This window comes from Nesoenas mayeri (assembly GCF_963082525.1).
Source record: "Nesoenas mayeri genome assembly, chromosome: 9".
In the NCBI taxonomy this organism is placed as follows: domain Eukaryota; kingdom Metazoa; phylum Chordata; class Aves; order Columbiformes; family Columbidae; genus Nesoenas; species Nesoenas mayeri.
Window position 1 is genome coordinate 15,629,962 of NC_137557.1, and position 72,089 is coordinate 15,702,050.

General features: G+C 41.5%; 1 protein-coding gene and 1 pseudogene across 2 annotated transcripts; both read right to left on the reverse strand.

The window, feature by feature from the left end:
• Nucleotides 1-23,033: 23,033 nt before the first annotated feature.
• CHST2 (carbohydrate sulfotransferase 2) lies at nt 23,034-25,235 on the reverse strand. Its single transcript, XM_080349835.1, has one exon. The coding sequence runs from the start codon at nt 25,106-25,108 to the stop codon at nt 23,813-23,815; it is 1,296 nt and encodes a 431-aa protein (XP_080205961.1). The 5' UTR covers nt 25,109-25,235; the 3' UTR covers nt 23,034-23,812.
• Nucleotides 25,236-37,006: 11,771 nt separating this feature from the next.
• Nucleotides 37,007-58,903, reverse strand: LOC308043810 (U2 snRNP-associated SURP motif-containing protein-like; annotated as a pseudogene). The gene is made up of 16 exons: nt 58,803-58,903; nt 57,665-57,731; nt 57,413-57,576; nt 56,152-56,314; nt 55,564-55,643; nt 54,441-54,528; nt 52,946-53,068; nt 51,721-51,877; nt 51,293-51,388; nt 50,642-50,708; nt 49,484-49,646; nt 42,164-42,274; nt 39,626-39,744; nt 38,585-38,761; nt 37,295-37,381; nt 37,007-37,130 (listed from the first exon to the last, which is right to left on the reverse strand). The product of its transcript is annotated as a U2 snRNP-associated SURP motif-containing protein-like (transcript).
• Nucleotides 58,904-72,089: the final 13,186 nt, after the last annotated feature.

The following is a 72,089-nucleotide window of genomic DNA, read 5'->3' on the forward strand; positions in this document are numbered from 1 at the left end:
GATTAATACAGGGAGGTTACATCAAGTGCCATAGCTCTTCAGTTAATGTCCTTAGCTTGAAGTTTGCACTAATTTTGTCAAGCCTAATGTAAGGACCTTGTGCCCAAAAGCTTTTGAAATTTTTCCAACTGCATCAGCCATTCCAATAGAATACATAATTTCAACCTATAAATTTTGTATCTTACACCTGAATGACTTCAAGATGCCAAGCCTACCAGTACTGCTATAAGTATTACCCAATCTATATGTCAAAATATGAAAATCAGTCTACTAAGGATGCCAGATCTTCGAGTACAAAGCATAATGATTTTTAAAAGTAACTGAACAAAAAAATTTAATTTCTAAGACTGTATTACCACCTTTGTTTTGACAGACTCCTAGCAAAACAACAACTCTAAAAATACTTGTCCTTAACAAAGCATGAGGTAATTTTTGTTTATAACCTGTGCTCCTGCTTAAAGGATGTCAACAGAAATATATTGTCATCATGTTAAATAATCATTTCAAAGCAAGAGGAGCTGCTCATATTTCAGGTATTAAATGCATTTTTCCACCCTCAATCCCCTCCTTCATTGTTCCCAAAAATCTCTCACTCTGACAGCAGAGATGTTAATAGATGCAACATATAGTAGGTACGCTGTTCCAAGACAGTCAGAAGGAAGCTTTAGCATGAATAATGTTGAGGGCACCTAGGTTTAACATACCGTTTGGTAATATGAGCTAAAGACAAGGGAAAACTAATAGCTGAAAAACTCAAAACAGATCCAAATGGCCTGCAGTACAAGAAAGCACAATCCTTGCAATCAGCTTGTCAGCATAGCTTCCATTACACTTATCAGTAATTCACTAGTGCAGGGACCTTTAAGATAAAAATTCACCATTGAACAATATTAAACAGACTACTTATTTTGTAGTGTCTGCAATGTCACAATACAAGTTGGTTATCCAGTTCCTGGGTGACCTAAGCCAGCCTCAAGGCTAAGGCAGCAGCGTTGCACATGGGTCACCGGTGTCCTGAAATTACTCCTCCAGCCTTCTGTACTGCAATCTGTCCTCTGCTAGATTAAAGAGGACTAAACTTTCACCTGAGACCGCACTTATTTTAAAACACATCTCAATATATAAGGCAACATGCATCTGCTGTGAGGTTATTACACTCTATGCTGTACTAACAAACTAAACACCTTCCTGCATCTCCATTGCCAAGAGGCCTCCTGGTACTGAGGTAAGAAGGTTCAGTCAAGTGAACCAATGCTGATGAAGCAAGCTGGCAGCATAGAAGAACTGCTTAGTTCTTTACATTTAATAATAATTTCTCAAAAGCACTTTCCAGGTTTTGAGGTGAGAGTGGAAAAAGGAAGAGAGAACAAACTAATGAAAAGCATTTCTTTTTCATGATTAGACAGAGGTCATTAGAACTTGAGACACTGAACAGGAGGAAAACTGCTGGTTTGCAGGTTAGGCACTTCCACACTGGGTCTACTGGCCAAACGAAGCATAAGGAATCCTGCATCACTGACAGGGAGATTGTGCTGCAGGCTGGAACCCACCAGCTCCAGAAACAGCCCCTTTTGTGGGTCTCCAGCAAGCTACCAGCACAATCTTTAGTGTGACAGCCTGCTGGACAAACTTGCACAAAATTTTTGCTTTTACATCCTCACTGCGTATTTTGCTTTCCCAGCAGCTTTCCATTTCACAAGAGCTCATGGACTTCTCAGCCTTGGACAGAGAGTGTGAACTCCAGTACATATTGTGAAGTATTGCTATTGTGAAAAACTGCTAACCTTTGAAGAGAAGCAGCAGGCAAAGCTGTTAAAATACATGCTTAATTCACAGCAATGATTGCACTCCAACACCACAAACAAAAGGAAGCCAGCAGGAGAGGAAACCCATACACCTAGACACTTCCAGAAATGTTTTGAAAAATTTCTTTCTGCATGTTGCCTTGGACAACACAGAGATACTCAATTTTAATTACCACCAGGGTGCCGAGAGCACAGATGGATGCCTGCTAATTGAAGCTACTACCGTTTCATGTAAATTGAAAGAATAAATCAAATAAATAAATATCAGCTTCCCAGGAACATTCAAAGCAAAAAATAAATAAAAAAAAAAGTAATGAGATTTGGAAGCAGAGAAGGAAATTGTTGTCAGTGAAAAACAACCAGCAAAGATAACAGACCTCTGCCAGCAGATGACCATCAGTAACAACTTTGTCTCATCAGGAACCAACTTGACAGCCAAGTCTGTCGATTAGAGGGACAGCCATAAGCCAGGCAGATACACTGTGGGGATAGACCAATTCAGGCAGGTGTTGTCTTAAATCCAGTGGAAACAAGCAGTAATGCAAGTTACAGCTCCTGAGGGAGGCATGGGGCAAAAAATAATCTAGTCAACATGCGTGAAACCAAAGTAAGCAACTAAAGACCACTGAGAAAGATCATTGCCACGTCTTCAATAAGAAGTCATGAAGTGGGAAAGCAAGACAATGAAACATGGACAGGTAGATAAGTCTCCATTAACAACAGTCTCTGCTATATGCAGAGATATTCAACTGAGATATTAAAATCCTTCCACAGTTAATTTAGAACTCCAGAGGAGTGGCAGGTTCACAGCCCTGAATACTTAAGCGTTTCAGGAATATGAAATAGTGACTATAAAAGTGAGAAAATTTTTGTAGACACTGCTACATGATTTCTCTTTGACATTGAGAACAAGGAAATCAGCTGTGAGAGGGGATTCTTGCCAGAGTCAGTATCATACTTGGAAAAGGCCAGTGAATAGACTCAGCCTGCAGTTACCTTCAGTAAACACAAGCCTGAGATGAACTGAAATCACACAATATCACACCTCATACTTGGCAGACTCCAGAAGCCACTCCACTCATTGCTCTGGGATATACTGTGTCAGCAGAATCCCACACCAGCCCCTCAGTATTGTGCCTTCTGGATGGTTTCACAAGAAATGAGCAGAGTTGTGAACAACACTCCCCAAAGCAAAACTCTCCCCTCAAGGCTGTCTTATTCCCAGCACAGGTGTGACAACCGCAGCTGTGTTACAGGATCTGCATACGAAGAGAAATAAGCCAAAGATGACAAACTGAATATACAGAAAAGTATTCATGAATGAAACAGCTTCCCTAAAAGGCAAATGGCAACAGACCTATCTAGACAGGGAGTATTAATCACTTAAAGCACAGAACCTGGGTAAGCTGTGACACTTTATAGGGAAGACAACTGATTTTACAGGTCAGTATTCCTAGTTACAGGCAGCATGAGAAGAAAAAGTGGAGTCACAGATAATATGGTTAAACATTGTACAAAATTAATCTACAGATTTGATCAAACCATTTCACCATAAGATGTCAGCCTGTTCATAAAATATTTGCATGATTTCCTTCCCTATAATATGGCATACAGGAGAGTTTTCAGACCAAAACTTTGTACAGGTAAGGCTCAAATCAACTATCGTAGGACTTAGGTGAAATATCATGCCAGTGTTTTCAGAAGCATAAAATAGTTATTTTAATAGTATAGATACACTTGAGCTATAAAAACAAGGCTGAATAATCACATTGACAAAGCATCCTTAAAAAAAAAAAAAAAAAAAATCAGCATCAGTAAATACAGCATTAATTTACCCCAATATCTTAAACAGTCTAGAGAGACTTTCAAGACCAGCATCCTTCCTACTGACTTTATCAAACATCCTCTCCAGCTTGTATTAAAACTTGTCAACTGGAGAAAGTGAGGAAGTTATCAGTAATAGAAAGTATGAGACACTGCAGATGGGAAAATTAATTTTAAAGAGAGACTCAAGGAAAGGATGTCTAGGTTTACACTAGAAAAATTCAGTCAGTCCTCTCAATCCTAGAACATTATAAACACATCATTGCAGCCTTCTATTTAGACTAATTAGCTCTGCTGAGAAGGAAGGTATGTTTGCAGAGGCAGAGCACAGTGTTAATGCAGTTATGCTGTTTCTGGGACCTACCTCGTTAAGCACTGCACTGTGCAGACACATGCTAAATGACTCTGGATAACAGCCATTATTCCTCTTACATGTGCCTCTGAACAGTGCTGAACTTTTGCATTTGTTTGTAATACTGCATTTTTAAAACTGAACAAATAAAAGCAACCAAATATAACCCATAAAAGGTCAAAACCCAGGAAGACAGAAAGCCCACTAATTTCTGCAGTATTAAAGCACTATTTAAGATATTTCCAAACACAGCATCTGTAGATTGGTTTCTCTCATTGGTTTTCAATAATGTACTTGCCTTTACACAGTAAATAGATTGCCATCATACATTATTTGCCAGTCAAATATTAATTATTCCACATTCTAAATTCCAAATTCTAAATACAGGAATATTTTACAACTGTTTCACTTACAACACTCTGCTGAGCTGCATGTCATTAGTTTCAGCTGCATCTATATGTCCAGCTACCTGATCTTGCCCACAAATCCCACAACTAAACACTCCAAATAAAAAATTGATAACATAATTAATTGTTCTCAACTTTGGCTCCATCTGAAGCCTTGTTTCAGATGAGTTCAAAATTTGACCATTAACACAGAAAAACCTTTTATTAATTTATTAGCTTGCCTTGCCAGCCTCCCCATCATCCTTTAGCCACTTACAAGCTGCAGAGTGCTGGCAAACTCAGAGTAATGTTACAGGTGCTTGGACAAGAACACCTTGAGTAAAAGTGATCTGGAAGAAGCAGCTACTTCACTCCTGGGAGGATGATTACACTGTACTGAATGCCTAACACAGTCCTTGAAGCAGGAGCCAATGACCGCTTCAATCTCAATGCTTTAATTAGTGGGCTACAAAACCACACACACACACACACACAAAATTTCACATCTACTCAAAGTGCACACCTAAGCTGTGTCCCACAACACGCAGGGACATGAGGCACAGCTCAGCCTTACCATTCCCAGGGGGTAGTGGTGGCACCTCCCCACCCAGCACTGTCTTGCACAGCCCTTCACACCTGCTGTGGAGTGGTTACATCCCTGCACGCTCCACAGCCCCGTTTCAGGACTGCCAGCCATCCTCATATTAAGTGCCACACCACCTACACCGCATGCCTGATGCAGGGAATCTGAACACAGTCCTGTAGCAGCCCACATCTGAACACACACAGCACCTTAACTTCTTATTTTACAGTACAGGGTTTCAGCATCAAGCCTGCTTGACAGGTTGCCATCTCTGCTTCCCAGGCACTTGGTTCATTCCTCCCTATACCCACACCCCCAACATGCAGGTCCCTGTCTGCTGACCATGTGATTGATGCTCACAAGATTTGTGACATAATCTAGGTTAAAAGCAGATTATTTTTAACCCAGCTGCCCATTCACTGATCCAGTTCATAGCACAACATCACAACAGTCATACCACAGCTAGTGGAGCAGAGAGACACAGCCAGGCACAAGTAGGGAGGAAGAACAACAGCTGGAGCTGTGGGAAATGTAGGGTTACTGCAGAGGCCATGAACCGTGGCTTCAGAGGTGACCAAGTGCCATGTCACATAGTTCCTTCCCCAGTATGTTTCTGTACTCCCTAGGAAGCCACAATGACGTGGGTGTAAAATACTGCACTACTTCAAAAATGTTGTGATGAGACTACATGTCAATCAGGCTGCTGAAAGCCTCATGTCCTTGCAAAGTGTCCATATAGTCCATTTGTTTCCAAATGCAGCACTGCTGAGCTCATTGGAATAACACCAGCCTGAACCAAGTGTTACACCAACCTCCCTTCAGCTTAATAACATCCCTGTTTTTCAGTGACAACAAGGAGAGCTTCACAGAGAAAGATCCTGACACCACTGCAGTCTTCCCTGCAGGATCCAGGTCCCTCCCTCCTGCCAAGGCAGGATTTCACACACATTTTCCTGCTACAGAGGGAAGTGCTGGAACACAAAAACAACCGCATTTTAGGAAATGTGCAAGAAACTCTGCTGTGATACATTTAACCCCCAACAGCTCTGAACACATTCAACACTAGTGCCAGTCTCTGTGCCACAGTGCAATTTACCTGTTTCAGCCTTTTTCTCCCAATGACACATGACTAGCAGTCAGATTAAAATTCATATTTGTGTATTTCTACCAAGTTCTCTTGCAAGCCAGCAATTCTCCCAACATGAATTAATCAACTAATGCCAAGAAATTAATCCCTTAATGTCCAGAAACTGCTTCCAAGGACTCCAACACAATAAATTAAGACCCTGCATTTTAGACATAGTCAGTAGCACTAAATTTACTGGTTAGAGGTCCATATCTCCAGTTAAAAATGTTTTGTGATCCACAGTGTTTAAAATTCGTTTAAAGTAAACAAATCAAAAGTCTGTGCTAGTGATAAACTGGATTGCAGATTTACCTCAGCACCTGCTGACATCTCTACCTTGCTAATGTCAGCCTCTTTTCTGCTTAGATGTTCAAACAGAAGTTTCCTCTTTAACTGCCCACTCTACAACTTCATTTTCTTCATACAACTCTAGCCTAACTTTCTTGCTGATTCAATTCAGTGCTACAGAGAGCAGTGCCCAGGCAGCTCACAAACAGGATGGATATAAATACTGGGGATCATATCAGTGATCTTGGCATCACTTCTAATTCAGCCATTTGATACATGTGGCCAACCAAGCTAAAAGTAGTGATTCAGAGAATTTGAAGCCCCACTGCACAACACCATCACAAAGGAACAGTTTGGATTCTGGCCATTCACCCCTATAAATCAAGCAGGATACATGAATCTCCATGCTGGTTAGAAATATTAATCAGGTTACCCAACAGCTCTACACTTACAGCATCTTCCTATGCTCCTCAAACACAGCAGCATCACACCAAGGAAGGCAGCGGCTTGACCTTCCTACTTGCCTTAGATACTAAGTGAGCCACCACCAAAGGCTGATGCTAAATAGCTAATTTATTCATGTCCCAGCTTTACTGTCCTCCACACTTGCAGACCAGCTTCACAGCTACATCAATCACTTGTCCATATGAACACATTTTCAGAATTAAAAAAACCTAAACCCACTGCACAGGGTCAGAACGGTGTTTGGTATTACATTAAGGTGATGTCAGGTGCAGAATAACTCCTTAAACAGATCACCTCTAACCTATGAGGCAACCCCTCAGACAGCACATGAGCCAGGAGCACAGGGTGCATTGCTGCTCTGTGGCTCTTGGGCAGCCCCTCACCAGGGAGGGACCCAGAAGGCTGCACAACTGCAAAGCTTTCCCAGGGAAAGAGCAGCTGCTGCAGGGCAGGAAAAACTCAACATCAGTAGAAGAAAATTGGCCAGAGAAGGGATAGTACCCAACACTACTATGGACCAACTGAAATCAGGTATTGTAACCTAGTGCTCAGTACTCAAAATTTCAGTCAAAATTATTAATCTGCTGCTAATGATCTGAAAAAACACAGATGTCCGTTGTTGTGTACCAGCCTGCAGACACTGTTCACACAAGCAAAAGTTTAATCTCAAAAAATAAATATGGGCAAAGGGAAATATTCCTGCTTAGCAATTAAAAGATAATTTGTATAACTACCATCTGGAATTAAAGTACTTTTTTCCACCCCCCCTCAATTAAAATGTATGAAGATACTCCCTCTGTGCATGGTGCCTATGCCTTCAATGGCTGTTGTCTTTATCTTGTTTTGAGTCAGATACTGAATGATCTTTACTTACTGCTCTGAATGTATCCCTTTATAGGGCTCTTCTTTCCCAACTGCTTTCATTTCTGTTACACATCTACTTCTGGCACTTACTCTGGATCTTGTCTTTTGCTCTTAAATATAAATGGAGTTTGGCCATTGACTTCAGTAAGAAAGTGGGAAAAGTCATTAGTCACAACACAGCATCACCTGACAGAACCAAGTCATAAGGCCTAACACAAATGCTCTTTGTATCCAATTTATTTCTTATTACAGTGATGGAACCCAAAATTCAAGCCCTTCCTCTACCCAAGTAGCTCTGTGCAATGAGAAACTGAACTCTGCATAAGGTCCATCACAAAAGGACTGAAGAAATATTCCAGGGAATATTGCAGATGAGTTATTTGCTGTAGGAAAGCAGTGAGCACCTGTCCAGAGCTTCCATGTCAGGCACTGTGAAAGCTTTCTGCTTTAGCTCCACTCTAACACATATTTGCATTTCCCTCCTAAAAACTAAATTCTAACATTTAAACTTTCAAATAAGTAAAATTAGAAAGCTCATGTTCGCTGGCTTAGGAAGTCTTTTTTGGCATTACAGACAAAAGACTTAAACCTGGCCAGGTACACGTAGATTAAGCAGTATTTAATAAGCTACTCTTGTATAAGTCATACATTTCACACTACTTTTGTGGGAAGGGCATTTTTCGAAAGTTATTACTCAACAGCTTTAAAAGCAGAATTCAATAGTACAAGTTTTATTTGAACACTTAGGTATAGAGTGTTCTTTTCCAATAAAAGTGTAAATGACTAGATTATTTCAATAACTAAGAATACTTGGGCCTTCTAGAGACATGAGTTCAACCCAGCAATTCTTTTCCTCCTCTGGCTTTAACAGAGTATTTCAGCAAATAACACGTAATGCAATGTCTACTGTGAACAAATATTAAGCATCTCATGGTCCTATTACAAAGAAATCAGGTTGTGACAGTAGTTGACAGAATACCTAGTCCACTGCAAGTCAGATATCAGTGAAACCTTTGCCTGAAGATGAATTTTCATATTTTGTACATCAGCAGATATTTATCCAGGTGTTGTTCAAAACAATATTTCTAATTAAGGAAATTATTGACAACTACTTAAACTCTCAAAAAGACGGGTGTTTCCCACTGAGAAACCTTGATAGCTTCAGATACTCTTGGAATGATAAGTATTATTTAAATGATAATTATTCACATTGTTTTTCAGCCACAAATACAGCATGAGTAAGAGTGACTATATTAGCAAAACACGTACAGACTTTTATTCAAGAACCCCAAGAATGTATACATAAGTCTTATGTCATTTGGGTTTATAAATGAAGAAAAAATTACCAAGGTTCAGGTGACATTGGTCCAAAAATCTTGTGGTACAAAAAGCAGCAGAATCAAGTCTCAAAGCAGATAAATAGGATAAAGATTAAATCTAGGGACACAAATAAAAACGAGATCACCTGAAATACTGCTATCCTTACAACTAGATTTAGAAAATTAAAACATACAAAATTTAAAGTTATATATTGAGCTTTAAATTAGCATGGCTTTTCACATTTTTCAGTATGCAAAGAATTGTGATGTTCATGTTTCATGAACCATTCTAAATAGTGTATTCTGATTTGATCTGTAGCCCAATTCTGAAACACATGTTAGATTTGATTTAGCTTACACTGACTAGATTACTGACATGGTTTAATTCATGTTATTTACAATGGGGACATCTTGACAATAAGTAGAAAACAAATTATACAATTTATTACACCCTCCCTCTCACTTACACCAATGAGTGATTATAATGAGTTATAATCATGGAAGATTTAAAGAGATGGACAGACAACTGTGTTGCTGGTTCAGCATCTAGAAACACACAATATGCCCCACATACTAATGAGGGCACATTATGCATAGACACAGTTCTCTCAAAGCACTGGCATAACACTGCACTGGGCTTCCCTCTCTTGAAGCTGATCTACATATTTGACTGTGCAACTTGTCTGTTCTCCCTCAAACTGCTTTTGGTGGGGGCGGTGTGTCACGCTAACAAAGGGCATGAACAGAGCAGATGGCTGCCAATTCTTAGAAGACAACATGTGTTCCTGTAGCTGGCACTCAAAATGCATTAAGTATCATTTGATTTAACAGAAATTTGGTCTTGCATTGTTCATTAGGCTGCCATAGATGTTTAGCACCTCACACTTGGCCAGAAACAGCCTTATCCCACATTTGTGTTTCATAATCTCACTCTCCCTTTCCCTTATTCTCTTCCAAAACAATCCAAATAACTGTAGCCATCTATAACACTGGATCAGAGGGGTGTAGAGCTATTGTATGGCTACTTTGAACTCTGCAAATTCAAATCAATGTGGAAGAAGTACCACTCTTTTTGCAAAGTGTTCCTGCTATAAAGCTCTAAGCCACAGAATCCATTAGCCAGTGCTTCTCTAAGAAGGGAAATAATTATGCAACATTTGAACTTCATTATCCAAAGGAAAACTCTTGATTTAAAGATTTGCACATGACTAGATCCAAGTCATATGATTTTAAAAGGAGGGGGAAAAAAAAAAAAGCACATTAATATAACCTATTAATAAGTATTATCCTCTTAAGCATTCACTTCAAGAATCTTCTGTTAAAGAGCTACCTTTGAGACAGTAACTGTGGGGAAAAGAAAAAAGTGACCCCAGAAAGCAGAGCTTTTCCTGAGGAAATCTGCTAATCCTAAAAGCTTTTTAATTTATTTATTTTTTAAATGCAATCCACTAACACATTTGGTCATCATGTTTGTACTAAAACATGATAACACATCTGAGGTTCACAGCCAGCATGTTGGATTTTTCTAGAAAATTCTATAATGCTTTTCAGAGAAAAATTCCCAGCTAGCTACCCTTGGATTTGCTATGGTTATGAATCTCATGAGCTTCATTCAAAAATATTCGCCCTTCACTGAACTAAGAAGGCCATTCATTTCTCAGCCCCATCAAATAACTAGCTGATTTTGCTATATTACATATGGAACATTTCTGCATCCCATCAGAAGAACTAAACTTGCCATTGAAATAGACGCGCTCAGTAAAAATCAGATGCATTGTCTAATGAGTCAGTTCACGGCCCATTACAGCTAATGCTCTGCCTACCATTTCACATACTGAAATGCAAGGCATTTTGTGCTGAATATATTTAAGAATATAATACACAATCAAATCTGAATCCTGATTCATGGCAATAATGGAAGTATCCTTTTTAGTCATTTCACTCAATCTGCATTTTAAAGGCTCTCCTCTAGTCTTTAACAGTGAAAAAAACCAGGGTGAATAGAGACAGCCCCTCAGGGTAAGACTTCAGTAAGCATATTCTGATACCAAAAACCAAGCCCACCCACATATTAGGGATATGAACAGTCAAAGGGGTGCAGAGAGAACAAGGTTTGAGCTGCATATCCTTTGTCCAAAGCTCAACTTGCTGGAGTCCCTGAAGGAAAGCCAGAATGAGTATTTTCTCTGCTGTCTAAAGAGATTTTTCTAGCACAAACTACCAGAGCCAGCCTGAGCTATCACTGAGGTGACTGCCAAGGCCATCATTAACCGGATCACAGACTGCAGTCCATTACTGAAACAAATATTGCAAGTGAACTTGATAGATCAACTGTTTAACTTGATGAATCCACTTCCCACACAGTTGTAGCTCTTCCTAAATTCACTGCATTGACTTTCTGGCAACAGATGTCACTACAGTAAAATCATGATGAAGCAGCAGATAAGAAAGAGTGCTGGATCGGCATCACACCTTAGAAATAACAGGAATGTTCAGGAAGCTAACTGCTTTTATAAAGAAAAAAATAATTAAAATATTGCTGGAAACACAGAGCAAACTCTCCTTACTTTCATGTAAAGCCAGCCTAGTTTCAGTCTGTGAGATCATATTAAATTCCTACTAGGACCAGAAGTGTTCCTCTGGCTCCAAAAGCTCCATTACAGGGAAATTTGTGAACATTACCCTTAATGCATGGGCACGTATTGCTGCAAAACTCTACATGAGAGGCTGTGAAACAATTGTCCACCACAGGTGTTGCCAAGATGTGGCACAGTTCCAGACTGGTGCAAGTGCTGGCATACATACTGCTCTATACCAGGCTGCAGAGCGAAGCACGCAACTCACAGGGGCATTGAGGGCGAGATGGAGTGCCAATGACTGAAGAAAGCCAAAGCCAAGAAGCCAAGGCTAAATTACAATTCAAATATATCTGAAAGCAATTATTAGGGATTTCAATTCTATTTTAGGGAGTGGGAAGATATACTTCAAAGACTGCTCAGCATAACAGAAAGGAAGAAGTGTTATTATACAATATGCTTCATTAAAACAAAAAGGGACATCTATACAAAACACATGTGCACCTCTTTGCCTAGCCTCTTGTAAATCCAAACTCAGTCCTGCCCATACCTCAATTCCCAATCCTAGCCTTCAGAAATTTCTTTTGATTCTTCTGCCTGATAAGCTCTTGCCATTACATACATAAATGAAAGTGATCTTCACTTCCACTCCTCAAATAACATGTCTTCTGTGTGGTCTGCTCATGCACCACTTGTTCTCTAATGCCTTGCATCAGTATAGAAAATGCTTCTTCCCTTTCTAAATTACCTTAAATACAGTTACTGTTTTTACTTATGGGAGAATTAAATGTCTATGAGTTAATACCATATTCTAATTTTAATGCAATAGCATTTTTTACTATGCATAGATTTTAAATTAAGAGTATGTTAAATCGATGAGCTAAATTGCTCCCTGTGCCTCACCATTTCCTGCTCCCACAGCCACTGAACAAGCTCTTGTACCACAGCACCTGCCCCTGTATATGTTTATCACATAGGCCAGGCCTGGATGGTTGAAATGGACACACACTTAGCAACACACACTTAGCAACATGGTTGCACCATTTTTAAAGACCATCCAAAAATATGTTCTTAAGTGATTCACTGTATATTTAAGGCTCCTATATCACAGCTATTGGCTCAAAACTCTTGGTTATTCTCAGGTCACTGTGACCCAAGTCAAGAGCTCTTGGACACAGGCCCCCTACCACACACAACGCCTTGTAGGCTGCTCTGGGTTCTTCCTGCCACCACCCAGGGTTGTCAAGGAGCAACATGACCTCTTCCATCCTCACCACAACCTCTCTCTACAGAGAAACCTCACACAGGTTAGGAAGAGATGTCACACACGAGCCCTGAGGTGCTTCTCCCAGGTCACACCACCACTAGAAGACTTGACAAGATTTTATGGTTAAGTACATGGACAATGGAGGGAAGTATATCTGCATCAGTGATATATCTAATGGCCTGGAAAAATAGTGTTCTGCACACCCATAAGGATGCCAGTGTGCTGCATTTTTGTCACTATTGCAGTCCAATAAATGCAAAAGATATATTGCTTTCACTGAAGTACCGAAGAGCTGAGTTAGAAATAGTAATAGCTTTGTATAATGAGTTATTTACTATTCATGGTAGAATAACCATATGTCAAACTAACTTTTTAGACAATAACATGGTCTATTCTGTCAGACTTGTTATCATCTCTTCACTGCCCCACTTGTTCATCGACTCCCAGAGCACCCAGCACAGCCTTGTACTGCAGGACGCTGGTGCACTCTCATAGCCAGCACGGGTACAGGAAGCTCATTCACCATCTGGATTTCATGGGTTACCCCCCTTTTCCCTCCAAGGCCATCTGCATAACATGGAAGCAGAATGCCCAGGCACTAACAGCCTCCAAAGACAGCATTAGGGAGCCCTTTGCCCACCTCCAAGCCCTTTACAGATGAGTCAGAGAAGAAATCTTGATGCCTGAGAGCAGCATCTTGATTTGGCTTCAGTAACCTAATGCAGAACTATTGGGAACACTTAAGGTAGTTGTCTTAATTATAGGACAGAAGTATTAACTACATAGTTATGAGGGATTTTTTTTTTTTTAAACACAAGCCATTTTAAATGCATCATCTGCCTGTGCAGTTAGCTCCTCTTTTTCTAAAATTATGTTTAGGGTTTTTTTTTTTTTTCCATTTCACCTTCCTACAGGGATAAATTCAGTAGCTATCCAGAAGGCTGTTACATATTGCCTGTACACTTAAGTCAAGAAAATCCAAGGTTTACACGTGAGAATAATTTATGCCTGATTTATTTTTTCAGCCAGAAGTTATAGATTATGGGGACATACATTCATGGCAGTCAGAGCAGTCAAAAGGATGTCAGCTGTGAGCCCACACACATGCATTTTATCAGCACCTCCTATGTAGGGACTCATAAGAGAAAAATGATGAGCCATTACTTAACACTGTACCAAGGTCTGAAGCCTACTGTGAGGAAGAAGTCCAACAATTTCTTGATATGATTTGAGGAATCTAAGTACAGTTTACAGGCTCTGCCACAGCAAAAGTCAGCAATTGTGAAGTTTTAAGCTTCAAAATAATTCTTCAGGTAGAAATGACAAGGATAAACAGTGGGTTACCACTCAGAGCAAAGCACCAAAATCATTCATTATGAAAGAACTAATTAAGCAACAGGGAGCCTGACCACCTACATGTTCTAAATGAGATAGAAGTGAGTAGACAAGAGCTCACCCCTGTGCAAGGGGGATGAGAGGTCAGGACAGGCATGGCCATTGCAGAGAGACGAGGAAGGGAGACACAGACACTTTCTGTAATCCATCTGTGACCCCAGGCATGGGCCAGGCCTGTCACTAGATACTTCAAAGGACTCCAGATTGAGCTCTAACAAGACTTAAAAAAAGGCAAGTAAACACATGCCGATTTTTCTGTCAGTCAGTACACATGTGTGTGAGGGACAACCAACTCAAAGCCTTTCCTTACCTGTAGGAGATTGACTTGAGCTGTTGCATGTCCCTGAAGAGGTGGACGGAAGCAGGAGTGCTCAGATGGCCAGAGCTCAGCAGCAGAGCATGCCCACGGTACCAGGCAGGACACAGCGGTACCACGCACCACATGGCACAGACAGGACCCAAATGTCCTCACAGTAGCAGAGCACATGCACAGTCTGAACCCCCCACAAACAACACTATCCCACCATTTGGCTGCAGTGAACAGCCCATAGGCATCACTACTCCATAGGAGTCCCTCATAGGCTTCAAGCTGTTCCCCAAAACACACCTGGTGCTCCCCAACAGCAGCAATCACTGGGCCACCCATCAGCAGCCTCCCACCTCTGGGCTGCCAGACAGAGAGGTCACCCCCCCCCCAGCATCACCAGCAGCCTGAGCCAGCACCAACCAGCCACCCTGGACTCACAGGGGGCAAAGCCCTTCCCTACACATCTCACCACCACTTCAGAGCCCGCTTGACTGAAGCATAGGGTTTGTACCATATGAGCTCATTTTTAACATTTCCTCAGAGGAGCTTCCTTCAAGCTTCAGTACCTCGAATTACCAGCCCAAAACAACATTTTCCTGTTGCCCCCAAGACAAGCAAATCACTGGTGCTCATCACCTCAGCACAATTTAGCAGACAGTGCTCCCAAACACACTTCACCTTCACCCACAAACCAAAGAAGTGTCCCAAAACTACAGCCACCCCCACTCTCCCCACCACAACAGCTCACCTTGCCAGTCCTGAAGTGCCTCACAAGCTGCTCCTCATCCCGCCATCTCTCCCGCATGGTGCATAGCCATCAGTGTCGCTCTTGAGTCTCATTTCTTGCTTGGCTACACTCAGAGGCATCCTTAGTTCTCACCAACACTGTTCAAGACATTTTGTCAGCTCTTTATCCTGAAGCACACCTTCTACATAGTACCTGAACATGGCAGACTCACCACCTCCTTCTGTTAGCCAGGGCACAGCAAGGCCTCAGCACTGAAAAGTATTTTTCCTCAGTGCTCTTCGTGCAGACTTGCAGAGACAACAACAAAGCAGCCACAAGCACCTGGGGTCTACAGCAGTCCTCATCCCCAGAGGTGCCTGAGGAAAACCCACACCACCCTACAGAACAAGTCTCCTCAAACCAAGCAGGGGAGCACTTGTCCTGCATTTATCCTCCTGCAGCCCACCCTCAGGAGAGCTCCTTCCCCCAGCCAGCTGCAGCCCCAGGCTGATTGCACATGGAACAACGGGCACCTGCAGGCCAGCTGGGCCAGGAGGCGTCTGCCCAGAAACAGCAAGGCACAGGTGCAAACACAGACAGAAAAAGAAGGAGGGGGACAGCTCAGCCCTGCCCAACCCAGGGGGAGCAGAGAAGACTTCTGCTTTTACCCCATCTTCCTGTGAAACTGTTACCTGTCTGGGAGACAAAAGGGTTTAGCAGCACGTCCCCTCAACAACCTTCACAGGTGTTTCTCATCTACATCAGGTGTCAGCATTCCTAATTAGCACCTGCAGAACACAGCCCCCTGAAACTTCGTGGTTATGTCTCTGGTGTGGTATGAAATACATTTTCTATTTAAAACAAAATAAAATATAGGGGGCTCATAAGTGCACGAGTTGTGCCCTCTGGTGAGGTCTCCTGGATTCAAACAACACAGCAGGTACCCTCTGGACTGTAGCCACAACATTACACTTTTATACTGTATATTTTTACCCTGTTCAGCATGAAAGAATGCGCAATTATGGACCAGATGTTAAACTCTTACAAAATCAAAGTGTTAGGGTCAGCACTGGCTGCTTCATGCTCTTTCCCACAGCAAAGAGGCACAAATAACTGTTTCCCACCACTTACTCCTTAAAATTGTACCAAAAACTCTTTGAAGACACATCCTTTACCACTGCCAGCTCTGATTATTTGAGCTGGAGCTACAGTCAGTAAAGCAGGTGAAAAGCCCATAACCTCATGGAGGTCAGCATGCGTTAACCCTGAGTTCTGACCTGGCACTCAGACCTTTTTCACTACTTTATGGGTTGAAAGACCCCAGATGTCTCCAATCACCCTCGTATGGCATTAGTGGGGTCTGATGTAGCCACCACATCATAAAATCAGAATCATAGAATCATGGAACCATTTAGGTTGGAAAAGACCTTTAAGATCACTGAGTCCAACCATAAACCTAACACTGCCAAGTCCCGCTAAACCATGTCCCCAAGCACCACATATACAAGTCTTTTAAATACGTCTAGGGATGGTGACTCAAACGCTTCCCTGGACAGTCTGTTCCAATGCTTGATAAGCCTTCTGGTGATGAAATTTTTCCTAATATCCAATCTAAACCTCCTTTGGTGCAACTTGAGGCCATTTCCTCTTGTTCTACTGCTAGTCACTTGGAAGAAGAGAGGGCAAGCTGAAATATAGGTACCCTGAAGAATGAAGCAGGTCACCAGTTGACCAGCTAAGTTAGTACACCTAAAAACACCTGCTCACTGATTGTGTAAGGTGTCTAATTTCAGTAAGTGGATCAATTAATGTGAGATGTGAAGGGTTGATCCCAGACCATTACAGCAAGCATCCATAGGAACCACCAGTGGTAAATAAGCAAATACTGAAAACTGCCAGAAGTGATTCTGGAAGTTATATAAACACTAAATATGTCCCTTTTCCATTTTATGTTTCCCATGATAAACTGTTATGAGACATGCACATGGCTTGAAACATAATTACTGATAATCCTGACTGGTGGGAGAAGGAACCATCTGGCAGATGGAAAATAAGAAGGTGCCAAGAATTCAGCAGACTAGGGGGCTTCTTGAGAATATATGCATAAAGGTCTGAAGAAAGGAATAGTTAGACAAAAGGTCAGCTATGCTGTTTCCATCCATACCCAAAACAAACTGAAACACCAAAAGTATCCAAATAATCAGGAAAATTAATCATGTTTGAAATTCATCTTGAAATTATGAGTAAAACCAGTGAATCTAAAACTGTAAGTGTTAAAAGCGAGGAACTCTTTCTGCATATCATTATTAATTGCAAATGGTCACAGGACACAGCATCAGCATATTTTATCTTATATCCTTCAGGGTTCTATCCTCTCTGCTTTTAACATGCAAATGCCTTTATTCATCTTCTCCTGACCTTGCTGTGTGGTATCATTTGTTTCTTTCCATTTTCCTTAACAGTATTTCTCCCTTCTTACAGCAGAGAAAGAGTAACTTCCAATAGACTCCACTTTGTATTCCTTTCATTTCTTCTAAGTGAATTTCTTCTCCCTCTGCTCTCCTCTTTATCACTCCTGGGTAAAACCAGGGACATTGCTGGATGTAGAATTCTAACTGTGAAACCACATTTTTCCACTGAGATCATTACTCGTTAACCATTTTGCTGCTGACACTTCACAACAGCTGAGCTGCTGCCAACATCTATTGCAATTAAGGGGAATTCAGGACATGACCCACATCAGCAGTCATAGGCAAAACACCAAATTAAGGAACAAGAAATTTATGTGACATAGTTAGGGATTTGGGGCCAGCTTTGCTGAAGGACCATCCACAAGGACCATCCACAAGAACCATCAAGCATTGCAACAAGTTACTCAGGGAGATTGTGCAGTCTCTGTCTTTAGAGGTTTCCAAGACCCATCAGGATAAAGCCTGGAGCAACCTGGTTTGATCTCCTAAGTGGTCCCTGCTTTGAGCAGGAGGTTGGACCAGAAACCTGCTGAGGCACTTTCCAATATGAATTTATGAAACTGTGAGTTTTGGAGGTACCCTGAAATATAATTCCCACTGAATCCTGCATAATATTCCCATTCCAGTGAAAATGACACATGATGGTATTCTTCAAAATTCCACTTAAAGCTTACTAGCATCTTCAGAGTCCTTAAAATTTTAGCTGCAGGGCCCCTTCCAGTTAGAAACTTCACTGATGCCATTAGGGACAGGTTGCTCAGCAGCTCCTACTGGCCTTCCCTGCTCAGATTGCTTTGTTTATAATTTTTCATTTGGGGAGTTTCTGCAATCTAATTTTCATCTTGTTTTTCAGCAGGAAAGTCCTACTTTCATTCAAACCCCATCAGAATAATGCCATTATATCCAGACAAGAGTTTGTGGCACCTCGTTCTAAAAGACCCGCAGGCTGTCCTGGCTACTCACCAACTTCTCTGACAGGAACAAAGAGATGGTAACCTACTGCTTGACCTCAATTCCCTTCTCACCACTCTGTTTATGACAAGCATGTTCCTGTATCAGACATCGAAGTGGACACTGGGGATCTCACTCACACTAGTGGGTATAAATGCGTCCTTTACATACAGAATTTTCTTCTTTGAAGGAATCTGCCATATATTTTTACATGCATTTTACAGCTTTGTGTTTAACTGCAAAAGCACATGATTCTTTAATCCTAGTTCTCCCATTTATACTGTGATTTGTTTCTTTTCATACCTTTCATGGTATTGATGTGTGTGAGGAATGTTAGCTCTTCATGCATCAAGGGAAGGAAGACAGGACACCTTATGTTTCACACTGATTCTCATTGGATTTGCATTGATCCAAACACTAAACACTCAATAATGCAGGCCCATTCTTGTGATCCTTTAATGATCTCATGATGCAAGGAACCCCAAGCCCCAGAGAAAAATAAATACCAGGAAATTTTCTACCTTGCTAAATTAAAACAGTTTGTGTTGTATAGAATCTATGCATTTTCTTTGCAGAATCGATAACTTACATGAGTAATGTCATGACAGCCAAGAGCTCTTATTTAAACACATTAACAGAACTCATTTGATATCAGTGAATCCAAATAAACCAAACTGTATTTTTTACTTTAGAAGTATGCAATATAATGAGTATTGCTGAAATGTTATTACATGGTTTGGGTTTTTTTTATTTTTTTTTAGAACATGCACATTTTCATAAGATCTTGCTCGGGAGCTCTGATACAAAATGTAAACCGCATCCAATGACTGCCAGGATAACTAGCAGAGAGCACTGGCCATCAAAGTCAGATACACCAATGGCAAGCAGTCTCACACTCCAAAGTAAATCTGCTTGCCTTATTCGTATGCATAATTCTAGCAGAGTAATATTTATCCTGGTAGAATACCCTTAATTGAAATGTCACGAGAATAAGAGTATTTACAATCCATTTGATTAAGTAACCAAGCAGCATTTGCTCGACATTCAGCCTGTTCACGTTAAGCAGCCCCAGACAATTTGACACAATTGGCATTCGCCGCTCCAGGAAGACCCGTGCCTGCACTTCGAGGGGTGCACACAAGCAAAACTGAAACACAGACCCTAAGACTGCCCCTTGTGCTGTGCAAAAGCTTGTGTTAAAACACCCTTCACTTTCACAGGCCATTAAAACACACTACAGCAATTAGAAATAAAGAATAACCCCACTCTTCTTCTCATGGTCTATGGGATGAAAAACACTTGTTTCAGAATTTGTTATAACCACCAGTATTTCATCTCTAGAGACCCGAGTTGAAATTGTAACTGAAAAATAAGGTTTGTGGTTTTAAATTAAGTCAGTTATTTTCCTCTTCCCAGTCAGGGCATGAAGCTTAACACCTGACAAATTACAAAGTGATCGGAAAGACTAAGAACTTCCTCTTTTTGTTAGAAAGACTGAAAGATCCTCTGTGTAACCATTGTTTCATTATCAGCGTTCAGGTCAGCTGCAGCACCTTCCACACTTTTACACGTTGATTCAGTGAAGAACAGAGGATTTTCCTGTCTTCTCATACGCAGAGTGATCACTACCATTTACAATACTTGTACAATTTTCTAGTTTTGTTCACAGCATAAAACAACATGTAGTTGCACACTGGCCTTTCTGTTCCATCAAAACGACAGGCGAAGCCTCCAAAGCCGTCTCCCTCCTGGTCCAGCACAACTTAGTGCACCCTGTATCTTGTGTATGCTATTGATTCTTCACTAATATAAGCATCTGCTTCAGCTGAAGAAGCACACTGCAATTATTAAATCAGACAAAAAGCAAACCTAGGCACTATTTTTAAGCATAAGAGTCAAGTATTATTTCAGTATTCTGACCTCAGCTAGATGCCCCTCCTCACAACAGGCAGACGTCTTTTGTAACCATGTTCATAATCTTCCTGATACCCTATTTTTCTCTATAATTTTCCACATGTAAAACTTTTTTTTCAGCTATGTTTGGCTTTTTTAAATTCCCCTAATCCTCATTTCTGAATATTAAAAAGGACTAAAAGTGACCTCTTTTAACTGCCAGTTGTTCACATACGTATTTTTTTAATGGAGCAGCATTAAACATAGGGCTTAGCCCACCTGCATTTTACACAAGCAGAGTCCCACTCACTTCTCCTGAAGCTTTACCTGCAGTGCTTTATTTTCACAAAATGAGCTTTGGATTACTTCTTCTGTTCAGCAAAACATGCTCAGGTACAATTGTACGGTATGTTGGGTAATTCCTTACTGCAATGTAGTAGGTGGAGCTCAAATGATGGACCAGATTCAGATGCTGTAACTCTACTGGCACATGGTTCATGTCAGCAAATTGAAGGAGATGCTTGCAATGCACCATTATTAAGAGAGAAGAGAGCACTGTCTCAGAACAACAGGATGAGCGTTTTAATTAGAATCCAAAGGAGATTTTTGGAAGCTAAGTCAATCGAGTTCATCTATTTCACATTCCCAGAGGCAATTAATTCCTGTTCACTTTACTTGCCCAGAAAACTTTCCCAGAAGAGACCAAGGAATTCTGCACACATTAATGACCATGCTTCACTCCCCGAAATCAAAATATCTTGTGCTCTAATATGCTGTCGTGACAAAACCCCATTTAGAAACCCCAGCAAAGTTTCATACTTAAGACAGCAGGATCCAAAATCACGGCGCAGTGTCCCAGCCCGCAGGGGAAGCCGGGGCCGGGGTCCCGTCCCCGGGGAGCACACGGCTCTGCAGACGGTCCCGCTCACCCTGCGCACAGCCCAGCTGCAAACACCCTGCCGGCGGGACTGTGCGCTGGGCAGCAGGGGTGCGTGGTGCAGCAGCGGATGGATAAAAACCAAGCAACATGCTCTACACGCAGAACAGATATTCGAGCTCTGTCCCAGGACACACCGACTGCAAAAGAAAAAATCCCAAACCCAGATGTCCAAAATCCACTCAGCACCACACCAGAGTACATAGCGATAACATGAAACACCTCACTGCACAACACCATAAGTACCAAATCAACTATCCCTCCCGTTTTTAGCATTGCCACCTGGAATTTGGGAATACATCCTAATACACCAGTTATAAGACCTCCCATTTATGTTATTTGTACTGATGGTGAAGATGAACTGAGGGAATGGATGTGTGTAATGCAGTCTTTCAGCAAGTGTACAGGCAACCTTATGCAATAATCTTTTAACTATTTTATTAAATGTGTTTCCTTTTCAGGGTAAGTTCAACATCTAATGCCAAAATTTCATCAAGAACTCAAATATCTTAGTAGCCAGTTATCACCTGTTCAACTTGAAGTACTAACACAAGAAACAGACGTACTACACACCACTGAAATTTTCACACATACGCACGCACACACTTATCAGCGTCCTGTTTATATAAATTTATTTTCACAAATCAATTTCCTTTTTCCTCCTCCTCCTCTTCACATTTTCTGAAGGCACAACACCCAAATAGGCAATGTAAAATGTGCTTCCTGTAGAAAAGTCTCTAGTCTCCGAAGAGAACAGTTTTTGGCAAAAAAACTTTTGTTTAAAAACTGGAGTTCCAAAACGAGCCTTCAAACAGCATCAGAGAACACCACCAAGATTAAAAACCACTTGAGGTGTCTGCACTTCTCATTTGCAACACACCACTTAACCTTTAATAAACCATGACTTTTTCAGGAAATTATAAAAGCAGAAGTAGTAAAAGCTCTTCTATTATTTTTTTTTAATCAAGTTTTAACGATGGGACAGAGTCTCTAAGCAAAGCTCCCAGAAAGAGCCAGACCACCATCTGGCTCCACTGCAGAGCAATGACAATTTACAAGAAACTAATATGTAACCAGCACTTTGAAATCAAATGCTAGGTTGACTCTGTAAAAGCTCCATTATAGCTATGAACACACAGCTGTACGTTTCCTCCCTCCTTGTACATAAATATACCCTCAGACACTTAGACAAAGAAGAAAAATAAATCATTTTATGCATTTTTCTGTGCTTCCCTGTTATGCCTGTTACCAATCAACGTCAAGAAATATCTTACATGTCTTATGCATTGTTAGCACTATAGAATATAGATAATATATATAATTTTATTTTTCTTTTCACACATGCTAATGTTTCCAGTAAGATAAAAGTCTTTTTAAATCCTGCACATCTTGTCACGCTGTAGATCCGCTTCTATTTGACAGTGACTCCTGGACATACATGTCAAGACAAAAATAAATACTGCTGTTATAACAAACGTTTTAAAACTCCTAGGACACTAATACAGCGGCACTTGAAAGACGTTTTAAATACAACAAAAAAGACAATAGTTAAATAGAAACCTGCTTTAACACAGCCATAAAACCTGCACTGCATTTGTGAAATCTGTACTTGTTTCTGCGAGAGCAGCTCCTAATCTTCAAACACATCAAATGTTGGACTCCAGCCCTCCACTCATACCCTTATAAAAGTCCACATTGCTATTTTAAGCAAGCGTCCCCTCCAGCTGTATATAAGCAACATTGTAATTCCCAAACAACTGAGGTAATTATAAAAATGAATATCATTTATTGTTTGGTTGAGTTGTTTTTACTATCATGCCTGAACATTTGCTTTCATACGAAAGTCTGATTTTCAGCATTTCACTTTGCAAGGGCATCCCCTCTGCATCAAGGGAGATAAAGATGTGTTAGAAATTGTGCAAGAGTTTTTGTTACCATCTTCAAATGCACAAGAACTCCACAAACAAGATTTTGGTACAGAACTACCGCCTGGCATTTTAGAGAAAGGGGAAGGGGCTTCACACATATTTTCAGTTCCACTTTATTTATTTATTTTTAAATCGCATCTAACCCAATGGAGGGGTGGGGAGTCGGGGAAGAAAGAAAAGAAAAAAATCATCACATTACGGTATGTTACCCTTCAGCAGTCTCTGGAGGAAATCAAAAACCAGGCAGCTTTTCCCGGCTCCCTCCCTCACTCAAGCCGGCCGAACGGCTCCTGTCCCCAGCGGGGCTCAGCTGACCCCGAGGGCGGCTGGTGGGCACCCACTGCCCCGTCACAGCCGCGGCTTCCTGAGCAACGTTCGGCTGAGGTCCCTCACCTCTTCGGGGCTGTCGACCCTCTCGTAGCCCAGCAGGGCCATGGGCTGGTGGCAGTACTCTTCGACCTGCTTGATCTGCTGGTAGCTGAGTGCAGTCCTCCAGGCGCTCAGCGCCTGGGTGGCGTTCCTGGCCGACACCACAAAGGGCTTGGAGGAGTAACCAGGGCCACTGGTCATGTTGAGGGTGAACTTCTCCATCTCTGGGCTGACCGCCAGGTTGACGAAGCCATACACCTGCCGCAGGGTCTTGATGGGCTCAACCACCAGGTCCTCGTAGCGCACAGCCATGTAGTTGCCCTGGAGCCAGTCAGGGGGGTGCAGAGCAGTCTGCAGGGTCTTGGCCATGCTGCTGCAGATGACCTCCATGGCACCCAGGGCATGGTAGTCCGAGCCACCCCCCCCCTCCTTCTTTGCACCCAGCTTGTGGCCAGCATCAAGGAAGGGCATGCGGTGGATGCGGGGGTCCCGGCTCCTCACCACCTGCAGGCTCTCCCGGATGAGGCCGTGCCGGGACTTGATGCGGGAACTGGCGACGGCGCGGGGGTCCCGCACCAGGTGGATGACTTTGAGGTCCAGGGTCGGGTCCTGCATGAGCGGGGCGAGGACAGCCAGGTCAAAGACGCGGACGCCCTTGATGACCAGCGTGCGATACTTGTGGCATTCCTCCTGGAAGCGGCTGAGGCGCTGCGGGGGACACTTCTTGCACACCCGGTCGTCCACCATGCCCACCACCTCCTTTCGGTAGGCCGGGCAGAGGGGCGAGGAGCAGATGACCTTGTTCGTGGCCGCCCCGAAGATGCCCAGCGTGGTGAGGTTCTTGCCGGCGCCCGCCGTGCTGTAGAGCTGGAAGACGGAGAGGTCGCAGCGGTACAGGGAGCTCAGCATGTCGCGGGCCGCCCCTTGCAGCGAGACGGCATCCCCGGGATACAGCTTCTGCCAGACGTGCCACACCGGCTCGTAGAGGAAGAAGACCTCGGGGTTCTGGTTGAAGAGCTCCCCGAAGAAGGACGACCCCGAGCGCCAGGTGGTGAAGACATAGACCAGCTGCCGCCGGGCGCCCGCCGGACCGCGGCTCCCGGCCGGAGGCGGCGGGGGCGGCGGCGGGGGGCGATGTTGGGGGACGGCCGGGGGCTCTCCGCAGCGCCGCGGCTCCCGCCGCCACTTGTACTCCAGCAGGTTGAGGGCGGCGAGGAGCAGCAGGAGCGCGTAGCCCAGGCACAGCGCCAGCGCCTTCCGCCGGCACACTTTCATGCTGGGCGGCGGCGGGGCCAACTGTTGCTCAGCGCCCCGGCGCCCGAGGTCCCGCGGCGGGCAGCAGGGCGCGCCACCCCCGGCGCCGTCTCCCGGCCGGCCCCCCGCGCCCGGCCCGCATGGCGCAGCCGCCGCGACGGCCCCGCCGCCCCCGCCCCGCCGCTGCCCTAGTTAGCAGCCGCGCGGCCAGCCGCGCTTCCTCCGTGCCGCCATCGCCGAGCGGCCGCGGGCGCCGCCGCAGCCCAGCTCACAGCGGCCGCCGGGGCGAGGCGGCGCCGCGCTCCGCTCCGCCCCGCACCGCGGCCGCGGGGGCGGGAGCAAGGGGCGGCGGGCGGGAAGGGCGGGCAGGGCGCTGCGCCGAGCCGAGCCGAGCCGAGCCGAGCCGAGCCGCCAGCGCGCATGGCGCCCCCGCGCCGCAGCGGGGACAGCCCCGGCCACCGCCACCGCCGCCGCGCAGGGACGCGCCGCGGAGGTGCGGCCCGAAATGGCGGCGCCCCGCCCCGCGCTCTCCATTGGCGGCCGCCGCGGTCGCTCTCGCCGCCGTCCCGCGCCCGCCGCGGTGCCCGCCGAGCCCGTTGCGCCCCGCGGCGGCGGAGGGGCCGGAGCCCTGGGGCAGCCGCAGCCCCGCACGGCAGCGGCCTGCAGCGCTGCCCCCGCCTCGTCCCCTCCCGCCCGGTAACGGGCGGAGGTTACGGCACCCGGCCCGCCCGGGTCTGAAACGCCGGTGGGCGATGGGCGCTGTTCAAAGCTGCTCCCGTGTTGCGGTGGGTTTCCGCCAGCCCTGCCCCGGGTGCACAGCTTCGAGCAGTGAAGCTGCGCCGGTAAAATGAAAAGAGGCAAAACAAGATGGGGAGGAAAAAAAAAAAAAAACAAACCCTAGAAGGCCTGGAAGAGACAAGGTGCCCCTCGTATCGTTAACTTGGTACTTGGAGGAACTCGGATTTCTGAAGGGTCCTCTAAGAACGTCTCCAAAGCCATAAAAAAACCCGAACTGGATCATCCTGGTACAGCTCAGACAGAAACGTACCTTCAGTTCTTAAGAATATGTTTACAACCGCTACAAATAGCCGGTCCCTTTGCAATCCGGAGGTGCCTGTCAGCAAACCCCGAGCTGGCGCGGCCGGGCGGTGCAGCGGTGTGTGCGGCGGGGCTGCCCCGCACCGCGCCTGCAGCCGGGGCCGCGGTTTGCGGGCAGCGAGCCCGAGCGGCCGGTAACTCAGCGCCAAGGTGAGTTTTCTGTTGCAGACAAGCGAGAAGATGGTCGACCCCATCCCCACGGCCACGGGTCACCCCCCCCCCCCACGTCCCCAGCCCCGCGTTTGCTCGGTGAGAACCGAGCGCAGACGCTACCACCGCCCCAGCCGCGCTCCCGCCTCGGCAGCTGGCGGTGAACCCAGAGACTGCCTGCCACGGAGTGGTTATCACGTACTAGAAGGAGTTCATGACTTCTGTGGTTTATAGCTGCAGCGTTGCATAAAGTGTAGTGCAAGCAGCGGTGCAGCTCCAGGCAGCACCAGCGCTTTGAAGACACATCCCCAGAACGCACCCAGGCACGGCCCGAGCTGAATCCGGAGGGTCAGCACATTTGTGGAACCACCACCGGGCTTTGGGCAGTGCCCGGGGACTCCAATCTGTCGAGGCATTTCCCCAGGGGAGACCAGAGCAAACGCAGGGGTGACCACGAGTTACAGAAGCATTTGATGACGACTTTCCCTTGCTTTCTTTAGCCAGCAGCTCTCACATCCTTGTAGCCTTTCTCATCATCTATAGGAGACACATATACAGCCCACCACCTATAGGGCAGGTGATAGATTTGAGCTGTACCTGGCTCAGACACAGTCTGATCTCTCCACAATGGATGACATTGACAAAAGGTTTTGATGGAACATTTGTTTTCTGAATGCACAGATCTGACACTATAGCAACACACTTTTACACTCATACAGTGGGCAAAACACAAATTCATCTGGTGTTTGCCTTACCTGGTGGAAGAGCTGAATGTGTAAACAATATTTATTTCCCCTATGAAAAGGATTTCTGTACTCCTCCTAGATTTTCTACACAGATGGTAACAGCCAAGTTGCCTGTATGGAAAAGCTTGTGAAACCCTTCCAGCCCCGAAGTGAAGAGTGACATCGATAGGAGGAGGGCTCCACTCTTCCCCACTTGCCCCTCTGAGCCACGAAGCTTTGCAGGGCTGAGGGGAGCGGGGGTGATCCCCGGTTTGAGACGCTGCTGCCACCCCAGCTGCTGTCCTGCAGGAGGTGCAGCCAAACCACAGGAACAAGGCAGGCGACTCGTTTCACAAGCTGCCCACAGTATTCAAATGTTACTGTGACTTTTCATATAGAAGTAACTTATTTAGTGATTGTTTTACACTTCTGCTACTAACATTTGAGAAAAATCCATATTTCATTAAACAATGAGGGGGAAAGGGAAGCTGTTTTTTACCTACACTGCTCCAGAGGAAGCATTTGAAGTCATATTCTGCAAAAATAATGTGTATCTAGTGGGCAAAAAACATTCAAAGTTTAAACTTGATGAGCATAAAACAATTGAGGTGTAACTTTTGAAACATAGTATATAATAATAAAAGAGATATACATACCTCTGAAGCACCTTGCAGCATGAAACCCTTGCAGTTATTTTATTCCTTAGTCCTAATCCTTGAGTTTTCATACACTGCTTGTATCGCTTTTATAAAAGCATGGATTAAATATTTATTTGGCTTCACATGCTCACTGAAGATGAAGTGACCTTCACCCAGCTAAAGCAGAAATGTTTGGTTTTGGAATGGTCTTTAATAGCATCAATTATGCTATATTAAATTATGAATAACAAGAACAGTACTGAGACACCACTGTTCATAAAACAGTATCCCCCACCAATATTGTACTGCAGCACTAACGCAATAACGGACAGACTACGGGGAGCAAACCCAATTTATAGCAGTGAAAAATCATTAAAGTAGCATGAAGTTCGAATTAATCCCTTCTTTCCATTTCACTTGGTTGAATACAGGTGTGAAATTTTGTAAAACAAACAAACAAAACAACAACAACAAAAACTACAAAGCTATCTCCAGTTCTTACACAATTTATAATTTAGCACGTTATATAAATAAATACAAGCAAACATGAACTGCAAGTATAACAGTTGAAATGGTGAAACTAATCAGTAAACCCAAACGTTAAGAGCTGTAATTGGATTCTGCACCTTCCCTGCTGTTCCGCAGCAGTTACGTCTCTCTGAATCAAGAGAGTTTGAGCACTGGCAGTAACCCAGCCATTATTAATACACTGCTCCCCCTCTACCTAGGAAAACATGGGTCCGAGCAGATCTTTAATTCAACCTACACGCTGCAAAATGGCATCTTATTTTTCAAAACTGGAGTTGCATATGTATTTATTCTGTGCAGGTGGACTCAAGCACCCATGCAGAACCCGACTGAAATCAGTCAGGTTCAGTGCAGCTGCAATATTTGCTCCTCTCGGAACAAGTTTCAGACCTGGTAGTCAACTTATCACTTTAAGCAACTCAATATCAATTAATTTTTCATAAGTTTATACGGAAAAGATTTATGCAGACAAGTTTCAACCCACACCAAGTTTTTGGGTTTTTTTGTTTTGATTTGGTTTTTGTTTGTTTTAATCGTCTACACATCTGATGGAAAGTATTACAAAGACAGACAGTAAAACACCAGATCACTAGCTCTGCAGATCTGTTGAAGCCAAGACACACTGTTTCGGGCCATTGTCATTGTATACAAAGAACTCTCCTTAAAGGGATTCTGAATTTTACTTTTTCTTCTGCAGACCAGGATTTAAAGTATTTGCTGATCTTCTAGAATAGGAGCTGCTGGGTGTCAGCTCTGTGGTATGGTGTGCTGTGTGTGCGACCACAGCAATGGCCTCTAACAGTAATTTTAGCTCTAAAAAGTAGCTGAAAAGTTCATACACACTCCCCAAGTTTAAAAGATCTGTAAAAACGTACAGAGATTGTACCAATGAATCAATCATCTATTGCCAAGTGCCAACAAAAGTCATCATCAGGCAGCTGGCATTTCAGAACTTCTCTTGCTTTTTACAATGAAGTAAGAAAAATATATATGTAGCCTATCGTAGATTTTTTAAAAATAATAATAATAAAATAATGTGATGGGGCAGGGTTTTGTAACAATATGTCCAGGAGACAAGATCCTCACCAAGGACTCTGATAACTTACTCCACTTGCAGAACTACTTCCATGATTTCTTTTAAGCCTAGGGGCAGCTGTAAAAACTACCATGAATAGAGCCCCAGGTCACAGTGAAATACTTCAATACTGGCTCATGGGCTTAAATACTACTGTAGCCAATTGAAAACTGAATTAAAATCAGCACCATAGTGACAGAGTTGTTTTATACCTATTGCAATAATTTCTAAGGTGAAGTGTTCCGCTCAGTCTCTCGAAGCAAGCGCAGAGTGCAGGCAGGAGGTATCTCAGCGGGCGGCACAGGCTCTGCAGGGTCTTACCCTCTTGGCTGTGTGCAAAACCAAAAGAATAAAAGCTTAAGTGGTAAGAGCCACACTTAAGTGTGTGAAAGAGGAACATTGCGCAGCTGTACAGATACAGACCTTCACAAATTTTTTCAGATACTTCAGCGTATATTTTCCACCCTCTATTTTACTTCATGCCAGTCTAATTTAGGCTTGTCAGTTTCAGTGTACTAGACCACTTATGTCAAACAACAAAACTTTCCTCAAGAAGTAAAATTCAACCTTAAAAAATAAAGTTAAAATCCCCTCAGCATTTATTTATAGGCCAGCTTCAATTTTTAAACATTACATCTTGTTTGCTTTGATAGAGCAGAAAATAATGCATCTTTTCCTGTATGGGCTGTTGCACACTTTGCAACCCAGTCACCCCTCAGATATAAATACTGTGGCTGCATCTACCCCAAACTCTGCAGCAAGCAATGTGTAATGTAAGGAGTAAGCAACTGTGATTAGAATTCCCCAATTTCACCTATGAGGAAAAAACTCATTGTATGCATTTAGAGCTTAAATATTAAATGTTACAGTTTAGTATTTTATATTTATTATATCTATATATTAATTATATACGATTTTTACATGTAATATTTCAGAATATTTAGAAAACCCAAATCCTGACTAGTTGAATGATTTCTTCCCATCCCAAAGTGACACCACCCCAGCCAGAACTCTCCAAGATTTTCCACCCTTGCATCCCTTCGTTTAAGTGATGGGGCAAAAGGTTTGATCGATCCTTACCGGCGCACTTCCTGACTTGATTTTTTATGCTTTAAGACTTGCCTTTCTCACGTTCACAAGGACAGATTGGGCACAAAATGAAGAAACTCTTCTTGAAGTCCAACATCAGCAAGACCTTTTATCTTAAAACAAATTATATTTGGATGAAAGATGGAGGGTTTTGCTATTACATACACCTAACGTGTGATAAGTTCTGGGGGTTGATTAAAAACTCCTGTATCTAGCCTAATCTACGCAGGGTAAATATAGATTCTGAATTCCTCAAACACTGTTCAAAAGCTATATTCTTAAAACTAAAGCACAAGTTATAGATTGCAAAATGTGAATAAAATCTGTATAAAATTGAGTAGCTGTCCAAACCTGGAGATGTATGAATTTGTTTACAACAGTTATTTTGGTATCACCACTAGAGATGGGTGAGAAAAACCTGAACGGTAGCATTTAGAATTGCATATTTCTATTTTGCACCCTTCTTTTTCGTACTGTGCATAACTCTTAACAGCGTATTCAAAGTCTCACACAGTAGTGGCAGCTATTTCCCTCAAAACACACTACTTTCCAATAATGCTCAAGTCTTCAACAGCCATTCCATTAAGCAAGAGGTGCAGCAATCTGCCTTCTAAAGCACCTGTTTCCTCTTGGATGTTCCTTCTGAGCTGTGTGTGCAGAACCTGTGCTGCAGAAGCAGCTGGCACGGACCGAAATTAAACCAGCTTGTCTTAAACAGAAATAAATAGCAAAGCGGAGAACATATCTGTAGAAAGCTGTTCCCCCACTCCCCATTACTCCTTTACATTCACCTCCAGGTGCACAAATGACATTTTCAAAACGTTAATTTCGATAAATATTTATAAATTCCTGTTTGTGCAGCTGAAGGAATTCCAGAACTTTATGAATGTCCTGAGGACACTGCAGTGTAGTTAAGTCTCTGTTTGACTTTTATTAAAATTAGAAATCTTTTCTCAACTGTTGTGTAACTGTTTTATGTCCTAAAGGAAATTAAGAGATTCTGCTTCTATAACCATGTCCCTTAACACAATGGGCGATGTCCTGTTTCATGTCAAGAGCTTCCAAAACCCCTGGCAGGTCACATGGAAGAGCCACACACATCAGCGTATCTCTGAACTCACTACAACCAACAGCACAAACCAGAGTTAGTTCATGTCTTAGTACCCTATTTTTTGTTCAAGAGAGGATTTTACAGGCAGCTATGCAGCGAGCAGCCCATGTCTTGTTAATGAGGTTCTGGGCAGTGCAGAGGTCACTGTTGACAGGAGAACAGCAGCAGCAATTACAGTTCGACACCAGAGGCAGGATGGGCATCCACCAGCAGCAGAGCCGGCGAGGCCAGGGACCTGCTCTGAGCGTAACACGCACCAACAGCGCTCTTTTCCAGTTTTAAAATAAAACCATTTCTGGATATCGGCAAACGCACAGTTTGATTGTCACCATGTCATTCGGAAAATTTTCTGCATAAAATACAAAACCAAAAGCAAGTAAGACAAAAAAGTTAATGTGAAACTCCCATTTCCTCTTTAAATAACCACAAACAGAAAACTTTCCAGCTTATGACAGATTTACACAGTAAAACATCCCTGCACAAGATGAGACTTGAGAAATGACAAATGGAACAGGCTTACCCATAAAAACTGACTGCCCTGACAGAAGCAGGTGGAGGAAAAGACAGTATGCAATTGCTTAAGAATTCTGCATCCTTTATGTGAACAATTCACACAGACAAAATTAAATTAGTGTTTTAGTTACGATTCTTAAGGGTGGCTTACAAAGTGAGGAGGAGCAGCTACAGCAGCAGCATGGAAACAGTGGTATATTGAAAGTCTTGAACTAGCTCATGCAGCAATGAGAAAAGAAATTTTCAAGCACTATGAGCTGTTTTAATAAATGTTTATGAACTCAACAGCCTTATTCAGAAGTCAACTCTGAGACAATTTTCAAGGATTGATTGCTAATATCAGGTTTGTAATTTGATAAATCTCATTTTGAACCGTTCATTTTTAAAAGAACAGTAGAATTCTGATCTAGATTATTCCACTGCCGCTGTCTTCAGCTGTAGAGTTCACCCCTCTTATTGGACCCTAACTGCCCCAAAATCTAGATTCTTCAGCAAATAAAATGCACAGAAAGTAGAACAATCTTTATGAAAAAGGCAGCAATTCAAATATCCTTCAAAACTACATTCACCATAACACAGGCAAACATATGCATACTCATATAAGTATTCAGAGTAGATCCACAGTAGCTGAGAAATGTCTCACCGCAAGGTCCTCAAGTGACCATGTAAAGTAGAGCAAGCCAGCAATCTAAAACTAGATACAAAGGTCAGACCTTAATCCTTCTGCGGAAATACAACACTTCCAATCTTTATTTATTAAAAATATCAGTCCCACCACTGTAAAAATGTATGGAGGAAAAACCCACAAGCAAGCTGCCTAAAGTGATCAAAGATGCTCGGAACAGATTTCTCCAATCTTGCTTTTCTCATAACAAGATTCTAGTTTTTAAGTCAATGTTACATGAACTCCCTCAGGATAGCTCCCTCTTCCAGGCACATCTCAGAGACAGCACTATTTTCATTTCAACGTGCCAAGAACATGCCTCAAACACTGGTTGATCCCCAAGAACCCCCAAAGATAAAACTGGATTTCCTATTTAAGTGCTCTGTAACTTAGATGGCTCAGGCAGTACTCAGGCCTGATTGCAGGTCTGATACAATTTTTACAGAGTTTCAGCTACAAAATCTGTCTCAGAAATTCATAACATGAAACCAATACAAGCTTGAAAGCCATCCCAATGCTGGGGATAATTGTAAGTAATTGAAAAAGCATAGGAGCAGTTTTATATCCAGAAAAACACAAAGAATACAGTAATCCAGCAACTTCAAAGGGTTCACGTATGCTTAGGTAGAGCTGCTATCTTAGTACAAAATGTGATTTGTAAATGCAGAAAGCAGGGGTACATTCAGGGTCACTGGGACAGCTGAAGTCATGTTAGCAATAGTTACAATTCTAAATATATGCTTTGGAAGACATAATTTGTTACCCTTGTTCATCAGTGGTTTATTCTTACACTTCAAAACAACCAAGGGGAAGGCAGGGGGAGAACACATGCACCCTGCTAAGTGCCCAAAATAATAACCTGACGTTGACTTTCAGAAACCAACTCTTCCTCAAATAGTATTACACCAAACATATGCAGCTGGTGTGCACAGAAGTCAAAGGAGATCAGAAACTTTTAAAAAGACAGTTCAATTATAAACACTTGTGTAACACTGTAAAGGAAAGATTTTAACTCCAAGCGACCAAGTAGCTTTTCTCCACTGACCCAGGGCCTGGGTGCTCAAAGCAGAGTCTGATTCTTACAGACACCCACAGATGTCAGGACTGGTTCAGAAAAAATCAGAGATGAACTCGCAACTCTGTACCTACAAGGTCTTCACATAAACATCTGGACATCCTACAGAGCGCTGGGGAGGCTTCACCAAAACACACAGGCACAGCAGCCTCTGGTACCTACCTGGAAATGTACCACACAAGTTCCATCCCCTGGGATCCCACACCAAGATGGGCCCCACCAGCTGTGGATTCAGGCTGCTGGGGTCACTCAGCAGCTCCAGGGCTTGGCTGTAGCAGCCTACACTCCAGCTTCTCTGCTTTGGATACACCAGACACTGAAGCATGAATATCCACTGCTGGTACCATCCGTAACACAGAACAGGAGAGGACAGAGCAGCCCCTGACCCACTCGTGCCTCCTTCTGCTCCCACAGCAGAGGGCCGGGCACTCCCTGGCTGGGGGCGAATGGATTCTCCTCCTGCACAATGCAAAACCCATTTGGAAACACTGGACCCCACCTCCGCAGGCTGGAGCTCCACAGGGAGTCACCTCAATGCTTCCTTCTGGACCCCAGGATCAATATTTAAATCACCCCTATCCTATACCAACTAGATGATTTTTCACCATTTCACCCCCAAAAGCTGCAGAAACGCAAGTCACTCAGTAATGACACACTGCCACTACAGCTTGTCACTGCAATGACCTAAGGAAAAATAAATTTCATAGACAGTCTAATTTTCAGTCTTCAATGTGAATTTGCATCTTTTACAAAAGATTTGTTACCAGATGCTGTCTCACCCACCCTTTGCAGAAAAGCCAAGGTATAAACAAAACTATTTATAAAAGAAGGGAAGAAAATTAAAAGATAAGTAGGATCAAAGATGTCCTTTTCAATAGGAGAAAAAAACAGGCATCCAGTTAAGTACACAGATTCTTAATTGCTCTTAAAAGACTATTAGGCACAAAACAGCTTACAAGAGGTATGAGAATGGCATTTAGAGAATAAAGATACTGAAAAGGGTATTGCATAATAAAGCTGTTACAAAATAAAATCTAATGGATGTGCTCCTTTAGCTCTCTAGCTACTTGGCTTGAGCCTTTTATAATCACCAATAAGAATTTTATAAAAGCTAAAATCAAAATTAATTATTGAAAAGTATGGCTAACCCACAATGCTAAGTGATTTTTTACCTTGAGGATTTTTATCTATTACATGAAATACGCAATGGATTCTGCAAATAGTTTGCCACAGGAATATTCTCTCTCTAGTCTCACTTCACCCAGAACGCTGCCATTTTTCACTCCTCCATTTACAAACAGCTACAAGATAAAAGTAATAGTTTCAGAGAAGTTAATAGGAGCTGAAGTGATCTTCTTCCTATTGTAAAATTAGGATTCTCCCAGTCCCCAACTGATTTTAGTACCTACTTTGTGCTCCTCAAAACCTTTTCTAGTCTGTGCCAGGTGTGAATACACAGCATTTGAGAAAAGAACAACTTACTTTCTAATAGCAAAGCTATAAAAATCTGTTTATCTGAAAACACCTTATGTTACAGGGAGAAAGAAAAATATAAAAAATAAACTCTGCAGGTTTCTAAAACAGATTCTTCATAATATAAACAGACATCCTTAATGCACCTACTCCATACTCATTCTAAGGAAGTCTTTACAGTACACATGCATTCTCCATATTCCAGATCATCATTCAGTTCTCATTAGCAAACAGAATTCTCCCTTAATTCTCACATTTGCAACAATTTATATAATCTCATAACCAAATTTCCCATCAAGAAAAACATGGAAAAAATAGGTATCTATTTTTTAAGGTAAATATGTACTTTTTCAATAGACATTTTAGATCCTGCTTCTGAAAGCATTGCCTCTTAGGCTATATGAATATATCACATAAGTTTTTGCCCAGCATATTTACAAAATTCTAATGTAAAACCTGTAGCTAACACAAGTACAACAGCAGGCCATCATCCAGCACACTCTGCCTGCAGTTAAGTACAGCTTTTGCTTTTAGAAACAGTTCACAGGAGGCCAGATCCCATTTAATTTTATGTTTTTATTACAATCTGCCCACATCTCCAAGTATAAACACTGTATCCTCCCCATTTCTCAGCCCTCCCCCCCCCCCCCACCCACAGAAAGTTTGCATGATAAGAGACTCAAGGTGCAGCGATTTAAAGCTACATCAATGCCTAACACAGAGAACAGGTCTGGAGAAGGGAATGCCTAACATGAACAAAAAGTTCAACAGCCTCTTGGTTCAAAAATAGCAATAAATGAAGTAAGTCATAAAAAAAAAAAAAACAACTCCCCATTTTTAAGAATTTCCACAACAGAGAAATAAATTCAGTAAAATAAAGTAAAACCAGTTTTAGTGAACTGTAGGTTGCAATTAGTGCACCCACACTTAAGGAAGATGTCAGAGAGCGTCAGGCTTGCTGCTCTTTTATTGTTCCTCATGCATGCCATGAATATGGCATTTTATTGATACATCACATATATATCTTATACATACACATGATGCATCTCTGCAGAGGCCTTTTTAAAAAGCAAAACCATCACTCTGGTGTCACAAATATTCCCTGCAATTAAAATGGAGAAATATGAAGCAAAGATTTCATTGTAAAGCTTATCATGGTAGGTACCAGACTGTCCAACTGTTTTTACAGTAAAATAACACGGTAGGAAAGAAAACCCATCCACTGGATTCCAAAGGTGCTTTTATCTTGATAGTCAAGCTAGTGAAAACTGGCACAGAGCTACCACTGTGCTGAAAGCTCCAAGCACCATAGTATGTCTGAAATACACAGTACTTCCAAACAAACTATCAATTCCTCCAGAGATCTGGATCACCAGTGGGGCAAGAAAACAACACCTTCATTTTCTGTTCAGATTTTATTTGAAATCTAATTCAAATTGTCAAAGCTACAAAAAGGGGGAACATTTGAGTTATTTCTGCTATGTCACAACATTCTAAAACAAAATATCACTACTGCCAGCAGATCAGTTACATTTCTGATGAAACTTCTAAACACAAAAATGTTTCATTTGGGAAATAGTCACGATAAAGATATTTTGTACAATATAAAACAATGACAGGTCTACAGATACCAATACTCATGAGTAAACACGTGCATTCACAAAAAAAAAATAAAGTCAGGAATGCTGCTTTGTTTTTTTTTTCTTTAACAGACTGTTCAGGCACAAAAACAAAACCGCATTTCCAGTAAGTGACAGCATCATAAAAAATATTAACATTGTCAGTGTTTGCTTTTCTTTGACTTCTTGTGAGATCTGTGAGGAGAACGTGACTGAGACCTGGATTTTTTCCCTGACTTTTTAGGGGATCTGGATCGTGATAACATAACAAATACTTGTGTCAGTCTAGAGAATAGGCAATATCTACTTCGGAAATGAAAAACCATAAGCAGTATCTAATCTAGATTTCTTTTCATTAAAAAACAAACCATAGGACAGGAGCTTAATGTAAGCAAATTACCATTGAAAGACTGCACGCTCACTATAATTCTAGAAGTTCTATGGGCTACAGAAGATTTGTCCTTAGAAAATAAAAAGCTAATAGAGAAGCAAGTGATCTTCTCGATCTTTTGGGTGTCCTGGAGCCAGATGGCGACCTGCCAAAGAATCAAAAAATAAAAGTCAAATACTAACTGATAATACCAACTTTTTCTATTTGGCTATTTTCTATTTTACTAGTTGAGCTAAACAAGGTAGAAAATGCTTTTTCTCTACTAAGTGGAAGAACGGTATCGTGCTTTTGACAAAAAGACAATTTTTGCTTTATAAGGTTTTTAATATATTTTGGGCTTAACTTCGATGCTTAGAATCCAGAAGAAAAATAACACTAGTTCATATCTTTCTTAAACCAATATGAGGAATTCACAGCCTTCCACATATGCCCCAACCACCTTGGCTCTTGTTTTAATAGCAGCCTATATCTATACAGAAGAGAACAGAAATGAAAAATGACACCGAATTGTGTTATGCTGAAATACTTCTGATTCTCATTAAGCATGTTCAGCTTGTGATGCAACCCCACAGAAAAAGAATGGAAACTGAATAAAATTACTGCCAGCTAACCCACACCTAATACATTAATCTGATATAATCTAAATTGAATGACCATCATATTAACTTTAAAAGAATCTCAAATACTTTTCTACTTCTATTTGAATTCCTAACTTATAGCACAAGAATCCAATTACTATAAATATGTACTATGATCTTCTCAACAGCAAAGAATTTTTCTCAGCATGTCTGAGGAATCTTATATCAATAAGATACTCTACACCTCTAAAGAAGTGGAAGCTGAACTTCTGAGTTCTGAGCCACAAAAGCATCAATACAATAATAAAATCTCACCCTGAGTTTAGCATTAACTAGAGACAAATACTTGTGTCAGTCTAGAGAATAGGCAATATCTACTTTGGAAATGAAAAACCATAAGCAGTATCTAATCTAGATTTCTTTTCATTAAAAAACAAACCATAGGACAGGAGCTTAATGTAAGCAAATTACCATTGAAAGACTGCACGCTCACTACAATTCTAGAAGTTCTATGGACTACAGAAGATTTGCCCTTAGAAAATAAAAAGCTAATAGAGAAGCAAGATACTTTGGTTAAAGCACTGTTTATCAAAATTATCAGCAAACAGGTAAACGAGAACACACAAGTGAACGGCCTTGTTAACAGCAGGCAAGGAGGAGGCTTTGCCTATCAAATATGCTCTGCTAAAGACCAAACAAAAAACTCAACCAAATCCACACCTATGTACTTAACTTTTCTGCAACCTGACATAGTGAAGATATCAGCTTACCTTTTGCCTTTTTTACTGACATCTCTGGGAGAATCTTTATGTGACGATCAAGAACGTGAACTCTCTTTGTGGGATCGCTCAGAGCGCTCTGAGCGTTCTGATTTTGGTGATGGAGATTTTGCCCGCCTGCTGCCGCTGCTGCGGGACGGGCTGGGTGAAGCGCTGTGTCATCTTTTCCTTTGTAAAGAAAGAAAATGCAGTTATGTACATATACATGCTTAGAAGTAAAACTGATTAAGAAAACTGATTCCTTTCCGCAGATGTTTTCCTTTGCCAACATAACGTTAGATCATTTTAAGTAATTAAAAAGTAGTAGGCTTTTTATGACTTTAAAAAAAATAAATCAAGTTCAGCATGTGCACCAGACTTTCTCTGGTTGAAAAAAATTAAGGCCAGTGACTCATTTTTGTTTACTGCAGTGTAAAAACATCGTTGCAAGTTCCTGAAAAGCAAAGTATTTTACCATACCTACATTAATGCCATGGAAGAGTTGGGCTATACAAGTATTAGAAGATCAGAGTGTACAATCGACTATCCTAAAACTAGCTGTTTTGAAGAATTTTCACTATGAGATGAATAACATTTAGGTCACTGCAAATTTCTGGTGTGATCTCACCATAGTTTTCTGATTAATATTCTACAGTCAATTTACTGCTAAAGAGAGCTAAATAACCTGTTTTCAACTGGTCAATATATTTGGCTTAAATGAGCCAAAAGGGAATTCCATTGAAAAAGGCACATCACTTGGGGCAGGATAAAATCAACAACGCCTTTAAAATTTTGAAACATGTTTTAATATCCAAAGCATGGAGTTTTGTGGTTTCGTTTGATTTGCTGTGTGGGGTTTTTTCGTTGTTTTTGTTGTTGTCTGTTTGTTTGTTTTTGTTGGGTGGGACTGTTTTGGTTTGATTTGGGTGGGTTTGTGCTTTTCTTTCAAAACAGATGTGTAATACCATGTCATTTCAAGGCTGCCAAGGTAATACAAAGATAGTAACTGTGAGGTTTTTCCTCACATCCACTGTACTCCCAGGGAAGCCATACCTCTCTTTCCTTGTTGGTGTACATTCCTCCTTCTCCTTCTTATCTTTGGACCTGGATTCAGATTTATCTTTGTCCTTTTTGTCTCTCTCTCGTTCTCTTTCCAACTCTTTTTCTTTTTCCTAAATTATTAGAAGCATTCATGATTTCAGATAAGCTTGACTAATTATTACGTAAAGACAAGCGAATCACAAACAGCATAAAAGGACTGAGTAGTAAAGGTACAAATGGTCATGCCATACCCACTCTCCACATTGTTACTACTGCTTTGTACACAGCAGAAACATTTATTTTAACACAAACACTGACAACAACATCAAAGATGTCACTTTATGTGAGAAAGTCTGAGTATCTAATTGGATACAGTCTTCAATTTTACAAATGTTCAGGGAAACTTTACAGCTGTATCAGATTTTCTAAACTAAATTAAACATGAAATAAAGGTTTTTTCTAGTTAAAACATATGCATTCATCTTCATAAATCCAGACTGAAAATTGAGGTAATTTCATAACTACAAGATATTTAAAGATAAAACAAAAATATAAGATTCTGCAATAACATCTACTCTGTCCAACCCCCCCCCAAATACGGTCCATTTCCATATACCAGCAGGACCATTCTGAAAGAAAATATATACCCCGTGCACACCTCATTTGTCTGTCAAATAGTTAGAAAACTAATTATGCAGAAATAAACCTAAACCATCAGCAAGTCTGTGTACAGAGATGAGGAAATGTGCTTCCTTAAGTACTGGCATAAATTCCTTCCATGACAAAAAATAAGCGATTCCCTGCATATGTCGTAAAGACAAAGAGGGGTGATTCAGGTAAATGAAAGAAAGAGGGGAAAAAGAAAAGGATGGAGGGAGATAATAACACAAGTGCAGGAAATACCAGGACAGCTGCACTAATCTAGTCTCACATTTTATTTACATGTAAGACTCAGCAATTAAATTTTAAAGTGTCCCTTATTGTTACACCTACCATTGCAAACTATTGTTAGATTCCACTAAAATCAATGGGCTCTTCAGATATGCCTAGCTTATTTCATTGCATAACTAATTATTTCATCCTGATAAATAAGAATAAACAGTATTTTAAGTAGCTATGAGTTCCAACTCTCTTAACAATATACAACACTAACAGGAAATTTACTCTTGGAAGGCTTATTCTATAGTCAATTAGAAAAAAAAAACAATGACCAATCACCAAGTTTGTGGGAAATGCAATCAGAACTAGTATTACGTTATACAAACCAAAATTATTATGGCATTAAAGCAAAATATAAAGTTATTCCCTTAACCATGGGGTTACTATTGTTTTAAAGATCTGTTAAGATTACACTAAAATTTTTCTTAACTAAATATTATGTTCATTAGTGAAAAATGAAAACAGAAAAAAAAAAAGAATTAAAAATCTTAAAATATTGCAATCTGGCTGAACTAATCCAACATGTGGCATCTAACAAGTATCATGATTATGATTTCTGTTCTTACAAGCTACTGTCTCACTAAACATTCCAGGCTTACTGCACAAATCAATTCTTTCTCCAACTACAGAAAACACTGGGTAAGTGGGAAGTTTTAGGATACGATTACAGTTAAAAATTACTTATAAAAGTTACTTGTAAAAATTGAAGTCTTAAGTGTTAACATCAACCTCCAATTCGTGAAGGATCTGCTTTCTTAATTTTTCCAAGTCTCTCTCTTCAAGGTACCGTGCAAAATTACTTTAGTGAATTAGTCAGATATTGAGCACCCAATAACGCAAACAACAAATGACAGAAAAACACCTGGTGAAAACTGCCCCTTTTTTTTTTAGCTTCCAAGAACCTACATGGGTATCTCACTTCATCATTCATCTGCCAGGCCATGAAACTAGATTAGAGAAGCAACTGCCACTTAGTCTGTCTCACTGTGTTGTCCAAACAGGTTACATGTTCTTTTTTTATGTTTCAAAGATTCAAGATCACATGACATCGTTTATGTGATGATAACTTTTAAAGCTGCTCTGACTTCATAGTCTAGAGAGGACTACTGAAAACGGCAATGAAATGGCACAGAATTATTCACTTTTGGGTGACAGTGCGAGCTGGAATTATTGAGGAAATCTTAGACAATGGAGAATCAGGAGCACATACGCTGCTTAATACTATTTTTTTTCTCTTCCTTTGGAAGCCTTTAGCACAATGGATCAATTGCTAAAAGCAAAATGAAAAGTCTGATGAACATCTTCAATTGACAGCTCTCCATTTCCCACACCTAACAGGTTGGTTTATGTAGTAGATCTAGAACTGACCTATTCAAGGTTTCAATACATTCTAATGATATCCATCTGCACAGTGTGAAATATATTATTTTGACTAAAAAGAGAGATTATATCTACCCTGCAGAAAGCATTTGGATTTAGACATGCACTTTGACATTGCAGTAGAATTTTAACGAGAAGCATGTATTGTTACGTTTAATGCCACGTTACATTTGATAAACTCAACAGAAGCCTATCACAGAATCAGAACCAAACATAAAGAACATTTCTTACCCTCTGGAGCAGCTTGTCTCTATAGTGTTCACCCTGTTCCTGAAAACTCTGGCCTGGTTTCTTGGGTCTTTTCCCAGACTCTAACTCATCCTGAAACTTCATCACCTTAAGCTGTGAAAATAATACTGACCATTAGGTTATTTGGCTTATGATTATCCAGTTAGGCAGGTGGCTGAAAATGAAATTTCTATGATTTATAGTCTGTTCTTCATTCTTTCGATACAAATTTGTGCACAAAAAGACACTAACTTTATTTAAACTGGATCAAAGCAACAAAACCACACACTTGTCTCCAGGCACCTGCAGTTGTTTACAGACATGTTAAGAAATAAAAATAAAGGGATTTTTGTCTGTTATTTTACTAAATTTTGTTTCCATCATTAGAACATTGAACTCTTATATTTCTCAGACCATCACCCGTTTTTTTCTTTTAAAATGAGATCATTTGCTGCAGGTGTCTTAATACATCGTTTCAACTTCTCCTGCCTACTCCAAGTTTTACTTCAGAAACTGACTTTTTTCCATTCAACCCCAAATATTAAAATCAAATGACTGAAATAATTACTACATAAAACAAATGCATCTCCTCTTCAGGGCTGTTTGCACAGAGTGAATGATTTGAAGTAATTTTTTTTTACTACCATAATACTCTTTCATGTACTGTCAAGCTTAGCAACAAAATTCAGCTCACTAGTGCGGCTAAATATAACACTAAATTTACCACAATAATATCCTCAACTGAGTCACAAAGTTAAGCAAATGTCAGAATTTTTGTATGTGGGTATTTTTTCTGCCTAGATAAACTAAAACCTTTCTCCAAGTTGATTCTCATTATAAAACTTCACTCACATTTGTCAATTCTTTATCCTTACTGCCAAAGCCTTTTACAAACAACCCTTCAATTTCTTCATATGAGGGGGTGTCTCTTTTTCAGGGTGGTGTGGAGGAGCTTGGTAATAAGTCACATTGTATTTGTCAGTCCTCTTCCAAATGCTTATGCTCTGATCTCTTTTTATTTCCTGGTTTAATAATGACCTACGCAGTCATATATACAAGTATATTTCTCCAGTGCTTGAAGTTTCATTTTTAGCAAACACACAAAACATTTTTCTCTTTAGAAACATTTAACTGTTTCACACTGAAAACACGCAGAGGAAAGGACTTTGCAACTGCATTCATTTTGATTATCTGAAAGGATTCCTATTCTCCAGGTCCTCAATTCCCTAATTATGAAGTAGGCACAAAATCAAACCCTAAAGTTTTTTCTTCCTTCTCAAAAGTAGGAAGCCAGGCTGCATATGAAGATATCATATACTGTAATCAGCCCTTCCAATTACTGACTGAGCATTCTGCTCACAAAAACAAACTAATGACAAGAACAAATATGTTAAGAAATAGAAAACCCAGGCAGGGATAAGCAGTACTCTGAACAGGATCCACTTCCCCTTCATTTACAGAGCTTATGCCAACAACATATTTTTCATTTTATTCTCAAACACAGTGGAATAACTCTGCTATCTTGTACCATGGTAAATTTCTGACAAATGTTCTGCTTACCTCCCCCATTTACAGAGTATATTCTATCTGTGCTTCAGCATTTTTCATTTTTGCTTATAATTCAGCCAATTAAATAGCAGCCAATGGAAAACTGACATCAACTGTTCACATACCACTCCAGTTCTATAAAGGCATTTTTTAAATGCCCCCACCCCCCTTCAAATGCAGAAGTTTCAAAAGCAGGAATACCTCTTGGAACCATATATTAAGTGTCTCCCTGCACCACCTGTTCTGGTAAGAAATCAAGATTGCATTCTCTACCATCATGTAAACTCCAAGGCCACTAGCTGCTTGCATAGCTCATTCTGAACAGAGGAAGTAAAGAGGAGGCTGAACTGATCTAGAAGGTATGAACATGCCCATGACGCTCACAAAACTTCGACTTCATTTTCTCTATTAAATCAACCAGATAATTTAAAGAGCAAACAAATGACCACCAAAAAAAAAAAAAAAAAAAAAGAAAGGAAAAAATCCCACCACACCCCCACAAGATTTCATTTTCATTTCTTGACATTTTTAGCGAACAAAGCTGTGACACTATCTCTGTTTAATCATATTTTGAAAGCAAGGATCCACAAGTCTATAGCCCAAAGAAATTAAGGAAAACTAGGAATCCGATCAACAGGCTTTACTTGACTTAATAGACTAATCTGGATGCAAAGAAAAGCTGAACTTCTAGCAGCCTGTTCCATGCATGTCACACAACCCACCGCTGGCACGAAACATAAAATGCCGAGAGAAACTCTTTGCATGTCACCTTTCCAAAACCCGTGGGCAGAGGTGGGGGAAAGGTGGTCATAAGCACATGCCTAGAGAGGACCATAGGAAAGCCTGTACACTAACCATTGCCTCAACACCTCCCCAGGCTCCAACTACGTTGTCACCATATGATCTCCTGAGACAGCTGTGGTCTTTTACATGCCAATTATCAGTGGATCTCTCTTCTGCATACTCCTGTGTCACCCTTCAAACCCATGAAAACTGGCTGATTTTAGAAAGATGCTGTGGGTAGAGGAAATTGGCTTTAGTACATCCCCTGGAAAAGGAGATTAAGTGTTACAGAATGCCAAAATGGTATCAATAGCTCACTACAGAAAGATCACTCTCTTCCACCTTCCTTCCCCACTCCTGCAGTCCAAACAAGGGGTTCCCCTTCATCTGCCCTTTCAGCAGCTGCTATGATTGGCTGAGCCTTCCACAAGCCAGATCAATGCACTAATCCAGCAGAATCATACTCCTTGCCTTCAGTATTTCTTCCCTGCATTTGTGCGATGTATTGGCTCAGGGGAAGAAAGAGCAGGTGCCAGAGCTCACAAGCAGGATCAGGACATTCCCTTTCAGCAGAGGTGAGCAGTTAGATCCACTCATCCTATGCCGTCACGTATAACAGCTTTTGCTACATGCTCCAAGACATCACCACTGTAACTATCTTTTAAAAGAAAAGGAATTACTTAGGTCCCAAAGTCCAGGAAAGAATTCTCTAAAGAATTCTACTACTCAGAATTACTATATAAACTTACATGTTTGGCTATCTCCCTTCACCACATTACCATTCATAGCATATTTGCCATAGTGAACACTCTATTGATCTCTTCCTGTAGAATATATGATGTTTATACCCCTATCATGCAGTTCCAGATACACCCTCAGGAGAAAGAGATCCTTAAAACTTAGGCTTAAATCTGCTTAAGCATCTAGGGATTAATGTTCTAAGCATTCCACTTCATAAACTTGCCTTTAGAAAGAACTAATATATTCTCATTAAATTGGTTATTCTTTAATTATTCCTGTCCAACAGACAAGATCTATTAAACCTGTTCATCCTTCGGAGTGGATACATTGTATCTAGGCTACCTCAGAGTCATTAATACACTTGGTAATATAGAAGGGGAAAATTTTTCAAAACCCAGTGCCAAAACTTTGCAATACTGAATTCTTAAGACACAGCAGCCTCCCAGGCTAGAGAGAGTTCAGAGGTTTTCAGAGACTGCAATGCAGAACTGTCCAATACCACTGGAGTTCCCGTGAACAATCTCAACTGAACACTCCAATGCATGGACCATATTTTTCACTAACCATGAGGAGGTATCTCTCATAAGTTCAAGATAAACAGCTCTACAACATGCCTATTGTCTATTGGTTCTCAACTTGAAATTTCCCCCTCTCATTGAGAGCTTAAAAGATTCAGCCATTCCTAGAAGCTGAGGTCTTGACTACAGACTAACCAGTAAGCAGCAAGCTACAGACAAGAGTAAAATCTTGCTATGATGATTCATGGAAACCAAAGACTGATGTAAACTGAAGCCCTGCCCATAGCTTTTTGCATTTTGACAGAAGCAGGTGCTGCTGTGGGTAGCCTCCCTTGCTCAAAATGAATCTATTTTCAAAACCTGTTCTTGGTTTTCTAAACTTCTGCTGATACTGAGTCCACACACAGTGGTCTTCAGGGGAAATTAAAAAAAAAAAGAGGTTATTCCACATGTACACAGGTCAGAACATAAGCAGCCACGTTCAAGCTGCATGCTACATACTAGGATTAACTAGGAAGGTATCACCAGATGCTTGATGAAACATAGCAATTTGCGTTTTATATGTAATTTCACTCAAATCTAGACTGATTACAGACAGGAGAGACATCCAAGCAAACCAAAGTGGTTTGGTTCTCCTTAAAGCAGCCTCACTGCAACAAGTCCTACATTTTGCCAAAAGCAAAGTATTTATTTGAAAGCCTGAGTTTTCCAGTGAGTCTATGAGCAGTGAGTCTGTGAGCAACAGTGTTATCAACAACAGATGACAGCGACACTGGTGTACACACGTGAAATACCTCTTCAGCGGTAACAGACATCTGGCATGCTCCGCCACACTCACAGGATGCCATGTCTTGGAGCTAAGAGATTCCTCGCTTTTTTCTTTGTGTAAAACAAAAGTACATTCAAAAATAGACCAGAAAATGCTGAATTAAGATAGTTATTATCTTCTAAGGAACAACTACTATAAACAACAAAACTATTGGCCAAGCAAGAGCAAATTTGTCTCATCTGTTATCATTAAGCCACAATGAATAAGATATTTAATTAGATATCTTCTTATAATTTTGCAGTGGCCACAAATGAGCAAGGTACAGAAACCTCCACAGACTATAAAGACCGAAGGGTTATATTCTTTTAGTGATGGTTACAAGCCTCAGATATCTCCGATGACTTGATGAACAAATATGTAACAGTGAGTATTCTGCATACTAAGCACCATAATCTGAGAAGGAAAGAATGGAAACTGTATGGAATTTCAATTTCTTGACAAAGGTATACAGGGCCTTGAAATCCAGAACACACAGAGGACAATGCTGCCTCATTTTGTCTATGAGTTTTCGTACACTTTGAGGACAAACGCTTAATGAATAATTTAGGCAACATAAAATTCCCATTTTACTAACACTTCATGGCACTGAGGTCTCTTTACAAAGAGGTACACACGTTTATTTTATACGTCCCTGGGGCAGGGAAAGAGAAGATACACATGCACAGTACTGGTAAAGACCATTCTGAGATTTGAGTTATAATGAAAAGCAAAGTGCTAATCTTTCCATATGTAAAAAAGAACAATAAAGAAATCACTGTTCTTTGGTGTTAAAAAAAGCTCTGCTCTTGCCAAGTTCCAGAAAGAATTCACACTTCAGCAAGGTTAGCAGGGGTCTGGGGGCAGGCGGACAAAGCGCTAATAACCTGCCTTCTGGTCACATGGCTGCAGTCAAAGCTTGTTTCTTACTGCACCTTCCTCTCCCAGCTGACTGCTAAGTGTGCCAAGAGAAAGAGTTGCTGTTTGCATGCATGGATTTCCAAAAAATGCATTAAAAAAAATGTGTTTCAGCTTCCCTGGTAGTCACTGTGTAAACTGACAATCAGACTTTGCAGGTTTTTTTGCCAAAGATTTTACAGGACATTTTTAACGGTGTATATTAGATGGTGTCATTGTTAAAGCTGGTTGGGCTTTTTTGTTGTGTTTTTTTCTGTTTGTTTGTTTGTTTTTCCTCAGTTCCTCCCCTCAAATTTAATAATGGATGTGTTCCTTGGCAGGCACTGGTTACATACTAAGAAGAACCTTTGAGCATGAACATTTTAAAGTAGTATAGGGAGTACTTTCCAGTTGATGACAGACTTTAGGGGAAACTTTACATTTTAAGTACTTCTACATAGTGTCTGAAATACTCTGAAAATGAAAAAAAATTACAATCCTTTTCTGGTGATTCTAAAAGTCTGAAACTCAGATGGTAATTTAGTTACCATAAGGTATAAAGATGGCAACATGCACTTGAAAACCTGAAATATTTACCACCTAAACCAGTTACTGATGGCATACATTTGGGAAACAAATTACAACACTTGTGCAGTGTAAAATTGACAATGCTACAAGTAAATCACTTCCTAATCTGCCTCCATGACTGCCAGGATCACATCTACAAAACAAATACTCAATCTGAAAGGAGCCCTTTCCGTAACTGCTACAATCATTATCACAGAAAGATGAAAACTACTTTCACTTCTGTTAGTTTAACATCAAATATATGCTACAGAACTACTGCCATCGTGAGTCAAGTCAGACATAAATCCCACTTAGCTCTTCTCAAACTCAGAATTTACTCGCTTCAAATGGGTATGAATCATGAACTCTCAAACTGCTACACAAAGCAAGAGGTTTCTAACTGCTTAGTTACAGTCCATTAATTTTAATAATCTGCATTATTAAACAGAAACATATTTGGGAGAAACAACAGTTGTGACATTTTAAGATGTATAAGCAATAATATTTTAAAATAATATTATGGGCCTTTGCTATGTATGATTTTAGCTAACCAGCACATTATAGCATAAATGGGTAGGCAGCCACAATTCCACCTTCAAAATATTACCTGAATTATAATGTGTCACTTGGAGATGCTACAACTGCAACAAGTAGTTTAGCATTTCTTAATATCATTTTAATGCAATGAACAGAACATGTAAGAATTTCAGTATTCAATGTATCATGAGTTTCAATAATGAATACAAGCTGGAAAGTTGCATGCAATTTTAAATTTTTGCATGGCACTGTGTGACAAAAAGGCTTTGCTGCCAGCTCATGCTAAACTCAAGTTACAGTTACCATCTCAGTCAACCACAAGCTCAGAAGCCAGCATGAAGACATCAGAATCTGCGCTCATCAGCCCTAACACCTATGCTTGGAGAAAGGATCAAAGAACAAGTGAGCCCTATACGTTGCACGTACATCTCCAATTAAAATGCCTGATTTCCAGGACCACCCAGTTCTGTTGCATCTACTTAATTTGATGGCTAACACAGTGAAAGGAGCAACTTTTAAATGCAATAAAATAGAGACACTTCGAGGCAAGAGACAGAGAGAACAAGAAAGGCATAGGACTACGGCCACATCCAAAAGTCACTCCTGCTTGCCCAGAGGAGGGAAGTGTAGAGGAGCCCAAGAAATCTAAGGCTACCAGTGGTACTGAAAAAGGACTCTGAAAGAGAAGAATAATCCTCACCATGTAACGTCCCCCAACTCAATTTTTCATTTCTTCCTGCATTATTTTGAAAGCCAAAACAAGGCAAAGCAAGGCTGTAAACAAACAAACCTCTATAAAAATACACTGGACTGAAAAACACACTATATAATAGGACTATAATTATTTCAGTAAAAATAACTCCCTATTATATGTAGAGAACTCAGGGGTGGGAGGACTGGAAAGATACTGAAGGGTGGAACACTAACCTCTATCTCTCGGAGTTTGGCATGCTTTTCTTCACTCATTTCTGAATATTTGACTGATGACTTCGATTCAGGCATTTCTTCTTTAATGGGATTGGAATACATGTGTTGCTCTTCTGACTTAGAACTCTGGGTGTCTTCCTCATCTTCACTTTCTTCTTCTTGACTTTACAGAAAACATGAAGAATTAACCAATATATATATATAAAAGACAATTATCTGTTACAAAATTTGCTACCTCTCCAACTTACTTTCTATGATTTGAAATCTATTAAGATGTTATGTAAAAGTCTGAAAGTAAAAAACAGTCCCCATCTGTGAAACAGATAGCTTCGTAATTTCGTTAACTTAAATCATTAGATTTTCTTACTCAGATAATATATATATATATACTTTTCATATACACAGCATGCAGAAGAATTCTTTAAATTTACAGTCACCAAATCCATATCTAACTCTGCTACAAAACAAGTCCCCTACCTCATCAAAATCTCTTTAGGAGCCGTAGCTGAGCTTTTCAGATACAGTAAGTTTTATAAAAGAATAAAATTTACTGCATTTTTGGATTTTGGAGACAAACCTGAGACATGGCAGATATTCAAAATTATATTCCCAGACTGGCCACTAGAGTGCTGTCGTACTACATACAATGCAGTAAGATATTTACAGCATTACTAACAGACGCCCTCAATTGCCTAAAGAACAAAGTTAAAGACTGCCCAAAATCAACAGATGGTGTGGAGCTTATGAGCCTCCAAGGAAACATCTACATGAGAAAAGTAACCATGGTGTTTGTCTCAAAAGCAAAAGGCAGAGGTTTAGAGACATTCATACATATCTGACATCAAGATTTCCAAACTGCAAGATACCACCTGAGCTCTTACTATTTGACATTAAGTTATCAAATCATCATCAATTTAAAGATTATGGTTAACAACTCTATCAAAAGGTGCAATTCATCATGTTAGAAAATAGCTATGAGGGCTGAAAGCACGCTGTACTAAAAACCCAATTTTTCTCCATTTTCTTATTTTCTTACTCTCAAAATTTCATTTTTGTTCTGCTCTTATAAAAAAAATCTCTTTTACAGGGAGCTTCACAGACACTCAACCTTAGAGGCAGAAAATATATATGTTTTCATCAGAATGAAAAAGTATTTACTTTTGAATTTCTTCCTCCTCAGATTCTTCATGTTGGTCAAAAAGCTCCCACTTAGAAGTAGTAACAGCTAGAAGAGACGATAAGATAATTGTAACAACAGAAAAAACTGTCGCTTAACCTGAAAAGTAGTACTTGTAGATATAAAGAATACAATGTGATAATATTTAGCAACATCTAGAACTTAATAAAGGCTTTCTATTTCATATGAGTACTCAAAAGTGCACATTATCCAAATATTTACTATTATACAGAGCTATTAACCTACACTGCATTTCATGTTTCACTAAATCCTTCAAAAGCAGCCAAATATTTGTCAGTTTGTAAAATCTTATCCTGCAAACAAACATTGAGAAAGACTGCCAACTGCATACCCAGAATTTTTTTTCAACATTTATTCTTAATGAACTGGAAATTGTTTTTAAAGGTTGGTAGGTTATTGAAGTAAAATAACAAAACCAGGATACATTCTTTACTTCACTGAAGTTACAGCCAAAAAAAGAAGTTACAACTTAAAATCCTACTGTATTACTACAGAAATCATATTAACACTCTTAAACAAGTCAATTTAATATAATCACAAAACAGGTGACTTCAAGCTTTTGGGTTACTTTAGGGAAGTGTTTTATTTTAATATATACTTTGAAAACTAACCCTGAGCTTCCAGTGCAGATTCATCCACTGCTTCCCACTTTGAAAGGGCAACTTTAAATATCGGCTCGTTCTTTTTTGGGTCTTCAGCCATATCCACTGTTATCGAAAGAGAGACAGAGAAATCATTTCCAAAGCTCTTCAAAAGTTCAAATGAAAAAATCATAATACACCAACCCGATTTAAATACTGAAGCACATCATACCATTTCATTATTTGCAAAGAAAATAAATTGGGATTTGGAACCCGATGTGCAAAACACCAGAAGACACCTACTGTGTCCCTGAAGCACTAACAATTTAAAAGCAGTTTTTAAACTAGCTCTTCTGAGAACAAATTGAAATGAATCAATTCAACATTTTGCAAAGCTACATGCTGCATCATCAAAAATTAAAGATTCAAACTGAAAGTAAAGTTGAAGCATTTCATACAAGGAACTCCATCAAGATCGTCATCCAGAGATTTAATTGGGACTCCATCCAGATCATCAATAGGAGCAGCATCAATCGGAATTCCATCCACATCTTCTAGCGGAGCACCATCAAGCTCTTCCTCAATGGGAGCACCATCGAGATCATCTGGTACTTCCTGAAAGCAAATAATAATTATTTCAATAACAAATCTACATTGCTTTTCTTTACTTCTCCAATTATTAATTGTCATTTTTAAAATTACCATTTTAGTTTTAAAAATACCTACAATCCAAAAAACTCAACTTTACCAATTTTTGCTATCTAGTACAATTGCCTATTGCAGAGGAAAAATATGACAATATCCTCCTACCAAAAGTTATAAGCAAGAACTTGGAATTGTCCACAATATACTGGAAGCTTTGCAATAACTGTATTCAAAAAAAGAGAACTTATCCTAAACATACATCTGTTTATTAGTGTTCACTATCTCAATTCTCTTAAACAATATTTATACCTAACTGTAAACAGATCAGTACACGTTCACTCAGTGCTAATGGCATTTTAGAAATTTTAAGCATTGAGCTTCAAAATATTGAATAATAATTTATACATGTCACTATGCAATAACTAAAACTCACTACATACTCCGCTTAAAATAACCTCTATCAAAAAACAAAAGAACAAAACAAAACAAAGATAAATGCTGTAGCACAACTAGAAAGTTTGCAACTTACTGCTCTAATACAACACAGCCAAGGTCCAAGTAGAATATCACCAGTGTAAATGACCTGTCACAACCTTCCTCTCGAGGCAAGCTCAGATGGCTCTACTGCAGCCAAGCGTGACACACACAAAAAGAACTGGATGTTTCAGATAGCCAGATCTCAAGCTATCTAGGAATTAAAACTAATGCCTGAAATTCTAACTCAAAACTCACAGGCACATACTACAGTCTTTCCAATACAAAGGAAATACCTATTAATCTGCACTACTCCTTGCTCTGAAACAGTTTCACAATTTAACTCCATCACAGCACCTGATTTACAAGCAATAAATGCATAAGCAGATTAAACAGTATTTGCATCTGAAAATATCTGTTACATCTGTATTTAAGAGCAACGATTCAGAGGAAAAAAAGGTTTATTCACCCTAACAGAGCTATCAAAATTATGCTTGCCAGCCCTATTTTGTATTTACACATATGTCCTCACCATCTGATGCCACCACTGCCATGGTCACTCACCTCTGTTTCTTTATCTTCCATGATATTTACAAGCCCCAAGAAAATACTCTGTAGTTTGATGAGAAATGGTTCTGCATAGATGGCCCAGTCCTCCCACGCTCGGAAGCATGTCATTACCCGTTGCTAGAAGCAATAGGACAAAAAATGCAAAAAACTTTTACTAAGAAACTTTAAATGATTGGAAATACACCACAGAGAACTACTACTGCAGACAGCTACTCCTAAGTAGTTCCATAGTAGAGTATATTACAATGATACCATACCGGGCAAGACTAGTAAATTTACAAAACTATGTCTATAGAAAGTACTTAAAAAACAAACAAACAAACAAACAAACAAATAAATAAATAAATAAAATCATACTTTGGTTCCATTTTCCCTTTAAATTCCTGTTACATTATTAATTTCAGCTGTAAACAATTCCTATCCCAATGGTAAATTTTATTTTGCCCACCTGTTCAAAGCAGGTGTCTCTACTAAATGTAACAGAAAATATCTTTACTTTTCTAAAACAGAGTAACTAAAATTAACATGGGCTTACTCATGTTATTTCGGTGAAATTATCTTCCTGCTCTCACTTTTTGGTAGAAGTATATTTGAAATGATAGGCCTTCAGCTCAAGCTTGACACATTAAATGTAGCTGGAGAAGTAGCTATAAAAATAATCTACTGCCTATCTTTACCATATAATGGAACAAACAGTTTTAAAATAGCAGAAAACTACAAATGACTCTCAGTCTAGAGCTACTGGGAGCAGAGAAGGTAGGACAGCCAGGATAAAGACCTTAATACAAAGGTTACAGTATAGTTAGTTTTTCTGTATTTGAAGATTCTGCTTTAAAATAAAAGAAGAAAAGAAATGTAGAGACATCTTTTAAACTACTCCTACATTCATACAGTCCTAAAATTACATTCGGCCTTTTGACAGCAACTAAGCGGCTGATGTGGCTACCAGCAAAAATGAGCTTGACACCCTTGTTTTAAACAGAAGAAAGAAAAGCCAGGCTGAGCATGAGAATGCTGAGAAGCCCAGCCCTTGATCTCAAAAATCGCTCTCAACTACCCACAGTGAGGCAGCTTATTAGATCTCAAAAAATGAAGCCTATCACAAAAATATTAAAAAGTAACTTTATGCTGTTATGTTCAGCAGTTTCTTTTCACACTGAGGAGACCAAATTTAGTTTTGACACTGAAATAGAGGTGGTCCAAAAATAATCCAAAACTTGAAGGCCTTGTTTGCAATTCAAGTACTTGATAGATAACGTCTCAGCTCTGCAGGGGTACATCTACCAGCACACCTCAGCTGCTAGATGCTCATTTTCTTCCTTAATTTCAAGGCTATCTTCGCAAGACAGAAAAACTTAGGTTTGTTTTTTAAAAAAGGCTTAATTCGGAAGCTTGAGGTTTAAACCACCTATCATAGTATGCAATCTCTTGTGCAGGAACATCTATTTATTTGACTTCTATGTCATGTAAATAACAACGAAATACATACCTTGAAATTTTCAGACTGTAAATGGCCTTGTATTATACGGTAAGTAGCATTGAGATCAGAGAATATCTGACATAATTTTGTTTCAAAACTAGAATTAAACATAAACATTTCTTTAGTTAAACTTTGCAACGTATGCTTTCTGGACATACATAATTCATGAAAATACCTGGGACACAGGACTCAAAAACACAAGGTAGCCATAGTAGCCATGAACTGAACTATAAAGCAAATAAGATTACTACATGTTAAATCACCTTGGACAACAACAGAACTGTGAAGGGAGATTTTCACATCTGCTGCCATCTCTTTATACAGCCTGGAAAGATTGGAGGAGGATAAAAGGAGTTTTACGACCTTACATACAACGGAATAATTGTCTCAAATTTCAACTTGTATTTTTAAAAAATCCTTGGTTATGTTTCCATTCTAATTTACTCAATGAGGCCCTCCATGAAAGCACAGTAACAGCTGCCCAGCTTCTCTTGAGCTTCAATCAATGTGCAAAAAATAAACTGTCACAGCAAAGACACACTGCAATGAGAAACATGTGCAATCGCTAGAGTTTTGTAACATGCTGAATATTCCCCATCATGCCACCCTAACTTTAGAGAGACTCCGGCACACAGACACAGTCACTTAAGTAGGACAAAGACACTCTCCCTTGGACATTTTTCCTAAATTCTGCTCAACACCCTAGAAACAAAGTACATAATCTCTTTATGAGTTCTCTTAACTTGATGGAGAACTATAAAAACATATTTTAATTAAAAAAAAATATATATTCAAAAATTGACAACTTCACATGGATTATTATCTATACTGTAGCTTGAATATTATTTACAGAGTCTCTTTCTGTAAAGAGGCTCATGAATTATTCTCACCTCTCTGAGGCTCCATGTAAAGTGGTCCCTTGCATAGGACATTACAAAGTAATTCATCCCATGCACTAACATGCTACATCTTATACATTTGCACGAAAAGAGACATAAATATCAGTGTTGTAACAGTATCCTCACAGAAAAGTGTGAATTTCTCTACAACCACATGCGTGCGGAGACGTACAAAACTGAATATAAGGATATTCTTTTTTTTAATCATCAATAACCTAAAATATTACACTTACAATTTTCTATAGTAGGAAGCCTTGGCAACTTTGGCTGAAGAGTTGTATAACACATCCGACACTAGATATAATCATGCAATCTGCAATAGAGAATGTTTAAATTAAGCCAACTCTAGAGTTTAAATTATCCTTAAACTATATGCATTTTTCCAGAAAGAATATAAGATGAACTACCTAAAAGTACCAGATTAGAACAAAGCGTAACACAACCGCCATATTGTTAATAAACATGCTATGAGGCAATTAGCCCACTGTTATGCTACAGTGTAACAGCCACTGTAACATGATATTACACAGTATTACAAAGGACAGATCAGGGCATTTCAATTTTTATTTCCTTGTTTGAACAGACTATCCTGCTGTTTTCAACTTCACAGTAAGGCAGAACATGTTTCAAAAGCAGGTTCAGAACGAATAAAAATATATAATAAAATCCCACAGGAAAAATGCATCCTTAAATTCAAGCCCACATTTTCATACAAAACCTCAATGCTATCTGAAACTTGCGAAATAATGCTTGAAACTATATGCACAGGCTGCTAGGTGAGCTCTTCCCCCCAAATACAAGACTATAGAAAATCTCCACACCTTCTTAAGTAGAGGGGTCTTCAGAATGGACAACAATTCTGTAATGCAGTCCACCATTTCTTCAGCAGCTTCCGCGTTATTTAGACAGAAAACCGTTGCGTCACCAATATCATTCTTCCGGGGTGTTAATCCACGCAGAATTTCCTCTAACCTGTCCCTCTGTCTGAAATGTCAGGAATTGTAATACTTGCAATATAAAATTAAGAATACTTTGGGGATTTTCCCTTTAAAGATGTTTCTGATTTTTCCACCTTAAGGACAAAAGCAATTTTAAATATTTTTACGTTATGCTGCCAGAGTCTTTTCAGTGACTCATGGACATATGCATCCACGTGATATAAATAAACAAAGTGCAAAAAATTCCCACTCAGTCTTGACTACATACTGAAATAAATGAAAAATAACAGAAATACTTAATGAAGCAGATCAATACCTCCTTCTAGATTTAGTTTAAGCCTAAATCAAAATGGATACATCTAAAGCATGCAACTAATTTCTGCTGTGGAATAAGAAACATTAGATTAAGAAAGCTAATATGAAGCAATTATTTCATGTTTTCCCTGACCTCCATACATAGAGAACACTCTCAAAAGAGCAACTTTTTGAGCCTTTCAAAAAGATGTAAGAAATAAATTATGTATTTAAAATCTCCAGAACCATGACTGGTATCATAACTACGATGAAAAGAATAAAACAAGAAAAAAATCCCCATGCTAAGCACACAGTTGAAACAATAACAGCAAAATTAAGAAAATAATTTATGTATTTCCACTGCCATAGCCATCCCTACCACACCTGGAATTCACAGCAAAGAACACTCATGATCTGTCTCTTCCTGCTTATTAACTGCCCCCAATTTTAATTTCTGATGAACAGCATCAGTAAGTTTGAAATTGTAATAACTGTTTAGATATTATGAGATGTCAACCATGTTGAGAAAGGTGCTATATACTCCTATCAGCAGACAGGAACATATAGCAAAAAACTCTCATCTTCCCAATCCCCTTCAGCTAAATGGTTAATAACAACTGGAATGAAAAGACTTGTTATTCAATGATGACAAATGAACCAAATCCCCAACATATTTAGCAGCAAGTATCATCAAAAAAAGACCAACTAAAAAGTGTTGAGTTTCTAAGTAATATTATGACAAGCATGACAACACTTTAGGGATGACGTGTTATAACTACAAAAAAGCAAAAAGAGAAGAACAAGCATATTATCAGTTAAAACAGGACTATAAAGTGATGGGAGTTCATACTCTTCCTTAAGTGCACCCTTCTTGTTAGGTTCCTCCACAAATGCTTCTGTTTCTTGTTCTTCTGACATCCCATGCAAGAACGGATTCAGTGGTGGTGGACTCCAGAACGATCCATTTTTGAACATACAGAAATCTTCCGTCCTCCACTTGGTTGGAGCATCTCCCTACAAAGAAACAGAAGTATTTTTATGTTGGTGTTCTTTTTCTTTCATTATGCTTCAAGTTACAAATTGTCACTAAAATTCTACTTGCCTGAAGAATTGAATAAAGCTTCCATCTATAATACACATGGGCTGGAGTCTGGTTTTCAAATAAAAACCTAAACCAAAGAGCAAAGAGGCACAAAGCATATTACACATTATTTAAATGAAGTAACAAAAAAAATCACAAAACCCTGTTCAGAATCCCACATCAGCTACCGAGTGAACTCGGTGAACAGCTAAAATCATGTACACGTCCAGCATCGCTGTGCAGAACGAGCAACTGCTCCATGCACATACACATCCAATCCGCAAAGCAGAGAGCAGAGTGGCACAAGGTGCCGCATCTCTCAGAAGTTATAAGCAGAAAAAGAACAACTGTGCAGCTCCACCATAAAGCAGAAGAATCATCAGTGCAAAGAATCACTATGGGAGCAACTGCAACCTCTGCATAAGTGGTGCAGGAACTCACAGGTACACACCTGGGTTGCTCAGATCTAAATGACTCCAAGTTTTCCACCAGTAAATTGTCAGTCAGAGCTCTAACAAGATGGGAGGGGGCAGAGGGACCAGCAGCCCATTTTTAATGGGCAGGATATTTTCGCCTATATATTTTCTCAATTTGGACAAAGAAAACAAAATGAAGCACTTAACCTTACTGCAAGCGATACATTTTTAAAAGTTCATTGAGTGTTTCCCTGGTTTCTTTTTTATTCCATTAATGACAAGAGCTAGACATTCTGACAACTCCATTGTGTCAGCTGAAGTCTAATCCTTATTCCTATTGTTCCTATTGACATCAAAGAAGAATTACTCCCAGCTCTTGTTGAAGGTAAGAAATTAGGCTCCAAGAAGACTGGACTTTATATTGAGATAGTCTGTCGGGGGGGTGGTAAAGGGGGAGGAAATTTTTTTCTTTTTTTTATGCTATTGCTTCCACTGATGACTTTGAATCCTTCAGAAAGTAGATATTAAATGTTACTTGATTTATCTGTTATATAATTTTATATATGTATTTTATAGTGGGTGTATAGTATTTTTTTAACACGCACACACACACTAGTAACAACTGGAATAAAAGTGCAGTCTTCATAAAAAGATAGCATAAGTATTTGTACAGTTGTAAAATGCAAAATATTAGCAGCAGTGAATATTAGCACTATTTCAAATTGAAGCAAAGTAATAAGCACCTGAACATTGGATTGTTGATTTCTCGGTTCATGATTATGGCTTCAAACACAGGCCCTTCTCGTACCACAAACTCTATCATTCGATGTATCAAAGCGAGCAAATTCCTACAACAACAACACAGTTAAAGAAAAATTGATTCAGACCTAACACTATATAAAACTACACTCCACCTAAGACACTACAACTGTGCAGAAGATTATTTTGCTGCCTTGTTAAGAAAACAGTATAAAAGATAAGGTAACATGGAACATATTATAGTCTTGCACCATAGACACGGGCATTCTAAAATAATGACATGCCTAGGAGTGGTGGAGTAAGAATTTAAGAGGAGACCTCATTCCTGAATTTCCACGGCTTAGCCTACAACCATCTCTTGCTTAGCAGAAGCTTAATAGTCTTTATGCTTAAAAATGGGCAACAGAACACCAAAGTACAACTAACTATCAAAAACTAAGCCCTCATCTAAATTGTCTAGAACTAAGACCAAAGTGTTAGCTGAAGTTCTACAGACAAGGAAGTGGTTGAATATTATGCTCAAAATTAAACACACATATTTTGAATATTCAACAGAAACTGCATTCATCTTTCAAACTATTCAAGTATGAAAGGAAAAGCAAATAGCCTTCTGGATGCCAAAACAGGCAACAGTTTTATTAATTTAGATAACCTCTTTTTAGTCAAGACTCAACTACAGGCATAGAACAAAATTGTCCATCATTTTGTGTCATACCATCCAATGTTTCCTCCTTCATACACTCAGATGAACCAAATCACAATTTAAAAAAAAAATTAAAAATCTATATTCGTTTCATTCAGCACTACATCCTGAGACAGGCAAGAAGCAGATGTGAAGTGCATGTTTTCCAAGCCAAATCTGAAAATGCAAAGCTTGCTAACAGGAGAGAGTCATCTAAGCTTATGAAAAATAGTGATCTTCAGTTTCCAATCTCTTGGAGTTCTTTTGGAAACAGGATCCTGAATTTTCAAATATAAATTACATACATATATCAAAAGCTTCACAGCCTGGGTCCTTTGAATGTGATGCAAACAAAAATACAGATTTTTACATTTTAAAACTTATTTTCTTAGATCTAACAAATGGATCTTGGTTCTTTGCATTAGATTTCCTTTTAGCAATTTTGTAATGATTTAACTTCAAAAACTGTTACATTGAAAAGCTGCAGAATTTTCTATTACTTCTTAGTAATGAGGTGATAATTTTCTACCATGACTATTCAATGATCTGCCACAGATATAATGCAGACAAAAAAAAATTCAACTTAAAAACAGTGATAAAAACCTGCCCCTGCCATTTGCAAACTTAGAAAATGTTCTCTTTTATACCAGCTAGCATTAAATCTACATTTGCCTCAAATATTACACAAAAACCCCACAACTACCTACAGCTCAGTTTTCCTGTTTGCTTTTTATAATCCCAGAAACACTGTAAAGAGGACATAGTCACAATAATACTGTAGCCATTTTATTTAAAGTAGTGTTCTGAAAGTCTAAATAGCAAGATTGTTCTTATATGAACTGTATTTGTAAACATCAATATGAAAACAATTTGCAATTAGCTTTCAAGCCTCTGAGTTGTTACACCTTCCATTTATTTTAAGGCAAGTTCAATGTGATCATTTCTGGCTTCCTGCAGAACCATGCCATTGGTTTTCATCGAATTTTTCTTTCATCAAGTAAAATTAAGTTGCATAAGAGCAGCTTATGCTTTAACACGAACACCTGCTTTGGAAAGACCTCAGATGTAGGAAAAAAAGATTCAGTACATTCTCTATGTGAAAGAGGGTGTTACATGCATTTCAGTATATAAGACATGGCTACTTGAAAATTAATTTCTCAGAAAAAAATTTGTGTATATACAAGGTCTTCTGTTTAGTAAACGCTAAGAAGCAAGAGATGTTAAAAACTGGTATTGAAAATTTTCCAGCAAAGGAGAATTAAACGTATTATCCGACTGAAATCAAGTGAATTTTTTGCACAATGTGATGCACTGAATAATAGCCTTAGCAGCTGTCATTAGCATCTTTGGAAGTCACCAGGAAAGAAAAATCAAAAATATTTTCAAATACAGTTCAATTAACATGAGCTTTTCTTATCCTATAAGCTTTCAAAATGCTACAGTAAATAAAATGGAAACACATTTCTCTCTGAAAGTTAATTGCCCTGTATGCACTGTACAGTTTTACAAGTACTTGTTCTACTACTCTACTACTACAGCAATGCAGACAAAACAAACACCACACTCATACCCAAGGCTTATCATGTCATCAGGAAATAATATCTCACAGTAGCGTTATAGGATACCTGCAGATCAGCCACATGAATATATGTATTCTAGTGACACAAGGGAAGCAGCTGTAAGATAACAAGACTTCTGGCACTAAGTTCTCCTCAGTTTAGAAAGGGTCTCAGGAAAAACAAACAAACAAACAAACACACACACACGTTTGAAGTGGCTGGAGCAATATAAAGTTAATAGAACTGAACTAATTTATGCCTGTCAGTTACATTCCAGTAGGCAATTATAACATTATTATTAACTACATGTAGCTTCACAGAACTCCTAGCAACAGAGCTATACAAAACTTGAAGGCCTTCCTCCTTCAAAAGATGGAAAAGAATAGAGTGAAAAGGACAAGGCACAAGGGTAAAGCAAATGACAGAAGCAAAGAGAGAACATTTAGCTGAGTAATGAAAGGACTGTATGAAAGCAAACTCCTATTAAACATAATGCTGTATTGAGTATAAGAAGGCACAAAGTACTGAAGTCCCAGTTCCATGAAAAACACAAAATATTCAAAAGAAATTTAAGAGTAATTTTTCCAAATTGTAGCAAGTAAAGTAAATCAATAAAAGGACCTACCCATTTATTAAAAGCTTCTGCTATCATAACTTGAATAATGTTATCTTACAAGCAATTTAACAGCTGCTAATGGACTTCTTCATATACAAAAATCAAATTGAAATCTTGAAGAAAATCAAAACCACAGAATGAACTGTCTGGTATTAACACTCTATTTGGCTCTTGCTGCCTGTTTTCATTTTAGCTCAGAATTTGTGGGCCGTCAAGCAACGTATCAACCACATGACCACACAAAGGTCTCCTCAGTGGGAGGTAAAAAACAAAACAACTAAGTAATTATTTTACCTCTTGCTTTAAGTATATTCTATTAGAAACAAATACAAAGGATGAAATTAGGGCCGCACTATCTCATTTTTGAGAAGCCAACTGCAGACAAAAAGACACTTTAATATCCAGTGACTCTTGTGATTAATCACCTTGTAGTTTCAACTATTTCTTAGTCTAAGAGACAAACATATACAGAGTCCTTACAGCTTCTTGCTGTTCCAGTGTCTATTAGGAACGCAATATCATGCAGTAGAGCTTCCTACAGTTGTGGTGGTTTGAAAGATTCAAGGAAAATTTTCAAACATGAAAATCAATGGTTCATTTACAAACACCTACAGATTAGATACCCAATACATCAGTCTGCCTGCAGCAAGTAGTTTTCTTTAGAGAACAAGCGTATTTTGAGTTTGTGGGTTTGGCTGGATTTTTTTGCTTGGGTTTTTCTTTTGTTTTTTTAAAATATTTTGGACTTACATGTGCATCAGCAGATCCAGTGGTGTGTACTGCATCTGATGCTCTGACATGAAGAGCGAATGAAGAGGAGGTAAGGCACAGAAAAAAGAAACAGCCAAATAACCTCTGTTTTTTTAATTCAGTTCTTCAAATGTGATTTTTATTTCAACTTCAACATCCAAATACACAAGGATACATGTAATATATTTTAATGATATATCTGAACAGGGTCACAGCATGAACAATGTCAAAATAAGGCAAATAAGGGATTAAGGATAGACTGTTCTTGCCACCACTAAAAACATCTGAATTTCCACAGCTGGATTTTATAAACATGCCACTAACACCACTGCAAGCAAAAAATATTAAGTTTGCCACACTGTATCTGCAGGAATTGTCATCAAAACCTGTTAAGGATCACATAAAGTGCTTGATTACATTTGCCTTACTATAAATTCATTTCCAAAACTGCTCTTAGTATGTTTTGCATAGATGGAAGATGGCCACCACAAGAACACTAACTGAAGTCCAATTTGTATGTACTAACTAACCTTATTACTTTAAACTGTAACTGAACTTTAACACATAAACCAATATATATAAAAATTTGCACAGGCTTTAAAAAAAAAAAAAAAAAAAAAAAAAAAAAACACACACACAAACAAAAACCAGGACTGAACACGTTTTAAAATTATGTAATGTCCAAATTCTGGAAATCCTCACTGACATAACAGCTACTATTAAAGATACAACTATATGATGCACGATTCATATCTAAATTGAAATTTCATTCAAAATAAAACATTAGCATTAGCTGAAATCTGTCCATTAGTTACAGAACATTAGCATTTCTCCTTATTACAGGAATTTATAGCCTCCACCAGAAATAGTAATATAAGGTGCTCATCTTCAGTCTTCCAAAATAGAAAAGCACCAAATGCTACTCTACAGGATAATTTACTAGACTTTGTAATCATTTCACATAGTAGTTTTTCATCAACTAAGATAGCAACGTTTATCTTTGGACAAGTATATTCCTATGTTTTGCAGTCAAATCAATTTGGAAAAAATGGTAGACAGCACTTCAAGAACCAGAACTAAGTCCACAAAGGCAAAGAGACACAAAGATACAAACCTTAAAAGAGACACAAAGATACAACCCTTAAAAGGGACAAGCAAAAGACTCCTAAGAACATATGCTTGGGGTTTTCTTAAGAATGAGAAAGAGGGGAAAAAACAAACAGGGAAAAAAATATATGCCTTACTTTCAAAGATCTCCCAAATCCACTTACCTGCAACACTATACAGCATTCACAAAGCACATCTTTGCATAGAAGTTAAAAGAAAGTTCAGTTCACGTGTACCAATTCATTAAAATACACGTGGAAGCAAATATCACAAGCACCTGCAAAACAGAAATTAGAGGTGCCCTGCCTCCAACCAGGTGGAGGAAAGGGATAACAGAGTTTATTGGACTGTACAAATACGATGGCCTGGTACAACACACTCCCAGGAGTACAAAGCTTTAGTGGACACTGGTGCACAGTGCACAATAATTCCTTCTAATTATAAAGGAACTGTTGTGACAAAATGAACTTAATGAACTTTTCAAAGGATGGTCCACTGATTAAGATTAATTACTCCTGTGTATATATGTACATATGTATATGTATATATAGTAGTAGTGATTAATTAGATTGTATTGATAGATTGTATTGATAAGGTTTAAGTATTCAGTGAATGACATATTATAAGGGGTGGAATGTCCTGGTTTTGTTAAAAACAAGTTTCTCTTTCAGTGAATTTTGCCTGTCAGCTAAAGCCTTCATATTAACTGCATTTTCCTGGAGAACCAGACACATGTTTTGGTAAACCTAGCAATGGAATGCAAACTTATTGATAAGCACGGATGGACATCTCGCGATAGGGGCGACAAGAAACAAGTGACCAAGAAACTGACCAACTGTGTATAACATTCCATTCACCTGAATACTTCATATAAAAGTGGGAGATCACGAGGATCTCGGCCCTTCTTCCCTATGGCCGACATTAGGAGAGGACCTTGCTAGTCGTCCCTGCGAACTGAGGCCAGTGACAGACTGAATCCAGCTCCGGTTGGCTGCAGAGTCTAATCCAGGACTTTGGGTGCCGGCTCTGCAGTTGCTGAGACTTTCAAGATTGGTTTTGTATATTTTGTATTATTTTCTCTATTCTTATTAGTAGCATTAGTAAAACATCTTTAATTTTTTCCAACTCTCTTCTCTCTGTCCTTCTTTTCCTCCCAATAACCTCTCCTTAGTGGAAAGGGGGGAGAGGGAGGGGCAAAAAGGGGGAAGTGGCGGGGGAGAGGGGGTTAACAATACATCTGCCAGGGGCTTATTGTCACCCCACAATCTTAACCCTCGACACCCAGCCAGCATGGGTTTAGGAGGGGCAGGTCCTGTCTGACCAACCTGATCTCCTTTTATGATCAGGTGACTCACCTGGTGGATGAGGGGAAAGCCGTGGATGTGGTCTATCTGGACTTCAGCAAGGCCTTTGACACTGTCTCCCATAATATACTCCTGCAAAAGCTGGTAGCCTGTGGCTTGGACAAGTGTACTCTACGCTGGGTTAAGAACTGGCTGGAGGGCCGGGCCCAGAGAGTGCTGGTGAATGGGGCTGCATCCAGCTGGCGGCCAGTCACTAGTGGTGTTCCCCAGGGGTCAGTGTTGGGTCCAGTCCTGTTTAACATCTTTATTGACGATTTAGATGAGGGGATTGAGTCCATCATCAGCAAATTTGCTGATGACACCAAGTTGGGAGGGAGTGTCGACCTGTTGGAAGGCAGGAGGGCTCTGCAGAGGGATCTGGATAAACTGGAAAAATGGGCTGATTCCAATGGGATGAAGTTCAATAAGGCCAAGTGCTGGGTGCTGCACTTTGGTCACAACAACCCCCTGCAGCGCTACAGGCTAGGCAGAGAGTGGCTGGAGAGCAGTCAGACAGAAAGCGACCTGGGGGTACTAATTGACAGGAAGCTCAACATGAGCCATCAGTGTGCCCAGGTGGCCAAGAAGGCCAATGGTATCCTGTCCTGTATCAAAAATAGCATGGTCAGCAGGACAAGGGCAGTGATCCTTCTGCTGTACTCTGCATTGGTGAGGCCACACCTGGAGTACTGTGTTCAGTTCTGGGCCCCTCAGTTCAGGAAAGACTTTGAAGTGCTGGAGCGGGTCCAGAGAAGAGCAACAAGACTGGTGAAGGGACTTGAACATAAGACCTATGGGGAGAGGCTGAGGGAGCTGGGCTTGTTTGGTCTGGAGAAGAGGAGGCTTAGAGGTGACCTCATCACTCTCTAGAACTACCTGAAGGGAAGTTATAGCCAGGGGGGGATTGGTCTCTTCTCCCAGGCAGTCAGCAATAGGACAAGGGGGCATGGGCTTCAACTCTGCCAGGGGAAATTTAGGCTGGATATTAGAAAGAAATTCTTTACCGAGAGAGTGATCAGGCATTGGAATGGCTGCCCAGGGAGGTGGTGGACTCACCGTCCCTGGAGGTTTTTAAAGTGAGGTTGGACATGGCACTTAGTGCCATGATCTAGTAAACGGACTAGAGTTGGACCAAGGGTTCGACTTGATGATCTCTGAGGTCTTTTCCAATGCAGTCGATTCTGTGATTCTGTGATTGCTCCTCTAACCGAGTGTGCACATGATTTGCACTTCTCAGTATTTATTACATATACCTATTGCATATTCATTTCTGGGTTTCTGAAGGAGAAAATTGACCTCAGCATCAGTTGGACCATAAAAGGACATTTTGTACAGATACGCAGGCACGTCGCAAGAGCCAGAGGCTATGAATGCATTTCAAGGAGCAAGTTTTACTGTAGTTCCCCCTCTTCTGGGGGATCTCCGAAGCCGCACCTGAGCTCCCAGGCAGAGGTGACAGCAGCAGGGACGCAGGCGCTGGTCAGTTCAGCCCTGCTGGAAGGTCACTGGGCCTGCTGAGCTCGCCTGTATTTCACGGCTTCAAGCAGGCGCAGCCTCCCGCTCTTTCTCACAACAAAGCAGGAATCTCAGACATAGTGGTAAGGTGCCCAGAGTTTCTCACAGGCCTATGTTACCTAACACAGAGGTTCTGCTCATCAAGCACACAGTTAGTGTGATGTATGTGCTTTTTCTACAGGCATGTGCAAGTCACTTGAGCGTATTTACATTTAACTAATCACTTTGCCAAATCTTCCGCTATATCCCCATACAGTGTTTTGTTCCAGATTTTCCCTGGTGATTTGAATGTGTTCTTCTTGTTCCTGAAAAACTGATTTATTTCCTTTCCTCCAGCCCTGCCTTCCAGGAGAAACAGCTACAACGCTCTTCCTCTGTGCTGCAGCTGTCCTGGCCCTTGTGCTGAGACCGAGCTCATCACTTGCACAAGTACAGACCGTCCTGGTTAGCGCTGCCGAAGCTTCTGCAGTAACGAGTGTGGTTGGGAGATCCAGCGCATGAGCTGCTGTTGTGCTTGGGGGGAAAACTGGCTGCTCTCGGTGTGGGGAAAGCGGGAGGATTTGTCTTGTTCCCATCTGAGCTGTGGTGGATGAGGAGGTTCTGAATGCTGCGCAGGATGGGTGAGTGTGTCTGTAGATGGAGATGTTTTAAATTAGCCAGTGTCACACGCTGCCTGTAAAAGTGTCTGTGCGATCCCTGTGTCAGCCGAGGCTCTGGGCACAGCCGGGCTCTTGGTGCTGAGTGCTGCTGCATGGACAGGCCTCTCTCCTGGGAACACGAAGGAACCGGCGGCAATCAATCACCACCCTGTTTGGTTCGGCAGCCTGAACCCCCTCCCCGAGGGAGAGCGGGTGGAATTTCCCACCCAGGAGGGAATGATTCGCTGGAGGGGAAAAGCAGTTTGGCAACTGCACCCCCGTAGGCACCTTCAGCAAATCAGACCAGTTCTCTCCATCGCACCTGTGAACCGTGAGCAGCGGGAGCTGCAGCGGGACCCGTGTGGGAGCAGGTCCGGTGCTGCCGGGGCCAGTGCAAGATGGTTGCAGCTGGCTCCAAACCCGGTGTGAGCAGCCATCACCTGCCAAAGCAGCGCCAGTCAGGGCAGCCATGCTCCCCGCTGCAGACCCGTTGGGTGAGAGAGGCAGGAAGAAGCGGGGAAGGGTAGAAGGAAGCGCATCAGCGCTTGCAGCCCGGTGTCCCCATGTGGGGACATGGCAGGGGTAAGCCCCAGCCTGGGGAAACCCCTCCCGCTCAGGAGACAGTGGGGTGGGACAGCTCCCTGAAGCCCCTGCCCACTGCAGAGCCCCTGGCAGGGCCCGGGGGGGCAGATGTGTGCAGCCCCTGTGTGACACGGTCTGGTGTCATAGTGGGACAGCCACACGTCACAGTGGTGACAGCCCCCCTTTCCCTCTCGTGACCAGCAGCTGCCCCACTCACCCCGGTGAGGCCGAGTTGACTCCAGGCGCTGGGAGCTGCTCTCGCCACCGCTCTGCTCTGGAGTAGCTGCTCTGCAGTGAGGAGGAGAAGGCGGAGAGAGGGAGCACGACAGCACCAAGGAGGGTGAAGGTGGAGGAGGAGAAGGAGGAGAAGGAGGAGAAGGAGGAGAAGGAGGAGGAGGAGGAGAAGGAGGAGGAGGAGGAGAAGGAGGAGGAGGAGGAGAAGGAGGAGAAGGAGGAGGAGGAGAGCAGAGACGAGGAAGAGGAGGCGTTTTGTGGGAAGCAGGAAAGCCATCGTCCAGCCACTCTCTGCAGTTGTTGACCTGAAGCAGGAGTGGAACTAAGATGGCAGGACGCCTCTTCTTGCAGCCTCACCTGACTCCAACCATTGAGAAGCTGGAGCGTTATGGTAAGGCCTTCAGGCCCAATTTCGTGAGCGTGGCCGGGTCAAGGGCATCTCTGAAATCAGGCGTGGAAACCCGAGGACTGTCGGGGGTGGCTGCTCAGGAGTGGTGACTGCGAGGAGGGACCTGCTTGACCATCCTGAAGGGCTGAGGGGCTGATGTGGCAGCCAGGGCTCCTGGTTCCCTTCCTGACGTGGCCCCTGCCTTCCTGGGGCAGCCCAGGCAGAAGCCCCTGACCCCGAAGGGCTGCCCTTGCCTGGCGCTGGGCATTGCCCACCCTGAGCTCATGTGTGAATAGAGGAGCTGAAGGTGCTCGTGGGCCACGTGGGCTCTGTGTGTTCAGAGCTGTCACCCGGCAAAACTAGCCCCTGCTGGGGAGACACCAGGGCCTGCCCTGAGCCTCCGAGAGCCACGTGGAGCACAGCCCGTGCCCTCGCGGGCACGGCAAAGCACTGCCGGCTTCCCGGCTGCTGCCGCAGAGCATGACGGGTCTTTCCCTTGTTCTTCCAGAGTTCGCTAAGATTTGGGCCAGCGCATCGTATCACCTCAGCCTGCAGCTGGCTCTCCACCAGGTGGGCCTCACCTCCTCCTCCCCCCCACATGCCGACGAACGCTGATCGAGTCCTGACAGCCCTTTGCCATCGAGTGCAGTTGTTCTTCCTCTCCTTGGAAAGCGGGAGCAGCGCCCCAGCACGACACTGCAATGCACACAGTGCGATGGACACCTCCTCTGTCCATTCAGACGTACAAGAAGGTCCCCCTGTCAGAGTTGCATGGGAAAGCCTGGAAGCCTAGGACACGTCTGGACTTATTCCAAGTGTGGGAACCCCCGGCCTTCTATGTGGTTGAGCCAGAAGATGTTTGTCAGCTTTCCCTCACCTATTTGGTTCTTCATGGCTGAAGTGGGGAGAGAGGGAAAAGTGCAGCCTCTGTTTGTTTTCTGCCAAGGTTTCCAAAGAGCCCATCTTGCTCCTTGTACCTCAGGCCAGGGCAGAGCACTAAGCACCATCAGCCTCCTCTGACAAGTCACCCGCCTGTCCCTCCAAGACTTCTTCCCATCCGCCATCTCCTCTGTTTCAGGCTGTCCGCATTCCCGGAATCGGGACTTTTGCGGTTGTCACAAAGCAAGTAGCCCTTGGCGAGCAGGATCTGGTGATCGTGGGGAGACCCGTGTTTCAACTTGAACAGGCTGTTGCGCAGGACCATGAGCTCCGCTGTGGTTGCATAGACATTCCTGGTAAGCACAGCGGAAGCGGCACTGGCCCTTGAGCCCAGCTCCCTCAGCCTCCTTGCAAGGGGAAAAGCAGGGGAAACCCAGGGGGAAAAGATGGTTCCTTCCAAAACCCAGTGACGGTGACGCCTGCGCCTTCTAGTCACTACTGCCTTTGGGGCAGCTGTTGTGGGACCCCGGGGAGCACCAAGAGCTTGGGGCTGTGCTTGGGGTGCGTTTCTCTCTAATGACAGACAGCACCGAGTGTGGGCTCCAATGGGCTGGCAGCCTCCAGCTTGCCCTGGCACCTGGCGCCCATCTCCCCACCTTGTCCCGCAGTCACGGATCTTCTTCCCGCCAAGTGCCTCAGACTCTTTGTTTCCCTTTCTGTATCAGAGAAGCCACAGCGGGCTGCTCCGCACCTCACTGTCCACTTTAAGAGGAAGGGACAAGCCGAGCATCTCCTCAGAGGCGCTGGCCCAACCAGACAGCCCAGTACCGAAGTGTTGCCCGAGGGCCTGGAAGCTGCAGACCTTTGATTGCAGCCTGCCCAGCCGGTCTGCAAGTTCACGTGTTCCTCTTTTCTTGCCTTTCAGACCGTCAAGATTTTGAGCAGCTGCCGTTTGCTGAGATAGCCTCAGAGAACGCTGTCTCTGAGGGCACCGTGCAGCTTTACATGAAAAGGACCACGTACCTTTTCCATGCCTGCCTAGAGAACAGGGAGAACGTTGCCATCATCTGGAGGGATGTGGGCATGCTGATTGCCCAGGGAAAAGACATAAAAATGAGATTTTACTTAGACTTTCTGGAAAGGTTGAATGGCACTGGCAAGATGCTGCAAACTCTTCTCGAGGTAGGTTTTTCACTTTCCCAGCGCCACTCCTGCTGCTTCTGAAATGCTTTCTGGGGGCTGCTTTCCCCTGGCCGGCCATGCCTTGTTCAGCTCCCTGGGCTCCTCGAGCTCTAGAGCACAGCAGGCTCTCTGCAGAGCACTTCCCTGGCGTGCAATGGCCTGGCTTTGCAAGAGCCACCCCCAGAGGAGCTGCACTTTGTGACAAAAGGCCGGCGTTGAGGGTGGGGAGCGCTACGTGCCCCACTCTGGGGGCCGGGAGCAGAGGCAGAGGCAGAGCAAGGCTTGCTGAGCCCAGAGCCCTTGGGCGGCTCTGGCTCTTTACTGGCGTTGGGCTGAGGCGGAGCCAGCAGCCGGCCCTTCCCAGTGTCCGCTCCTCCCGCCATCCGTCTCTGTCCTCGTTGCAGATGCCGGAGATGAGGGACTCGGTCATCTCACGCCATGACACCGCTGCTTCCCAGACCTCTTCTGGACGTGTTATGGTTCTACCGTGGTATGTTTGCTCCTGCAAGCCCTTGGCTGAGCAACCAAGCGGCTTCTCAGCTCGTGCTTGGGAGGGCAGCCCTGCCCGGTGCTGGGAACTGTACTCGTGACGGCACTGAGGACCAAGCGTCTCAGAAGCCTTGTTGGCCCAGAACTCTGTGTTGCTCTTGTTCAGTTTGACTTCACTTGGAGGAACGTGGGACAGTGACACAGCCTATGAGTGTGTCCTACTGCAGACCTAGAGACGCATTTAGCCAACATCTTCCACCAGGGTTCTCCTGCTCCTTTTCTTTCCTGTTTGTGAGAGACTGCTCTTAGCTACAGAGGCATTAATCTGTGAGGCTCTGCAAGGAACTTGGAGGGCAGGATTAGAATTCAAAGGATGTTGGAAAATCCCAGCACTACATAATAGTCTGCTCGCCATGTGCACTGTGAGCGGAATCATTTCCCCAGAAGCAGCAAGGGGGTTTTGTGGGAGGACGACCATTCTCATGGGCAGGATAGACAAACACGGGCACAGGCTGATGGGGCCTCACCTGCTCCTCAGGAACTGGAGCTTCTGGTGCAGCCCTGCGGGTTGGGCTGCCTTGGGAAACAACGCGGTGTCCTTTCTTCAGCCTGGTGCCTTCTTGCTCTTCAGGTACCAACTTGAGACCGTGCCTAAAATGCCAACGCTGATAGACCTGCCGGGACGTGTGCAGGGAAAAGGTGATGGCAGTGGAAAGAAAGGTCAGGGACCAGCGGGTTGCTGGCAGGGGGCTGCAGGGTTTCCTTCCACGGCGTCTGGAGGGGATCAGAACTGAGGTTACCTCAGATGGCCTGGAAGAGGGAGAGGCTCCTCCTGTGACTCTCTGGACCCATCACAGTAAAGCTCCGGCGCCCCATCGTGGGACAAGGTCTCAGGATAGCCCTGCACCACAAAGGGCCACTGGGACTGCTGGAGGACACCTTCTCAGTGGCCTCCACTCCCTGCTTGTGCTGCAAACAGTGCAAAGCTCTAAGCCTGCTTCTTTCCATCATGTGCTCAGATGTCTCAGAAGCAATGCCTGTGGAGTGAACCTGCTCCAGCAGCAAATGTGTGTGCACGGGACCAGTGCAGCAATCCCAGAGCTGGGTTCCCTTGAGCAAAATGACTCCCCTCCCCAGAATGACTCCTGGAGACCACCAGCTCTGCCAGGGAACCCCCCGTTTCAGCACAAGGAGGAGAGAAAGCCACCCAGACAGTTTTCTCCTGGGAATAACGGTGCACTGTAGGCACGAGGAGCTGGACAAAAAACCAGTGTCAGAACATGCCCAAGACCTGCCAGGAAACATGG

Bases quoted from the DNA above. Each gene is read 5' to 3' on its own strand.
- CHST2 (XM_080349835.1), bottom strand. From the start codon at position 25,108: ATGAAAGTGTGCCGGCGGAAGGCGCTGGCGCTGTGCCTGGGCTACGCG.